Genomic DNA, 72,089 nt, shown 5'->3' on the forward strand with positions numbered 1-72,089 from the left:
CTATGAATCCTATATAGATGGTAAAATGACCAAGAGGCCCATTTATTTTGAAAGGACTTAGAACCAATGAATGTTTGGAGTTAGTGCATAATCACGTATATGAACCTTTTTGTGTTTATATATGGGAAGTATGGATATTAAAAAAGATTCGGTTGTCTACTCAAATTCCAAATGAAAGATCTAGGAGAAATGCAGTACATTCTTGGGATTAAGGTCCTTAGGGACCGCAAGAATAGGAAACTAGTGCTATCTCAAGCTACCTACATAAATAAGCTTTTGATCAATATGTGATGTAGGATTCCAAGAAAGGTTTGTACCTTTTAGGCATAGAATTCCCCTTTCTCAAGATCAGTGTCCTAAAACACCTAAGAAAAAAGAGTTCATGCAGTCATTACCATATGCCTCTACAGTGAGTAGTCTTTTCTAAGCGATGTTATGTACTAGGCTAGATATTTTCTTTGAAGTGGGTATGGTGAGTGGATATTAGTCTAATCCAGGTTTAGAATATTAAATGTTGTCAAGCATATACTTAAGTATCTTAGGAGAATGAGGGATTATGTGTTTTTGCTCCAAAGTGTTGAGATAATTTAAAGGGTGACATGATGGTTGACAAGATACCTTTTGTGGGGAACCTGGTAGATCCCTTCACCAAGACATTGACAGGGAGAGTCTTTGTTGGTCATAGGGATAACATAGGTTTCAAATGAGTATCTAGCATGGTTTATAGGCATGATGCTTTGAAGGCTAGTGGAAGAATGTTAGGATAGAGCCCTTAAAATCATGACATGATGTAATAAATTTGGAATTCATTATTTATTTAATGGTATTCTAGTTTTACTTTTATCTATCCTTATTCCATGTATTATACTTTATGATCATTCTTGCCTGCATCTTTTGCATTACACGTAACTTAGGTGCATTAAGAGTTGCATAGAAAATCTAAGTCATGGGTTCCTTGCAAATAAATGACTTGTTCACAACTGGTTCATGGGTCTAGGAAACCTATTAAAGGTTATAGTGCACCATCTCCTAATTGGAGGGATGGTTGGTCTTGGCTATTGGGATGGGTTTCCCATGATGAGTGCACTAGTGTGTATGGTACACATTGGACAAGACCTATGGTGAGTCATGACTTAAGGCTATCAAGTAGTCATAATCTCACCAAGTTGCTTCATTATGTTGTCTCTCAACCTTGAGAGAATATTAAGTTTGTGCTAAAGTTAGCAATGACTTTGACCTACGGGTGAAGTCATAAGTTGATCATATATTCCCTATGGATTGGGTCATTGTTGATGGAAGTCAATAGTAATAGGTATTCTCAATAGAGGCACCATGATATCTCTTAGGCTTGAGACAGTGTGGCTCCTTAGGTGATCCTAAGGATGTGTGTTCATGGAAACTATGGTCATAGTAGTTCCTTTAGTTGAACTTGACATAGGCTCTTTGAGAGCTAAGATATGTCAATTAAACACACAATAGGAGGATCTATAACTCAAGAATGGTAGAAGTAGTCTTAAAAGGCTGATAACTTTCACTTTGTTAGACTATGGACACCAGTTCATGGGGAGACTAAACACAATAGATAGCAGGTTATGGACCTGAGCACTTGGTGTCTCGTTGTTATTTACATAAGATACTGGAATTCAGTTGATTCTCTATAGTGGGATGTTGAATCAACTTTAGAATTGGATTCTGAGGGAGCCAATATTCCTATGGGTCCCAATGGTCCCCACTCTAAGCTCATATACCTTGTTAGCATGGATTATGAGGATCGGATTGGCTTTAAGTTCACTTTTGTACATAAGGGTATTTTTGTAATCACACAAAGTTGTATAGGGGTAAGTGAATAAGGCCTCTGGATTTGGCTAATTGATTAATTAGTAGGCCCTATTAGGTTACTTAATCAATTAGAACCCATTTTGGGCTAGATTAGATGACCCAAGCCCATGTGGACTCAAGTCACTTAAGCCCACTTAGGAACCTTATAAATACCCCCTAAGGGTTAGGGTTTCCATAGCTTTTGTCTTCTACCATCTAGGGAAATAAAAAGCCATAGCATCCACCCTCTTTTCCTCCCCACCAGAAGTGTGCCAAGATCAAGGTTTGAGTCATCGTGTGGAAGACTTTGGGTTTACGAGACTTCTACGATTTCGATCTTCATCTTCAACATGTGGATTTGATTTGGGAACATCTAAATTTGAAGTATGGTTTTCATTAGCACTTTCTAAATCCTTTTATATTATAAAAATGTTATTTTTCCATTGTGCATAAGATTTAGAAGAAACCCAGGATAGTTATGCATGTTTCTAACCTAATCTAGACTTGAAAAACGGTGAGATTCAGGTTTTTCCCTTTATCTTAAATACTAGCGAGACTTAAACATGGGACATTTAGTTCATTGCTAGAGAACACTGGTGTAGAGCCTTTAGGAGGCACATGTGACACTTATATGTCACCACTGTGAAAATATTTTATTTTAAAATAAAAGGTAAAATTGCAAATAAAAAGTTATATAACTTAAAAAAGTATTTATTATATTTTGTGCCTTTCACCTTATCAATCAAGTCTTCTTCTGAATATTGGCTTTTAAGGCAAACACTACTTTGTTTTACAAGCTCTTCATCTTTTTCATCCATAAGACTCATCTAGATATAAAAAACAATGAGTTCCATCAATATCTTCCCTTGTGAAGAGATTCTATAGCATTAGAAATGAATATAAATCTATAATTTTTTTACCTCAACATCTCTGAGATCCACATTGTTCTTTTTGAGGAATGAAATGAAATCTTGAAAATGTTCTTAAACTTACATAAGCCAAATTGAAATGTCTTACTAAGGCATAGGTTAATTTGACTAAGGCCTAAATGATATGTTTCTATCATGAAAGTTTATTAAAAAATAAACAAAAACAAGATTGCACGAAGTAGGTTCTAAGATCACTTATATTCATTTTTGTACTACACGATTTGTACTGACAAGATTCAGTTTAAGCCCACCAACTTGACTGAATGTCTAGTGATTGTAACGTTGTAGTTAAATAGAAGATCAGAACATTTTACTTTGTTCTTTCCTTTATTTTCCAACTGTAATTACCCTTTAATATTTTTATTTGTTCCTCATCTTCTATATAAATAAGAAAATTTCTTACTTTAGTTCTTCATATATGCATGCATGAAACCTTAGACTTCCGATTCAAGTATCCTTGTGAGATAAAAGTTTATCTAATTACATAGGAAAAACATTTAAGTTGTCAAAGAGTCAAAATGGTTCTATCAATGAATTTATTTCAAGTTGAAAACTTCTCAATTTGTCTAATATGTGATTAAGATTTGTTTGTCTACAAATGATACTTGAATTGTCTGATTTGACAATATAGGAAAATATAATATCTATGAAGTTATTCTCTTATATTTGATTCATTTTGAAGAGATTTCAAAAGTCATGCCTTTGTTCTTTGAGTGCATATTTGGACAAAGTCAAATATTATGTCTTACCCATTTTGTGTACTTCAAGAACTATGGGGAAATGCTACCGAATTTTTTCTTAAATGAAATGAAGCATATTAGAGTTTGACTCATAGGGATTATGTATTCCTATATGGGATAGAAACTACCACCTAAATTAAAAAGTTGGAGATGTTAAAATGCACACATGCATCGTAAGTTTACATGCTCATATTAATTTTCATGTGGTTAGAGGAAATAATTACAGAAATGCCAAGAGATAAAGTTGGATGCAAAAGTCAAGGGTGAGCCTAGAATATGATAATGGGGTTTTAAAGTTCTTGGAATTTTCCTTCAACAATGCTCCTAGAAGTGACAAGCTATCATGCCCTTGAGTTCGTTGCAACAATTGTCTAATGCAGAATAGACAAGCTATGCATAGTCATTTGCAAAACTATGGAATAGCTAGAAACTATGTCCATTAGGTGATGATGAGTTAACATATAATGACTTTGAAGATGAACCTCATGATGATATAAATGCATGGATTTCTACATGATGCATTTGGGATGCTAGACACTAGTAATGTGTTAGAAGAAAATGAAATTTCAAATGTTGATATTGACCTTGAAGAACTGAATGACAAAGCAAAAAAAAAAAAAAAAAAAATTACAATTTTTTAAAGGATGTGAAGAAGGAATTATTTCCTGGTTGTACTAAATTCACAAAGTTAACTTTTGTCATAAGGTTGATTCACATGAAGTGTCTCAATGGATGGAGCAATAAGTTATTCACAATCTCATTAGAACTATTAAAGGAGGTACTTTCTAAGGGTGATAATTTTCTAGGCAATTACTATGAAGCAAAAAATAAATAAAAAAATGCTTTATGGTCTTAAGCTTGATTGTAAAAAGATAGATGTCCACAAAATTGCATGTTGTTTACAAAGTTAAGTAATGAACAAGAGTTTTTTATTCTTTAATATCCTAGTATAACATGTTTCTAATAGTGATTGGTCCTATTCTTTAATTACCGTCAAATAGGACAATGGACAACATGAATTAATTTGTTGAAAGTAGGCATCTAAGGTTGGCAATGAAAATAAGTATTACATGATTCTTTTTATCTCAAATGAAACTAATGATGAAAGTATTTGGTTTTTTTAAAATATATATATATATATATATATATATATATTCAATTCTTAAAGTACTTACCTTTTTTGAAACACAAATTTAAAAATTTAACATTTTTAAAATTACCCATTTTCAAAAGAGAAAATGAAAAGTTTCAAAAATAATTTTTGAACACAAGTTTCTAATTATTTTTATTCATTCTTTTTTTTTTTATCAAAAACAGCAAATAGTTTTAATTTATTTTCCAAAAAGTGTTATTTATCTACATAACTAATTTTGGTTTCGCTTTTAATCTTTTTGGTACTAACTATCCTTGGGAATGTCAATAACATAAAAAAAATTGGATAACCCAACCCAACCTTCTAATGGGTGGGTTTGAAAATTCCTAATTTTACCAAGTCCAACATGGGATTATCCTCCTTGGATTTTGGTTTTGTGTTAACCCACCTTGTCTCTCTCTCCTAGAAGTGAAAAGACAAATGTGCTTTTTACAATTCTCAATATTCCCAAACACTCCTCGTATAAAGTGAAGAATGGGAAAAGGTAATATCAATTCCATATGCCAAAACTCTCATTTTCAAATCCCTAACCCTAAATGTCATCACACCATCTTCTCTTAAAGTCATCCTCATTTTCTTTGACATCAAATAATGAGCTTCAATCTCTAATTGACCATCCTTACTCTTTGGAATTAAAAAACATCAAAAAATTCAAGTTTTCAAAAAAAATAAAAAATAAAAAGAAGGAAAAAACCCACTACCAAATATCAAAGCCCTTAAGGAAGGAAATTGACATGATAGTTCCTACAAATGAACTTCATCCCCTTGGTAGGAACTCGATCGAGGAGTCGTAGCTTCACTCAAATTATAGTTCTAGTGTCATAGTTGTCTCTGCTGCCATCATTGTCCACATCTCTTTCGTAGATGTTGCTATCAATTTATGGTCATATATGGTATTCTCATCATCTCTTTTAATGGTCCATTATGCTTTCTACTATAGCTTGATTGCCAACAATTTCTACCCATTATTATTATTATTATTATTATTTAGTAGCCTACCCTTTTAACTTGTTTAAGAATAAATGAAAAAGAAACCAAAGAATTAGTGGATAAGTGATCTTGATTTTATTTGTAATGTATGATTACTATAATGAGAAACCCCTTTAATCTCTTTGTAGTGTTTTTTTCATGGTAATTGTTGATACATGATCCATCTTAGCATAGTTGGACTATAGAGATCCAAGGTCAAATAGGGCAAGGATAAAGATCAAATGTGCTTAGGCATCCCGATTTGTCACTCCAGTCCCTTCACAAGTTTGGCCCAAGTATAAGAAACTCCTTTTATTATAATGGTAGAACAATGATGGGAGTGAATAAGAGAGAACTTCAATTTCTTGTGATCAAAGGTGAACACTTAACCCCAATTCAAGGGGAGAAAATGTTACCTTCACCTAGAGGTATGTTTTGGCTTATGTACCTTGAAATCTCTTGATTTAAATCACAAATTAAATGTTTATGGTAAAATTTTGGGAAATATGAATGTTGTTTATTCCATATAGGTTGTTTTATTTGTGAGCTCTCAAGCATGCCATATTGGACTGCCAATGTATTTTATTTACTGAAACATAAGAAAAAGTAATTGCACAATGGATAAAATTTTGTTGTTTACTTACTAAAATAATGTTGAAATGCTTGGAGTAATTAAAAGTTGAAATATTTAGAAGATATATGCATAGTTGGCATAAAATATGGTATTACGTACTAAGATTCTTTTGTGCTAATGTTAAACTTCTCTTTCCTTCTTAGATATTATTTGAGAGGGAATTAATTTTTTTATTTCCAAATTTCTTTTAAGCTTTGTGGCCCATTTTTTATTATCTTAATAAGTACTTTAGATAATTTTGTTATCTTTTAATTTAGGTTTGCTTTTCATGCACACTACAAGAAAAAAGGGAATCAATGATGCTTTTTAAGTGTCAAGAAAAGTGTAAGATGACGCTTCTCTAAAGCGTCATCTTCTAGCATGTCATTATATGTATTAGTCAATAATGACACTTCTAGGAAGCGTCATCTTTGATCAATACTCAATGACACTTAAAGAAGTGTCATATTTAAACAGTGTTAACAATGACACTTATAAAAGCGTCATCTTTGAGTATTTTTATTGAAATAATTTTTATAAAATTCTTAATGTTGACACTTATAAGAGCACCATCTTTGGATTATTTTTTTCAATGACACTTTTAAAAGTGTCATCTTTGGTTCATGTTAATAATGACACTTGATAGAAGCATCATCTTTGAACATTTTATTTTAATAATAATATTGCTAATATATTTTTAAAATAATGAATTTCCCATATAATTACATAAAAGCAAAAACAATTAAAAATCACAAAATTCTATTGAAATATAGAAATTAAAATATCTCCAAATATTAATATACAATAGTTTAGTTTGAATAATTATTGTAACTACTTGTAAACAAATTACATATAAATTTGTTCATTAAATCAAAATATTTCAATGAGAATTTTTAAATCCAACATAAGAACAAATACTAGTGCAACGACTATAAAAAGAAAGCATCATTTACAAAAGCCTGGTTCAACCTCCTAATGATTTAAAATGATATCATCTTCATGATTTTTGACATCACTTCATTATAATGATTTCTATTCTTCTGGTAAACCAATTTCCTTTGCAAGCTATAAATAAAGAAAAAAGAATACAAAACTTTTAAATTGTACATGTACTAACCAATAAGTATAATTGAAACAAATTAAGAGGATTTAGGAATAGAAAATAATCCAGCATGTCAATTACCTTTTGTTCAAGTAAAACAATAAAATAAAACATACTAATATTCTCCTTATTGGGTTAAAGGTAAGAGATAGTGGATATTTTGTGTGGTTTTTCAACATGCAATTTCTCCAAGATAAGTCAATTAATATATAATTTGATTCGTTCTCATCATTGTAGTGTTTGGCATGTATTCAGGTTTACTGAACAATATGATATTTTGATCAAGTTCTTGCTACCTAGTTAATCACATATACTTGGAGAAACCTAGGAAAGTAGCTTCCAATGATTTTCCTTATTGATTCCATTAATTTTAAATTATTCAAAGAATGAAGAGTGCAATGTATTATGTTCTACATCAAGATACTAGAAAAGAGTAGAATTTAAGAATTTTAATTGCTACAAATTTATTATATTCACAATTTGTTATTAATCTCTTCGTTCTTGGCAATGCAAAGTGAAAGAGAGAAAATTATGAATCTTAATTGCAACAACCAATCTATAGAGGAGAGTGCATCATCAAATTGAATACAAATGATAAACTACCACAGGAAGTGGGGAAAAAGAAAAATAGAGAAATGTATAAGTTGAATTATTATGCTTACAGTTGTGAAGTTCATGGGTTCCATTGGATTCCAATAAATGGAATTAGTTCTTGTCTGCAACAAGAAAATATATGTTAGAGTTTGTATTAGAAAAGGAAAATACGTTAAAATTGATAAAACTACCAAATAATATTTTGGTTTCAACTAAGAAAATTAGCATATAAAATGCTCCATAAGAGAAACATAACAGTATTTGTGTGAATCCATGTTAATTTGTTTTTACTTCTCTTTTTCTGATCATGAACAACAAAAACCACTACTTAATGATCAAAAAGGACGTAAGGGATGACCATATCTTAAAGAAAGCAAACTAAAAATATAATTGAATCAACAAAATACAACTGAATCAACAGAAGACAAGGACGACCAATTGCCCCAATTCCAACGGACTAAATTTTCTAAGAAACTTGAGACATAACTATGATTGAATCACCCACCACTAAGAAGTTGTTAAAAGCCAGAGAAATGGTATAAATCCTCTAACTAATGCATGTTTTTTTAATAACAAAATTTTGTTTGGAGGCTATTCATGTAAAATGATAAGAGTAGTTGTAAATTTCTTAATTAGAAAGAGTGATTCTTCAACATTTCCATGTCCATATTTGTGTGTGTTTCTAATATCTATCTATACATATGGATTCCCATCTATATATATATATATATATATATATATATTCAAAGTTTCAAACTCCTATGAATTTGAGTTACCAAGAATGAGCATTCTTCTTATTGGCATTGTGAAAATATTTGCTCCAGTCAGATACTATTTGAGGTTTTTTTCTTTCACTCAATTCCAAGGTGAGGTAAGGTTGGATGCAGAAATTTATGTGAGAGGTTCTCAAGTGCTCTAGAGTCCTATTTTGGAAAGTCAATACATCCAGGCTACCATAGTCAAAGCAAGCCTAAAGGCAGAAATTGATGTGAGAGGGGCTTCAAACTAGTCTTATTTTGGGAATCCCATGCCCCCAGCTATTGTTGTTAAGTTTTTTTTTTTTTTTTTTTTTTTGTATTCTTATTATAGAGGATTCCTATGTTAGTTTTTTTTTTTTTTTTGGTCAAAAAAAAAATAGAGGGTAAGTTTTTTATTCGATCAAAGAACTTTGTCTATAGTGTGAAAATTAAGTAGAGCATATTAATTCAAAGGGGAAATTTGAGCTATGAATTATTTCCTTTATATTGGAATCATGATAATCAAGATGGAGAGAATACTTAGCTAGTTCAATCAATAGTCCTAAATTATATGGTCAATGTCTGTAGTCTATTAGCAACAAAATTAAGATTCAGTTAGTAATTAGTACAACTGCAAGCCTAATGCAAAAGGTTTTCTGGTAATATTTACCTTACAGTAGCAGTGAAGGGCTGGTGATTATTGTGAAATATGTAAGCCAAAGATAAATGCTTAGTCTATTGAATCATAATTTCTTGCATGCATAGTTTCAAAGAGGCTTAATTACTACTCAAAAAGTGATATTTCATAGCTTGTAATTAACTCTTTTAAACACTTTTGAGTAGTAGTTATCACCTTTTAACCCAATTAACATATTAAGGACTCTTGCAATCAATTCTAATCAAATTGTGTTAAGTTTTGGTGTTTTGATAGCTTTTTTATCACCAAAGAAATCTGAGATGGAGGAGAGTTCTTTGGAATCCATGCAAGGAGTATACCCGGACAGGGCGTCCGAATACACCATCGGAGGGCATCCAGACAACATATCCGGGTAGGAATTACACCAAGCTGCCGCCATTTTGCACCCGGCTGCCGCCATTTACACCCGGATGTGCGCCGCCATTTTTTACACCCCAGCTACCGCCATTGCATCCAGCTACCGCGCACTTCCACCCCGGATGTTCACGTCCGGAATTCTGACGCCGGATAGAAAAGGAGAGCGTTTCAACTTCTCCGGACGGACGTATCCGGATCCTCTAATAGCGCCTACCCGGAGAGTTTCACAGACAATTTTGTACAGTGCTGCGGTGTTCTCCTGAAGCTTCTAGATATTTGCGACCGACACTTTGGGATATTTTGCTTTAGATATTTTATGTCTAAATTCCCAAAGTCTCCTTGTAACCCACCAATGATAGGATTCCTTAGTTATTAAGTTTGGAAAAAGGGTAAATAAACCCTTATATATAGTTTGTAATTTCCTTTACACAAGATATCAAAAATATATCGATCTATCCTTTGTACAGTTTTGCAAGGAAGTAAAATACTGAGCACTTGCTCTGCTTTTGTTTTCTCATTCTTTTTCTTTCTAGCCAATCAAACTCTGAGGATTTTTCCTCAGGGGATGAGAGGCTAGACTCTTCGTCTCTTGGAGTGAGGAAAGCTGGGTAAATTTCCACATGCATAAATTGGAAGTTTAGTTGTTTTAGTTTTTAATGAAGAGAAAGTGTGACCCGTTAATGGTTTTTATCTTTTTAGTTTAACTTAAAACGCCTTTAAATCACCTGGGCCAACACTTGATAAGGCAAGTGATCTCCATCCATTGAGATGCACTAGTTTATCTCTTGCAAGCCTTTAGGAGGTGGTTTGAAGGTAGGATTTTCTAGAATAGCCAACACTTGGTAAGCTTTTGGACTCTATGGAGACATCCATTAGTTATCTCTTGCGAGCTTTTGACGGATAATCCAACGTTAAAGATCACCTTGAATGGCAAGTGCTAGGTGAGAGGTATGAGCCATTGCAAGGTGCATCAATGAGAGGGATTTAGTGTTTGAACCCATTAAAGGGAAGCATCTGTACCACACCGGTTCGAGAAATAACTATATGTTAAATCTCTAATACGAGGAAAATAAACAAGTGACCGGAACTTCCCTTTTTGTTCAAGGAATCTGATCCTAGTGATCTAAACTCCAAGAAACACTTTTCTTTGTAAGTAAAATCAGTTACTATTTTTGGTTAGTTTAAAACCAAACCTTTTTCATTCAAACATCTTTATGTTTTCTTTTAAATCTAACCTTGAAATGAAAAGGCACCAATTCAACTTTGAATTAATATCAATTGTGAAGTGAAAACCCATCCCAGTGAACGATCCTAGAGCCACTATGCTATAGTAGCTTTGTCTTTGCTACCCTAGTTCATGGTGTAATGGGTTATAAATTTTGTTGATTACTCCCGCAATCAAGGATACCAGCTGGACACGAATCAGCTGAGACACCGACTGGGCACGAATCAAGGCCTGAACCATAGGGTTCAGACACATGCTTATTGAGAGTAGATTCTTTAGTGGTCAATTCTTGGGCCACCTCAATAAATAAGGGTTCTTAATGGTATGTCATTACTTGAGAGAGATTCTAGGGGTAAGTTATAGTTGAATTCCTAGGTAAGCCAATTAGGATGTTGAATTCTTGGAAAAAAGAGGTCAAATATTGGGAATTTTAGAGAAGATCATCTTCCCCCTTAAGTGGTTTTGGATGTCTCCTTTGTTTGCTTTGTATTATGTTTTTATTGAATTTATTCTTGGTTGCTTTGTTTTGAAGGCTTCCTATCTTTTCTTATAGTTGCTTTTCTATTTTATCAATTAACTTTCTCATTTCTTATCCCAAAACAATCACGAAATAAGTAAATAAAGAAATAATAAAATAAAGAAACTAGTAATTGATTTGGAAGCTACCAAGACATCTGGTTCTTTAGGATTAAATCGAATAGATATAACCCTGTCATTTTCCCATTGAGAAGTGTTGACAGGCTGAGACCTATTTATACAAGGCACATCAACATTAAAAAGATAAAATCACATTTATTTAAATAGTTTTTAAAGGATGGAGACAAGCATAGAAAGATGATGAAGCTAATTGGGATAAGCATATTTTCCTTTATGGCTTTTAAACTGGATTTTTGTAGTATGCTTTCTAGGAACATATCCCAAATAATTGTAGAACAAATATATGGCTAGGACAAAGTGGTTATGCTCGTGTACTTTTAAATCCATTCCAGAGACTTATGAATTAAATTAAGTCATGAAAAGCATATGAATTACATGTGAGAACCCTTTTTTCAATCCTCTTACTACTTATAAACTGGGCAATGAAATACCTCAACTTTTTTCTCAAGCCTACTCTGTTTTTTCTCAAGCAATGAAATACCAGTTTAAAAGAACACACCAACCTTCCTTTATTTTTTTTTCTTTCCAAGAAACAAAATATAAAGGAACATTTATAAATCTATATGAAAATCTTACCTGAAAATACACTTAACCTCAAGGAGGTGCTCGTACCAATTTTTGATAGCCTCGAGATATTCATGATGTTTCCATTCCCTTGGGAGAAGTTGTGCAACATATAAGATACGCTAGCTTATTCAACATTTTAGGATGAAAATAATGGAAACAATTTTAAACTAAGAGGTTAGTTGACATTACATGGGACTATCAAAGTCCTAAAAATAAACTAACTTAACAGCATCTAATTAAGTTAGGATGAAATGATAGAAAAGTTTTTAAAATAAGAAGTTAGCTGACAATACAGTGGAAATGATAGAAAAGATAGTTTGTAAGTGATTAACATGGTGAAGGCAAAGGAACTAGTACTAGTAGTCTGATGGCAGAGAGATGTTACCAGAATGTGTTATCTACCCAAGGTTACTGATCAAAGCTAATAAACAGCCTGCTGCAGAGAAACTTAACTCTTGGAGCCCACTTTGAACTTGGCCAGGAAATGACAGAGAATCAGAACCATCTTCAAGCCTAGACATATTTTGAGACTCTAAAGGTTCACAACCATCATTTTGAGGGCTCACCTCTCTCCTACTAACCATAGATGTAGAAAAGCTAAAATCAAACCTAATGGTTCTTTTCTCCAACTTGCTATTGTAAGATAACTCATTGATGATGAAACTGCTATTATTTGATTCTTCAACTACAAAAACAAGAGCAAGGTTCTCCACTTAGGTTTTGTACTAAAACCATTACAACTTTCTAGTATGCTTTTCTAAGAGAAAAATTCAACTTGGAAAAAGGCAAACACACTATTGAATAGGAATTGTTGAAATAAACAAAAATCAAAGTTCTAAAAAAAAAACAACTTTAACCTTCTGCTTAGCTAACAAACTTTCATTTCTTTCCTATAATGAAATATGCATCAGACTGTAAGTACACAAACACAAAATGTGAAAGAGATTAAAAATAAAAATAACCAATTGTAAGCCTCCATAAGGGAAAAGAATATTTAAAAATAATAATAAACAACATCAACCAAATTTTGTTATCTTATCAATCAAAGGAAAAAAAATATTAAATTTATCATGTTACTTTAGAACTTGGCAAATGTAAACCATTTTGTGAAAGTATTGCAGTTGACCAACTGGTTCTAATGTATTCATAAACAAGGACTAAGTCATGATTCCTCAACAATTGCAATTTCAAGTGGGTTAAACGCAGGTCATAAAAAAATAAAAAACAAAGATTTTTCCAGTGAAGTTTTATAGCATGTTTTCATGGTTTGTGGGTAAACAAAGTGTGTGCCACTTGTTAATGTGCCTTGTAGAGTTGCTTGGGATCGTGATGCAGGGTTATTACCAAATTTAATGTTCTCACCCAAGTTGTGCATGTTTTCCACTACCTACCAATATTATTATGTATTCAGCAAGACCATTAATCTAAGAATTGCTCCCAATCATGTCAATCCATTCACAAATTTTAATATTCTCTGCTCTGCCCCACTTTTATTAGCTTTTTGTAGATTTTTTTTTTTCTCTCAACAAAATTATATGATGAAGGCATGTTATCATTATATATTTCTTCTTAAACTAACATTATCTTTAATCAAATATTAATCATCTTAAGATTCATTTATTTTTCTAACTACTTAAATCCTTAGAATTTAAGATCATTTGGAGGGTATCAAACTTTTCTTCTTAAAGATTCTGGATTTTAAGTGATCCAAGTTCTAAAATATAATAAAAATTATAGCTTGGTTGGTTTGGTTTAGCCAAAAATATACAAATTTTGAAGTGAACCCATTCACACAAAATCAATCCTTATCTAAATATAACCACACTTACAAAAAAATGTCTATCCAAGATATATTAAAGTCAAGCCAACGAAGTTTCCATTGAACCACAAACCAACCTTGTAAACCACTGCCTTTATAGCATATGGGGCACCAAATGAAAATTTCAAACGTCAATTTCATGTTTGACCTTAGTTCTTAATATTAACAATCCAGCCGCTCAAAGTTAGTTTTTCTTGCTTCAAAAGTTAAAATAGGCATTAAATTCCTGCTATTGAAATCTTAAAAATGAATTAGGAGACCTTAGAGAGGAAATTCAAGGATTTAAAGTAATACTGAGAAAACTATAAAATTCTTTCAAATCCTAAGATGTTTTATATGATATAGAGAAAAATAAGAGAAAATTTAGAGCATTAACCTGACATGTCATCTTTGGCACAAATATTCAAGCCAAATCATATGTATAAGGTAAAATAGTTAGGGCTGAACAATAAAAAATAAATTAATTAATTAGTTGTAAAACAATAGTTAGGGCTAGCAAAAACGAAATTAGGGTTGGACAGAAACTATAAGAATACTTCAATGCTTCAAGTGGAAGGGATGAGAAGAGAATATTTACTGACCTTAGACAAAGTTTGAAAGTATTCACCATGAAGAGTGTTAAAAGAGAATGAGCTTGGAAATGGTGGATTTGTTTCATACAAATTTTGCAAGGAATGATTTTGCTCACTGGTCACTCGTTGTAAGTTTGATTTCTAGTCGATTGCTGGAATCTTGGACTTTAAGAATGGGGCAATTTGTTGTCATAGGTGTTTCAAAGAAATTGCTAGTAGACTGCCCCTGGTGCGGGTGTCAATGTGAAATACACTCTCCAGTAGGCCTTCAATATCTGGTTGTAGCACGAAAGTTCTTCTCAGAGTGAAAGAGAGCTCGATATGTGTTGGTGGGTTCGAAAGGGAACTCGATCTGTTCGGGGACATGTTTGGCGGTGTGATGAAATTTCAGAAAGGGGTATATATAATATGTTAACAAATGACACTTTACCAAGTGTATATAAAAAAGTGAATTTTTTAAGGACGCTTTTATAAAGCGCCGAGAATTTATACAATAAGCGCCATTATTACCCAACCTTCTAGCAAGCACCATTGTAGGTTAGAAATGTTGACACTTTTTAAGAGCGCCAAGAAAGTGAACGTCATTGTATACAATTTTTGAAGTAGTGATGGATATATAAAAAAGTTAATGGAATGAGCGGATTCGAAAAGAGATATGTATTTATTTGATTTTGATTTCGAATCACTCAACTTTTTTTGGAGTTTAATTTTTATTGTTCAGTTAAGGCTAAATAGGAACCCAAAATAGCTTGGGTGACAGTCTAATCGAATAGAACAAGAGTGATTTGTATCCAATATCCTAGCATATATTGCATGTCTCTTAAAGTGATTGATCCTACTTTTTTCATTTCCATCCAACAGGACAGTTGGTAGGGTGGCCAGACAAGAGGAAGATGATGTTATTCTTGATAACGAGGGATTTACAGAAGAGAAAGAACCACACAAACGACCCTGTTGAAATCAAGAAATCCAAATCAAGCTGTGTAGTGAGAGCAGCTTAAGCACAAGGGGAGCAATTGATTGTGGCACAAACATGGGAGCTATGGATTGGAAGTTACATCAGAGAATTAAGATTGTGCTTCCATCACTTTCCCTTTCGTGCCTGCTTTGTCCCTTCTCTCTCTCTGCAATTCTGCTGTTTAAGCTTAAGAGTCACCAACTGATAAGGACAATAATATTCCTAAGCCAAGGGTGTCGAAGGCATGTGAAACGGTAAAACATTGCGAAGCTCACCAAACATTGGCCACCTTCCAATATTTTAGGATACCTGTTCCTCGGTTTCATACTGAGGAGACGAGTTTTAAACGACCTCAAAATCAGCTGCATAGAATGCAAGTATCTTCTGAATATTTTGAGTCTGATCAACCTCAACAAAGAAAACCACTGTTTGAGAAGTAGGTGTTTTTTCTTCTTGATAGTTAACTTTTTTCTAAATTTTGGTTTAAGTAGAATTTCACAGGGTGATAACAAGACTTTATTAGATTGTCCCAGAGAATGAAGGTATTAAAAGTTACGTTGTCATTCACGACATCCAGCTAGCAGAATTTCTTTGAAGTCATGGATCTATTATGACGATCCTGAAAAACTGCATTTAGCTAATGGAAAAAATTCTCTTTGGCCTTTGTCATGGATTGATCTTGATCTCGATACTGTTGTTTTCAGGATCAAGGAGCTGATTACAGGTGATGGACCTTCAAGAAAGAAGTATGTGGGGATTGTACAACTAAATTCCATGAATCTAGAGAAACTTCATCTTAGCTCCTGGTTAGTAATGTCATTGTTTTTTACTAATTGAGAGGTGATTAAATAGTCCACTCTAAACATATTGGCTTGGTGGGGATCATCATTGTTTTTCTTTGAATCACCAGAAACTTTTCCAGACCATGAAACTACGTACCTCTAATGCCTCAATACCACCTCTGTGGATGCTAGCATAACTAAGTTGCACACATTCTTGTTTGGGTTATATTTTACATTGGTTCTGATGAGTAAACTCCTAATGCAGGGAGTCAAAAGTGGGGAGGGTTGAGAAGGAGGTTGGGCATAGTCGTTGAAACCGTGGCCTGTCTCAGATCAGATAAACAGCCAGAAGGAATCTAGCTCCAACTTAGAGGCTGAAGCAAAAGTGGCAAAAAAATGGACAGTATGCTTTCTTCAAATTTAGAACTCAGAAAGTAAAGGAAGGAGCAAAGAAAACCTTGCCTGGAGACCAGAGCTCAAGGAGCAGCAGAACCAGAGAAGAAGAAAGCCTTGGATGAGGATGAGGTGTACGCTAGGCTGTGACAAACACACAGGCAGACCATGAAGAAGGCTGGGCAGATGGTAGCTAAGCATGGGTTTGTTAAGATTGTTCAATAATTTTAAAAAAAAAAAAATGGACATGGACGAGAACCCAGGAGTAAATGAGCACTTGGGAACCAGATAGCGGCAACCAGATGGACAATGATGCTCAAGAGTTTGCTGAAGATGCTTGCTGTCTTGAGGTGTGTTGGAATCAAGTTATGTTGAGCTGACGCGATGAATTCTCAAACAAATTTGATGGATTCCTTGTTTGTGGGCATTTATTTATTTATTTGCATTGGAAAAATTGCCATCTATTCTCCCAACGAAACTACAACTGTATTTATACTTGCATGTGATGATTGCTTCCTGTTACTTTTCTGCCATTTGGTTCTGGGATACCTCAACTGCGAAGCGTTCTACTGAGTTGTTTTAGACCCTAAGTTAGAAAATGGTTTCGAAGGACCGTTGTTTCGGGTTTTATGGCTCTATCTATCATTCGTTACCTAGCTAGGGTTGGGGTGCTGGTGATGTACTTGTGTAATATGCGGGTTTAACTCCATCCATCTTAAGAATTCTGAATCAAGTCTTGCTAAGAATTTAAAGTCTTAGCTAATCTACTGTCCCCAACAGATTCGATCAATTAGACCATGCTGAGATGTTTTGGAGTTGCTAAGATGTTAAGCAAGTATCTTAATCCAAAGGTTGTGAGAATTTGATTAAAATCTCAAAAAGAAAGCCGAAGTAGCTAGACATCTACTCTATGCTGTCTGCACAACACTCTCAGATAGAATTTCCCATGAACTCGTTTGAATTTATTTTTTGGGCAAACAAAGTTTAACTCAAGTAGGACTTGATATGAAAAATTTATCAAAGTATTTATTAATTTTTAAAAACAATTTGTGACTCAATTATTGACCCATTGATACCACAATTTTCCAAACAAGAACTGTTGTAGAATGAATCGGTTAGCTCTCCTTCATACACAATTACCACTTTATTCAATTTTATCCCTATGAAACAGATGTAAATAAAGTGAGACTTGAACTACAAATTTAATAATGACTAAAAAAAATTAAAAATAATTTGGGACCTAATTAATTGGTCCAATTAATACCAAAATTTTCTAGACCAAGATTAGTCTCACTTCAAGAAAAGTGAGTTACAGTAACATGATTTTAGTTGGGGCCAAAAAATTCCACAACCAAAACATGTATGTAGCCTCATGCTTTATTGAGCCGTAGGATTAATGGGTCATTGCTATAAAAGGTCTTATAGCTACAGGAAGAAACGGGCCGCTACCATCTATGGCCCAATAGACGCAGTCAGATGGGGTTTCCCACAACCATGGAGCCACTATATAAGGAAAACCACTCCTACTCACTTTAGAATGTTGAACCCACTAAGATGTAAGTGTTTTTTCTTCTTGATTGCTAATGTTTTTTCTTAATGTTGGTTTAAGTGGAATTTCATAGGGTGATAAAATGACGTCATTAGATTGTCCCAGAGAATGGACATATTAAAGTTATGCTGTCATTCATGACATCCAGCAAGTAGAATTTCTTTAAAGTCATGGATCTATTATGATGATCCTGAAAAACTGCATTTAGCGAATGGAAAATTTTTCCTCTTTGGCCTTTGTCACGAATTGATCTTGATCTCCACTCTGTTGTTTCCAGGATCAAGGAGCTGGTTACAGGTGATGGACCTTCAAGAAAGAAATGTATGGGGATTGTACAGAACTAAACTCCATGAATCTAGACGAACTTCATCTTAGCTACTGGTTAGTAATGTCATTGTCTTTTACTAATTGATAGATGCTTAAATAGTCCACTCTAAACACATTTGCATGGTGAGGATCATCATTGTTTTTCTTTGAATCACCAGAACCATTTACAAACCACGAAACTACGCACCTCTAACGCCTCAATACCACCTCTATGGATGCTAGCGAACTAAGTATCACACGTTCTTGTTTGGGTTATATTTTACATTGGTCCTGATGAGTAAACTCCTAATGCAGGGAATCAAAAGTGGGGAGAGTTGAGAAGGACGTTGGGCATAGTCCTCGAAATCGTGGCCTGTCTCAGATCAGATAGACAGCCAGAAGGAATCTGGCTCCAAGTTAAGAGGCTGAAGCAAAAGCGACAAAAATGGATAGTATGCTTTCTTTAAATTTAGAACTCAGAAAGTAAAGGAAGAAGCAAAGAAAACCTTGGCTGGAGACCAGAGCTCAAGGAGCTGCAGAACCAGAGAAGAAGAAAGCCTTGGATGAGGTTGAGGTGTACGCTAGGCTGTACCGCCCGGCTGAAAGAGCAAAATGTGAAAAACACACAGGCAGACAATGACGAAGGCTGGGCAGATGGTAGCTAAGCATGGGTTTGTTGAGAAAATTTAATTAAAAAAAAAAAAAAAAAATTGGACACGAATGAGAACCCAGAAGCAAATGAGCATTAGGGAACCAGACGGTGGCAAACTGCTGGACAATGATGCTCAAGAGTTTGCTGATGAAGATGCTTGCTGTCCTGATGTGGTGTTGGAATCAAGTTATGTTGAGCTGACGTGATAAATTCTCAAACAAATTTGATGGATTCCTTGGTTGTGGGCATTTATTTATTAATTTGCATTGGAAAAATTGGCCACTATTCTGCCAATGAAACGATAACTCTATTTATACTTGCATGTGACGATTGCTTCCTGTTTCCATTTTTTTTTTATTTTTTTTTTTGTACTTCTGCAATCTCCGGCTCCAATAGGGTAGATGGGAAGGACAGAACAGATCAACATTTTCATTATTTTCTTGGAGCTATCTGATTCAGGGCTGCATTTGGTTCTGGGACACCTCAGCTGGTAAGGGTTCTACTGGGTTGTTTTAGACCCTTAGAAAATAGTTTCTAAGGACCGTTTTATGGCTCTACCTATCATTCGTTACCTAGCTAGGGTTGGGTTGCTGGTGATGTACTTGTGTAATATGCGGGTTTAACTCCATCCATCTTAAGGATTTGGAATCAAGTCTTGCTAAGAATTTGAAGTCTTAGCTAATCTACTCTCCCCAACAGATTCGGTCAATCAGACCATGATGAAATGTTTTGGAGTTGCTAAGAAGTTAAGAAGCTAAGCAAATCTCAAAAAGAAAGCCCAAGTTAGGAATGGCAATCTCACGGGTATTTCGGGTCACCCGCCCCGCCCCGCCCCGAGTAGAACGGGTATGGGAGCATAAAAATCGGGGATGGGACGGGTTCAGGTTTTAAAAAAAAAACCCGAATCGGGTTCGGGGCGGGATCGGGTTTAGTAACAATATGCCCCGCCCCGCCCCGCCCCGAATATGAATTTACAAGTTTACCCCCACCTATAAATATTTGCTTCCTATCCTTTCTGATCTTCCTCTCCCATTTTCTCTCCCGTTTTAGGTTTTTTTTCTCTCGTTCCTGGGGTTGTTGATGAGAGAACACAAGTGATGATGGAGACGGAGCTGTCTCGAATCACCTGAGACGACCTCATCATACTAGATTGCCTCGACCCCTTTCTGTACCAGTTTCCAGTGTGAAGAAATGGCTTCCGCAAATCCCTCCCATCCTCGTTCTCGTCCCTGAAACTCATCCCTAATCTGCAATCAGCAACTCAAGTGTTCGTCAAAATGCTAAAAGATGGTGTGTTTTGGACAGTTGGAGTACTCAATGCAGAAATCCATCAGATAATCCACCCGAAACTGCCATTTTCTCCATGAGAATCGTTTTAGGTATTTTTTTTTTGGAATTTTGATTTTTTGGTTTTGGGTGTTTTTTTGTCAGTTTCTGGGCAAAAGATGAGAGATTTGAATGTTGATTTGTTTTGTTTGGGGTGTTTTTTTTTGTCAATTTCTGGGCAAAAGATGAGAAATTTGTTGGTGATATTTGGGATTGTCCAGATTTGTAATCTGGTGGCAACAAGGTGGTCTTTTTGCTAATTTGTTTTCTTCATTTCAACAGTCTATAACTCATTGTTTTCACCTGTTTTTGGGCAACCCGGGTCGGAACGGCCGGGGATGGAATTTTGATTATTATTTCAAAACGGGAATGAGATTGCATACCCCGCCCCGCCCCGGGTTTGGGACGAGGATGAGATTTGTTTTGAATAAACGGGACGGGGTTGGGATGAGGGCGACCCGTCCCGTTGCCATTCCTAGCCCAAGTACACATCTACTCTATGTTGTCTGCACAACACTCTCAGGTAGAATTTCCCATGAACTCGTTTGAATTTATTTTTTGAGCAAACAAACATTAACTCAAGTATAGGAATGGCAACGGGGCGGGTTCGGGACGGGTCGCCCCCATCCCAACCCCGCCCCGTTTATTGAAAATAATTCCCATCCTCGTCCCGTTTAAAAAATTAAACGGGGCGGGGCGGGTATGGGAAATTCCCAAACCCACCCCGCCCCGCCCCGTTTAGCCTCCTTTTTAAAAAAAAAAAAAAAATTGCTTTTAAAATTTTTAATTACATTAAAATAAATATATTTATAAATAATAAAATTATTATATTTTTTATAACTTATTTTATTAATTTTATTATTATTATCTATATATTAAAAATAGTAAAATAAAATTAATTTTAAATTTTAAATTAAATTAAATTTTAAAATTGATTTTATATGTAAACGGGGCGGGGCGGGGCGGGATGGGGCAATACCCGAACCCGCCTCGGGTTTTAAAAAAAAATCCCATACCCATTAAAAACCCGTTTATTAAATTTCAACCCCGTCCCATTAGGGGCGGGGCAGGGCGGGTACCCGAAAAAACCCGCCCCGTTACCATCCCTACTCAAGTAGAACTTGATATGAAAATCCATCGAAGTATTTATTAATTTTTAAAAACAATTTGTGACCCGATTATTGACCATTGATAACACAATTTTCCAGACCAGAACTGTTGTAGAATAAATCGGTTAATCCTCCTTCATACACAATTACACTTTATTAAATTTTATACCTTTACAAACGGATCTAAATGAAGTGAGACTTGAACTATAAATTTCATAATGACTAAAAAATTTTAAAAATAATTTGGGACCTAATTAATTGGTCCAATTAATACCAAAATGTTCTAGACCAAGATTAGTCTACATAGTTTGTCCCACTCATTGTTTTAAGTGTAGTATCAATTGTAGTCAAAAATTACATTATGAGGAAAAATATAGTTGATGAAAATAAAATAAAACAATAGAGTTTCCTTCAACAAGTATGCTTTGATTCTTTTGTTATTACTTAGATTATTTGGTGATTGGAAAACAAACTCAAGGTAAATCCTATAAGAATATATGGATTTCTCCATTCCTTACTCTAGATCATAAGGGTGTATGCAAAATTATCTTAAGGGCTCTTTAGATCTACATAGCGGAAGCAAAATATATATTAAAACAATAGATCTAGAGAAAGAGTGTTATACTTGTGATCTAGATGTTCCCAGATCAAATCCAATTGGTGAAGATTCGATGTGGATCTCGAAGACCAACAAATCTTCCACCTGATGGCTCTCTTTCTTAGATACTAGCATGTGAGGAAGTGGAATCCTCTCTATAGGAGTAGAGGCTAGGGTTTCTCCCTATAGAAGTCTGAATAGCAAAAGTATTGGAAGCCCTAAATCGTAAGGAGATTTATATAAGCTTCCCTGTGGACTTAAGTAATTTGAGTTGATCTTGGGTGATTCGTCCCCAGCAACGGCAGTGGCAACGGCACCATTTGATTCGAGGTTTGATCCCCGGCAACGGCGCCATTTGATTCGTGCCCAATTGGTGTCTCAGCTGATTCGTGTCCAGCTAGTGCTCCTTGATTGAGGGATTAATCAACAAAATTTATAACCTATTACACCATATACTAGGGTAGCAAAGACAAAGCTACTATAGCATAGTGGCTCTAGGATCGTTCACTGGGATAGGTTTTCACTTCACAAATGATGTTAATTCAAAGTTGAATTGGTGTCTTTTCATTTCAAGGTTAGCTTTAAAAGAAAACATGAACTTGTTTAAATGGAAAAAGTTCGGTTTTAAACTAACCAAAAATAGTAACTGATTTTACTTACAAAGAAAGATGTTTCTTGGAGTTCAGATCACTAGGCTCAGGTTCCTCATACAAAAAGGAGAGTTCCGGTCACTTGTTTCTTTTCATCGCATTAGAGAATTAACATATAGTTCCTTCTCCAACCGGTGTTGTACAGATGCTTCTCATTAATGGGTTCAAACACTAAATCCCTCTCACTGATGCAACTTGCAATGGTTCATGCCTCTCACCTAGCACTAGCCATTCAAGGTGATCTTTAACCTTGGATTACCCGTCAAAAGCTCGCAAGAGATAACTAATGGATGTCTCCTTGGAGTCCAAAAGCTTACCAAGTGTTGGCTATTCTAGAAAATCCTACCTTCAAGTCACCTCCCAAAGGCTCGCAAGAGGTAAACTAGTGCATCTCCATGGACGGAGATCACTTGCCTTACCAAGTGTTGGCCCAGGTGATTTAAAGACGTTTTAAGTTAACTAAAAACATAGAAATCACTAACGGGTCACACTTTCTCTTCATTAAAAACTAAAACAACAAAACTTTCAAATTATGCATGTGGAAACTTACCTGGTTTTCCTCACTCCAAGAGACAAAAAGCTTATCCTTTCATCCTCTGAGGAAAAATCCTCAAAGTTTGGTTGGCTAGAAATAAAAAGAAATGAAAAATGAAAGAAAATGAAAAGCAGAGCAAGGCTCTGTATATTCTATATATTGATCGATATGGATTACATGATTCCCCCGCAGCGTCTTGAGAGTGTTTACAAGAGAGTTTATATAGGAAGGTAATTTACCCTTCCTTGGATACTTCCTAGCTAAGGAATTACATGAGTGGCTGAATACAAGGAAAAAATGGAAATTTATACAAAAATATCTGAAGAAAAATATCCCAAAGTGTCGTTCACAAATATCGGGAAGCTTCAGGAACCATTTCGCAAGAGAAAATGGTGTCTGCGAAATTTCGCAGGTGCACAAGGAGGTCTGCGAAATTTCTTTGCAGCAAAAGGCTGATTCCACACCTCTACGAAGTTGGCTTTCATCTTGTGGTGTTTGGCTTCCATCGCGGCGTGAAACTTCAAGGGAAATCCAAAGCACTATGCAAAAAGGCTGCGAAATTCTCGCAACAAAAGGCTGATTCCGCAACACTTTGCTGAATCCTTCCTTCAGCTTGGAGCAGTTATCTTCCAAAGACTGTAACTTCCTCATTTCAGCTCCAAATCGTACACGGTTTGAAGCGTTGGATTCTTGACTTCTTGAGCTTTAAAATGGTATATAGCATGTAGAAAATGGACTTCGGGAAGTGCTCCAAAAGTGCGAAAGAAGACTGCAGCTGCTGTCCTCTGTTTTCTTCACTCTGTTTTTCCTCTCTCCTTGCTTCTCTCCTTGCATACTTTGAACGACTTTGGCAAAGGGATATGGAGCTCCAAAGCTTGGTTCTTCATGAATTTGAGCTCTTCATTGCTTTGCCATGGATTCCAAATAACTCTCCTCAATCTTGGATTGTTTTGGTGATCAAATTACTAACAAAAACACCAAAACTTACACAATTTGATTAGAAATGATTGCAAGGGCCCTTAACATGTTAATTGGGTTAAAAAGCAATAACTACTACTCAAAAGTGTTTAAAAGAGTTAATTACAAGCTATGAAATAGCACTTTTTGAGTAGTAATCATTGGGCTTGGGTCATCTTAATTAATTAACTAGCCTAGACTTCAATTAATTAATTAACCCTAACTAGAAATATCATTCATAAGCACTTATGCAACAACCCAAATATCCCTTAATGAATGTGTCATCAAGGAATATGAGCTCGAGCAAGGACCACTAGAACCCATAAGAAAATACGTGCTCCCTTAGAATCCAATTTTGAAGTTTACTCAACATCTCATTACAAAAAGTTAACTACATTCGAGTATGCTATGATATCAAAACGAGATACCAAACTTAGTTCTATAACCTACCATCTATTGTATGTTGACTCCCCATGAACTAGCATTTGTAATCCAATGAGGTGGTTGTCATCAACTTCTCAAGATTACCTCTACCATTCTTTAGTCTCAAACCCTCTTATTATGTGATCAATTAACATATGATAAATCTCTAAGAACATATTTCAAATTCTAATTAAGGAATTACTAAGACTATAGATTTCTTGATTACATATCCTTAAAATCAGCCAAGAATACAAGTTATCTCAAATCCATAAGATATTATGGGATCTATCTTGAGTATACCTATTTTCACCTACTTTAATAAGTAGTTATCCAATTCATAGGTAATATATGACCACCTTAGGGTCTCACTTATAATTCAAAGTCATTAAAGACGTTAGTACTAGCTTAGTATCCTCTCAAGGTTAAGGGCCCATACAATATAGTAGCTTGGTAAGATCATGACTATTTGATAACTAATGTCATGACTCACTTTAGGTCATGTCTAATGTGTAATCATACACACTAATGCATTTAATATGGAAAACCATCCCTATGACCAAGACAAGTCACCCCCTCAATTAGGAGGTAATATATTGTAATCTCAAATGGATGACCTAAGTCTATGAACTAGCTTTGAACAAATCATTTACTTGCAAAAAACCAATGACTTTGATCTTCCATGCAACTCTAAAGGCACCCAAGTCATGTACAATGCAAGAGATGTCTAACTTGAATGCTTAGAAAGTATAATGCATGAATAGGATAGATAAATTGAAAAATAGGAATCATAGTATAAATAATAAAATCCTTTATTGTTACATCATGTCATCTTTTAAGGACTCCATCCTAACAAATCCAACTTTACCTTCAATTGAAAATTCTAAGTTCGTTTAATCAATATTAATGAGATTACAACTACACAGATGAAGTAAATAATTACGTATTTTATGAAAAAACTTATATGTCATGATGTATGAATCTACCTAGAGGAGGGTGCATAGGTAGTTTAAGAAGTAGCCCCAAGTTTTTTTTTTTTTTTTATTCTACTTATTTAATTATGAACAATAAGTTATCAATCCATGCATATAAATATAATTCCAATCGCCCAATGAACATAGGATATAATATGAAAAAACCACCTAGCAACATATTAGATGTAAAAAAATCATAAGTCGTCTCTAATTGTTAAATAATCAACTAAATTTGAGAAAAATGATACACAAGTTTACCTTATTAGATGCACCAACTCTTTAGAGTCTTATGTCATTAGCACTACACACCTTTTCCACATCCCCAAATACAACACTCTCTTTTTCTCCTTAATGGATCCCTCAAAACCCTAATACAAGTCTCTGACCTTTGTTAAAGTCAAAAGATACTTTCAAGAAGGTTCTTGAAAGCTTTGAGAGATTGAAGCACAAAGCTTATTGATCAGCTATTTCTTTTAGGGTTGTATTTTTCACAAAATAATCCTTTTTATACTCGAGAAAATCTAACGCTAGTTTTGGAATAATTAATCTTTTAGTTTTAAAAAATCACCCAAGAAAATACAAAGCTGAAACAAAATTTTGCAACATTAAAAACCAACGTTTGAACACCCAAATAGAGTATTTGAACATTAGGCTTAAATGATCCTTAAGGGAAATTCGAACGTTCCTTATAAAATTGTATCTCAACTTTGCTTTTCATGTTTTTTCTCTACAACACAGCTAAAATTCATATTGTAACCATTCCATAAGCTTTTAAAACCTCAAATGCGTACATACCTTGAGTAACATTGATGTTTAAACAATAGGAAGTCATAATTAAATCAGTTGAAAATCGATTTGACATGTTAAGCCCAAGAAGTTATGTATCAACCTAATCTGTGAGAATGGAAAAAAGTTGCCAACTAAGCCTAATACATCAACAACCTCTCTCTTTAAAAAATTTGTAACAAAATACATAGTTACAACAAGTTTCCCAACCTCCAACCCCCCTCTTCCTCCCCACTAATTTTTCCTCATAACTCACATACACAATCTCACTGAACCTCAATCAAACCATGTCTTAACCAATCCTTACTCCAAAGTGGATGACTTGACATCTAGACACACTCAAACAACAAATTTGTGAAACACCCCCCTTTTCTCATACGACACATATGCAACCTCACTGAACATAAGTCTAACCATGTCTTAACCAATCCTTACTCCAAATTCAATGACTTGGCATCTACACACACTAAAACAACAAACCTGTTAAACACAAATGACAAGCAAACAAGCAATGAAAGAGACAATGCAAGAAACTAAAAAGTCAACCTAGATAAAAACAAATGAGAGAGAAATAATAAAATGATAAGCTTTATATATCAGAGAGAAATAATGGCATGTTTGTTTGAGGGAATTATGGGTTTATAATTCATAATTGTGTATTGAATCTTGCGAATGGTCTCTTTGGATTGAACTAATTAATTAATTAGAGCCCAATAGGGCTAATTAATTACTTAGGACCCAAGTAGGCTGAATTAGGTAACCCAAGCCTAAGTTGGGCTCCAGTCACTTAGCCTACAAGGAAGCCTATATAAACCCTTTAAGGGCTTAAAGCATCACTCTTAACCATTTTGTCTTCCAGACTACAAAGAGAAAACCCCAACCTACCAACTGAGAGAAGACCACACTTCTCTTGTTCCAAGATCTGAGAAATGAGTGATTAGACAAAAGATCATTGGGTTTATGATATTTACAATGCCTATGGAATTACTTCATTGAATTGGAATTGATCTAGGAACATCCATATCACAAGTATGGCCCCTATCATCTCTAGATCTATGTTGTTATGGTTTTTATTGTTGTGTTTTCTATTGTGTTTAGATCTAGAAAGCCCTAGGAATAGAATGCATGAACCCTATATGACCCAAGGCCATGGAACAAAGTAATCTAAGTTTCCCCACAAGGACTTGATGCAAATTTAGATTCACAAACTTGGCTATATTGTTTCTATCCACGATTCAGATTTGTTTTTTCAACATAATTTTTAGGATGCATGGTCTTGTTTATCATTCTTAAATGAAGTCAAACATATTCATCTCATTGTCCATAAGTATATCCCCAAGTGTAGTAGCTATATTATGACATTTCATAACTCATGGTTAGTGCCTTTATAGTTTTTTCTCTTAGAGTCATTGTCTTGACAATATCTTTTCCTATTTTTGTCTCATTTCAATAACCTTTTAGTTATCAAAATTACACCTTCTATCTTAGCCATCTTCAGATATCATGATCACACCCTCTATTGGTCATTTTGGTCATTATGACCACACCTTAACAACTACCTTTAGGTCTTTAGCATTTTCATCATACTCATTGATTGACCCCGAGTTGCACATTTCCCGTCATTCCAACTTCACTTTTGGTTCACTATCATGCTTCGATTTCATTCATTATAAATACATCCTAGGTTTTTCTTATATCCTTCAATTTCAGTTATTATGATTATATTCTAGGTTTTCTCTTAACATCTTTTGATTTTGGTCATCGCAACCACGTCCTAGGTTTTCTTTAACTTCCTTTGATTTCGGTCATCAGAACATGTCTTAAGTTTTCTTTATCATCCTTTGATTTTAGTCATCATGACTACGTCCTAGATTTCATCTCTATCATTCTTTAATTTTAACCATTACGACTCCATCCTAGGTTTTCTACATCTTCCTTTGATTTTGGTCATCGATCACAACCACGTCATAGATTTTATCTCTATCATCCTTTGATTTCAATAACCATGACAATATCCCAAGTTTTTTTATTATCCTTCAATTTCAGTCATTACAATCGCATCCTAGTTTTTCTTTAGCTTTCTTTGATTTCGATCATCATGACCGCATCCTAAGTTTTCTTTATGATCATTTGATTTCGATCATCTCAACCACATCATCGATTTCATCTCTATCATCCTTTCATCTGGGTCATCGTGACCTCGTCCTAGGTTTTCTTTATCATTCTTTGATTCCAAGCATCACAACAATGTCCTAGATTTCATCTCTATCATCCTTTGATTTTAATCATCACAATTGCATCATAGATTTCATATATATCATTCTTTTATTTATGTCATCACAACCGTATCTTAGGCTTTCTCATCATTCTTTCATTTTAATCCTAGTCGCATCCCAATTTTTCAAGTATCTTTTAGGTAATTTCATTTTCAAACCACACTTGTACGATTGGTTATTTGCACCTTATCTTTGGTTTCTGATCGTGCCTATACAATTGATCTCATCATGTTAATATTCAATTTAAATCATACCTATATGATCGATCATATTATATCTCTATTAGAAACATTGGATTACTCTATTCCCTAGACCTTGACCTAATAGAGTGCATGCATCTAACCTAGGGCTTTCTAGATCCTAATCAAAGTGGAAACAATGCATTCAAAGAACCAATATGATATTTGTTGGGATTGAGCCCATAAAAACAAGATATAATGTAATAAAGTTAGACTTCATTGTTCTCTTGTTATCTCTTTGATGTATTGACATTGATTTGAGCATTTAATTCATATCTCTTATATTGTACATGACTTGGGTACATTAAGAGTTGCATAGAAGATACAAGTCATAGGTTCCTTATAATTAGATAAGTTGTCCTCAGTCAGCTCATGGATTTAAGCAATCTAGTAGAAATTGTAGTGCACCACCTCTTAATTGGAAGGATGGCTTGTCTTGGCCATCGGAATGGGTTTCCCGTGGTGAGTTTACTAGTATATGTGATACACACTAGATAGGACCTACGATGAATCATGACACAAGGCTACCAATTATCATGATTCACCAAGCAACTATATTATTGGAATTGAGCCCCTAAAAGCAAGACTGATGTAACAAAGTTAGACTTAATTGTCCCTTTGCTATTTGTTTGGTGTATATTAACATTGATTTGAGCACTTAGCTTATGTCTCTTACATTGTACATCACTTGGGTTCATTAGGAGTTGCATAAAAGATTTAAGTCATGAATACCTTATAAGTAGATAAGTTGTCCACAATCGATTCATGGATTTGGGCAATCCAATAGAGACTGTAATACATCACCTTCCAATTGGAGGGATGACTTGTCTTGGCTGTCAGGATGGGTTTCCCATGGTGAGTGTACTAATGTATATGATGCACACTGGACATGACCTATGGTAAATCATAACGCAAGGCTATCAATTGTCATGATTCACCAAGCTACTATACTGTATAGATTCTAAATCTTGAGAGGATATTGAGTTTGTGCCAAAATCAACAAAAGACTTTAACATCTGAGTGAAACCGTGGTCACATATCCCTATGGAGTGGGTCATGGTTGATGGAGGTTGGTGGCAACAAGTATTCTCAATAAAGGCACCATGATATCTCATGGGATTGAGACAGTATGTCCCCTTGGGTGATCCAAAGGACATGTGATTAGGAAATTAGTGGTCACAGTAATTCATTTAGTAGAATTTGACATATGCTCCTTGGAGCTAGAGTATATCAGTTGATCACATAATAAGTGGGATATGTAACTCAATGATTTGAGAGGTAATCTAAATAGGTGATAGCAGAACTTGTTAAATTATGAACACTAGTTCATGGGAAGTCTACATGTAATGGATAGTAGGTCATGGACCTGAGCACTTGGTGTCTTGTTCTAATATAAATAAGGTACTGGAGTGTAGTTGACTCCCTATAATAAGATGTTAAGTCAATTTCAGAATTTGATTTTGAGGGAGTTAATAATCTTATGGGTCTCCATGGTTCCCATTCTAAGCCCATATTCCTTTATGGCACCGTTTATGAGGGTTGGATGGGTTTTTAATCCACTTTTGGGATTACGGGCGTTTTGGTAATTATGCAAGGTTGCACAGAGATAAGTGAGTGGTATCTCTAGACTGAGCTAATTGATTAATTAGGGTTTTATATGGTTAATTAATCAATTAGTAAACTTTTTAGGCTAGATTAAGTAACTCAAGCCCACAGTGGACTTAAGTCACTTAAACCTTGTACGAAACCTATAAATACCTTTTTAGGGGTTAGGGTTTCCATGTCTTGTCATTTTCTCCCTATAATCCAAAGGGAGAACCCTAACCTCCACCCTTGAGATCTCCATCATCTCAATGCTTAGACACAAGGAAGAGTCATCGAGTATAAGATCATGGTGTTTATGAGATCCATTACGACTTTGGAGTTATCTACATCAATTAGAATCAATCCGAGAACATTTGGATCAAAGGTATGTGGCTTTATTCTCTAGATCTATGATATCTATGGTATCAATATTAGTTTTTTAATACTTGGTTTTCTGCTGCAATAGATTTAGAGAGCCTAGGATAGATTTTTCATGTAACTTATGAGATCCAACGCATGGGAACGAAGTGATCCGGGGTTCCCAACAACTAATATCAAAGCCATATAATAGGTTCTAACATGTTAGATCTATTCTAAGGTGTGCTAACTCTATTTTATAGAGTTGTTTTATTCATCCCACAAACCTAAGGGATGAATGAATGAGATGTTTTTATTTGTTCAATAGAATGAATGTCAATACAATGATTATAATTGTGATATCTTATTTTTTCTTTCTCTAGATTGGGTTGTACACCCTATAAGGGATATAGGATTTTTATTTAGTTGTAAAAATCTTTTATTTTCAATAGATGGGTTGTGAGCTCCATTATAGGAGCATAAGAATTTTATTATTATTGAAAAATTTTCAGTTTTGTATATCCTTCTATAGTGACCCAAGAGAAGGAAAAAAATAATGTTGAAGGTTATTTTTTAGATTCTATGGTAGTTAAAAAAAAACAAAGCATTCTTAGAAGTTCTTGGTTTGAGATCCATAGCAACATAGTGACGTCACTTTTGAGCCAAAATTGAGCCTACTTCCAGAAATTTTCTTAAGGCAAATCACATATGGTTTTAAATCTTAGGAAGTCAGGAATCCAATGCTTCAAACGGATCACAATTTGGAGTTGAAACGAATAAGATATAGTAGAATGTTAAATCAACTTCAGAATTGGATTCTAAGGGAGTCAATAATCCTATAGGTCCCAGTTGTCCCCACTCTAAGTTCATATACCATGATGGCACGATTTATGAGGGTTGGATTGGATATAGGTTCACTCTTATGCATAAAGGTGTTTTGGTAATTACATAAGGTTGCATAGAGGATGGTGAACAAGGTTTCTAGATTAGGCTAATGTTATGATAGAGCCCTTAAAAGCATGACATGATATAATAAATTTAGAATTCATTATTTATTTAATGATACTTTAGTTTCACTTTTATCTATCCCTATTTCATTTATTGTTTGTTATGAGAATTCTCGTCTAACATCTTTTGCATTGTACGTGATTTTAGTGCATTAAGAGTTGCATGGAAGATCTAATTCATAGGTTCCTTGCAAATAAATGACTTGTTCACAACTGGTTCGTGGATCTAGGCAACCCATTATAGGTTGTAATGCACCACCTCCTAATTGGAGGAATGGTTGGTCTTAGCTATCGAGATGGGTTTCCAATGGTAAGTGCACTAACGTGTATGGTTACACATAGGATAGAACATACAGTCATAACTTAAGGCTATCAAATAGTTATGACCTCACCAAGCTACTTCATTATGTTCTCTCTCAACCTTGAGAGAAAATTAAGCTTGTACTAAAGTTAGCAGTGGCTTTGACTTATGGGAAAGATTGTAAATTGATCATATATTCCCTATGGATTAAGTCACTATTAATGGAAGCCTGTAAAAATAGGTATTCTTAATAGAGGCACCATGATATCTCATAGAATTGAGACAAAGTGCCCTCTTGGGTGATCGTAAGAAGGTGTGTTCATAGAAACTATGGTCATGATAGGTCCTTAAGTAGAACTTGACATAAGCTTTTTGAGAGCTCAGACATGTCAGCTAAACACAAAATAGGAGGATTTGTAACTCAAGAATAATTGAAGTAGTCTTAAAAGGTTGATAGTTCTCACCTTGTTAGACTACGAACATTAGTTCATGGAGAAATTGAACATAATAGATAATAGGTCACAAACCCAAGCACATAGTATCTCATTTTTATTTACATAGGATACTAGAGTGTAAATGATTCTTTATTATGGGATATTGAATCAACTTTAGAATTGGATTTTGAGAGAGCCACTACTTCTCTAGATTGCAATGGTTCTCGCTCTGAGTTCATATACCTTGTTGGCATGGGTTATAAGGGTCAGTTTAGCTCTATGCTCACTTTTGTGCATAAGGGAGTTTTGGTAACTTCGCAAGGTTGCACAAGGATAAGTGAACAAGGTCTCTAGATTGAGCTAATGATTAATTAATAGGATGTTGAGTTAATTAATCAATTAATACCCAATTTGGGCTAAATTAAGTGACCCAAGCCCATGTGGGTTCAAGTCACTTAAGCCTAGTTAGTAACCTTATAAATATCCCTTAAGGGTTAGAGTTTTCATCACTTTTTATCTTCTACCATCCAAAGAGAATAAAGAGTCCTAGCCTCCATCCTCCAAAAATCCCCACTATTTGTGTGATAAGGAACGAGGTTGATTCATCGAGTAGAAGATCATGGGTCTACAAGACTTCCGATGACATCATTTTGATTCTTCAACACTTGGATTTAAGGTTTGGGAACATCCAAATCTAAAGGTTAGTACTTCAACCCTAAAGAACAATTCTTTGTAAAAATCGGTATTGCTTCTATTGCTTAAATCTAAGATGCCAACATTTAATTGATTAATTAAATGGCCATCTAGATAGAAAGAAAAAGATAATAAAAAAAAACTCTAATTTTCAATCTAATAAAAAAAGCAACTAATAAACTAATGAATAAAAAGAAATCAAAAAAAAAAAAAAAAACTAAAGAACAAAGAAACTCACTTACCTTTGGAAGATGCAGCCTACTCACTTTGGATCAGTGGCGTGCATGGTTCTCTTGATGATACCATGGAGATCTTTATGGAAATTGGGATGTAAACCCCTCTAAAGTTGCAGTCGTGGGGATGCTTGTGCATAGACTGGTAGTCTTCAACCCATAGTGCATTCCATGCTTAGTGAAAATCAAAGCGATGGTTGTCCTATAAGCAAATTGTGCATGCTCCACTCAACGTGCGCGAATTATCTGTGTCTTTGAGAACCTCTTGTCGCGTCTTAATGAACCTAAATTGCAACCTATATATAAAGTGAATGTGGTTGTGGACTGTTTGTAAAGATTCTCCAAAGTAACTCCCAAAGTGGCCTGTTGTCATGTGTGTCTTCTTGGAGAATAACCACCAACTCTGTGTGTTGTGGATTTACAACTTATGATACCGCCCTTCCTTTCATAATATGCCCTCAAAATCCAGTTGGTGCATCATGATTGCGATGAATTACAAAGAATGGTAATGGTGGCGATAATCAATATCAAGAGCTGGTATTGGTTGTAGTGAAGCACTGGAATTGCTTTGCATAACTTGGTGTGATGATGTTGTGATGCTTCGACTCCCTGGATACAGAGGATTGGGCAAGATTGCCACTACATGGGGTCACAAACATTAGGTACAGGCCAACTGAGTGGCTTTTAAGAGCGGGGACCAAACTTGGGGCCACCAAATGCAACATGGCCTCTTGACTCTCCAATCCTAGGCTTCTTAAGATCTGCAAAACAGACAATTAGTGGCTTATCACAACCCCTCATAACGTAATTTCCATTTAGTGCATTGATTGCTGCCACTACCATATCTCTATTAGAAAGCTTAACAAATCCACAACCACGACTCTGCTTCATGTCGTCCCATACAATGAAGATGTCTTCAACGATGCCATCAGGGGAAAATATTTCCTCCTTGCAAAATCCTCAAGATGGTCGTCGGTTAACCAAAATGGAGTTGGGGATTGGATTCCAACCGAACAATTGTCCTTTATGCTACACTTGAAGCCCACCAATCCCATTTTGTATGAGAAGGGTCAAGAAGTTATGGTCTGAATAAGGCAGCATTCCCATTGCATACTCTAGCTAAGGACAGGGTAGATAGAGGTTGGCAGTGAGGACTTGTAAACCCAAATCCATATTCATGGTCTTGTTTATATACCACTCTTCCAATCCCAAACTCTTTGATATCCCTTTAAATAATTCTCCAACTATTTCTCTAATTCTTTGGGTATATTCTAAACAAAGCTCATTGAAGCCCGTCGGTTTGCTAGGAGAGTGAAACCATGAATGCACAAAGACCTTGAGAAAATCTCTCCATAAAAAAATTTGGTCTACCGTAGCATTGAAGTTTGTGTCGCACCTAATCGGAGACAAAAACGTGGGTCCCTTGAAACTCACACTTCTCCTCCTCCGTCAGATCAAAGAACCCTCTAAATGCCTCAATCATTCTCGTCATCAGACTCTCTGGCACGTCGTGATTGATCAACATGAAGAAGCCTCATTCCAGACAGGCTTGGTCAAGGTCCTAGATGGCTTGGGAGCGTTGATCAGCATCACCAAAGGTGAGTAAGGAGAAGTCGATGATGGGGATGGAGTGTTATGGGTCAAAAGCGAGAAGTTGATTGGGATCAGTGGTGAAGGGGTAGGTGGAAGGGATGGAGGTGAGAACAGAAAATTCGGATAGGGATTTGACACATGTAAAGTTAGGAGGTTGGAAAAGGTTTGGAATGGCGGTGGCCATGGCGATTGTGCAACCGGAGATGGAAGGAGGATGGTGGATGCATGGATCTCCAATTGATGGTTGGAGGCTATGTGGTGATTCCCTTCGATGAAGATGTTTGGTGATGAAGAGAATCTCTTTCAGAGGCAAATACGTCAGCAATGATGAAGATACAAATGAAAATCTGAACCTTCCTCTCAAATGAAGACGCTAGCAATGGTGAAGATGTGTTGAAAATATAGGCGTTGTATAGGTGCGATGCTTCAGAATCATGAATGAAGAAGCAGTGAAAGAAACCTCTGAATCAACATGTGATGCTTCTATGGTTCTCTTGAAGCTCCCGGAATCCTTGAATAGGGGTCTCAAGATTAATCGATGATCTGTTGATATTCTCCAAAATGACGCACTATTGACGAGTCCTCTGGCAAAATAGATCTATGTTGGTGAAGTTGGTCCCCTGCTCTAACGCTGAATGTGATGATCAAACGTCAATCTAGTCTTGTCGGAGATGAAAGTCTCTTTCTTTTCTCTCTCAATGGTGCAGTTGTACCACTCTTTCTCTCTTAATGGTGTGGTTGCACCTTTCTTTTCTCAAGGTGTCGCTCATGTGGGGATCTCCCCTCCTTGCTCTAGAATGGTGCAGTTGCACTTTCTTTTCTCTCTGAATCCTCACGCCCCTCTAGAGATTGTTGTCCCCTTCATCGTGATTCATTCATCCGCTTTATGGTAAGTCTTCTTTCCATGTAACGTTGGCTATTCCCTTCATCCTCAGCCTGATGCTCTCCAAACCGCCCTCTTGTACTTTTCCCCAAAACCATCCTCATTCATCCATTATTTATATTCTTCTTTCATGCCCCGAATCCACCCTTCCAAAACCGATGTGGTCCATTTCCATGAGCATCTTCTGCACTTTCCTATTGACTCCACCTACATGGAAAAAAACCACTCACCAACCCGGAGAGAGCCAGTAAGCATCCGCATGCTGCTAAGTCACCTTCCTAAAAATATTCTCCATCCTTAAGGACGTCTTCAAGCTCCACTTTCCCTAGGTTCAAAAAAAGAAAGCAAGAATCCATGAAGTCAAAACCATTCCCGCCATTCAAAATCAACATTCCTTTCACTAAAATTTCAAGAAGTCATTAAATCCCAAATAAGAAAATATCAATACATAGATAAAAGGTATAATACATAAATAAATAAATATTAGAAATATTTAATATAAAAAAATTAAATTAATGAAACATATAATAATAATTGAAGTGTCAAACTCAAACCACCTAAAATTAAAAAATTCCTTCCATGTAATCATAAAATAAAATAAATAAACAGAATACAAATAATAATAATAATGAAATGATATAAAATAAATCAAAACTCACTTAATCCTAAAATCAGTCAATAAAATAAATAAATAAAGGAAAACAAGAAAACAAATCTAAATGTATCTAAATGGGCCTAGTGGGCCTAATGTGGTGCCTAATGGGCCAAGTGTATCCAAATGGGCCTAAGGTGCCTAAGTGGGCCTAAGGTGCCTAAGTGGGCCTAGGGTGCCTAAGTTGACCTAAGGTGGTGCCTAATGGGCCAAGCGTACCTAAATGAGCCTAGTGGGCCTAAGGTGGTGCCTAATGAGCCAAGCGTACCTAAATGGGCCTAGGATGCCTAAGTGGACCTAAGGTGGTGCCTAATGGGTCAAGTGTACCTAAATGGGCCTACGATGCCTAAGTGAGCCTAAATCTAAATTAGGACTACCAAGAGTCACAATGGGGTTAGATAAATCCCTTAACTAAAGTCCCCAAGGTGACTTAGAAAAGATAGGTTATACGAGTAGTAATGAGCCACTAGGGAATTGTTGTAAAATACTGAACAAATACCTAATAGGACATATACTAGGAGGACAAAATGGAGGGTTTACAAGAACGTAGATATTTTATTAAAATATAAATTTTTTTAATGAATAAATTAAATCAAGTTTTATGAAACTAAATATCTATTTAAATATATATATATATAGATAAAGGGTTGTATATATTTTTCTAGTAAAAACTTTTAAAAAAATAAAGTAAAACCAAAATCTCTTTTTAAGAATCCGAAAATTCGTGTTCTTAATAAATTTGAAACTTTTTTTTTAATAATAAAAATGAAATATTATATATATATATATATAAACCGGATAACTTCTTTTAAAATAAATTGCAAGACTTTCTAAATAAAATTGGAAGTTTTTTTTTCCCTAAATAAAATAAATTAAAATATTTTAAAAAAAATACTTTATAATTCAAATGGAAATTGTTTTTTTTGTTAATAGAAAAGGATTGAAAGACTTTAAATAAGAGATAAAAAATTCCTTTTAAATAAATGTTATTTATTTATTTATTTCAATACAAGCAAATTTTTTTTTTTTCTCTTTCCAATTAAATTTGTAAAAAGATATTCTTTTAAACAAAAATTCTTTTGGATAAACTAGTAATTTAAATAAAAAAATCTTTGTTTTTAGATAAACTTGTAAAAACTCTTTTAAAAGCCAAAAAAAAAATTTGTAAATGAAGTATTATATAAAATTCCCTACTTAGTAAAAGTCAATGAAAATTTTCTTTTTTAGACAAGGTTGTGGAATTTTTTATTTTTAAATCTTGGACTATTCTTGCAAATAAAACTAGAAAGATCTTCTTTTTAATAAAAGATAAGCAAAACTCTCCTTTTAGATAAATTAAAAAAAATATATATATTATTATTTGTTCTCAATCTTATAAATATTATCTACTTTGAGTCGTGTCTACAGAGTTTAGAAATTCATATTTATATAGCATTAAGAATTTTTTTTGAGAGAATTACCCAAAAGGGTAGGCTAGGTAAAACAATTACTAGAAAGGGTGGTATCTTTTAATAATTATTGGGGAGGACTTTAGTAAGCTTAATATATCAAAACTGCCCTTTAACTAAAACTTTTAAAATTCAAAGCATTTAAAACACTTCACTTGATTTGTCAATACATTTATGGTATATGGGTCCCACATTTATTGTAATTATTGATATTTAAATTTTAAATCAAAATTTTGGGTTTAACCCTTACAATTATATATAATTTATTATTTAAATTTACTATTTAAAACAAAAATACTTTTAAAAAATATTTTCAAAATATCATTTATTGTTTTTTTTACCTTTTTTATTTTTATTCTAATTTTTAATTTTATGAAGAAAAAAAAATTTTTATAATTATAGAATAAAAATGATGATTTTTTCATATATATATTATAATTTTAAATTGATAAATTATGTTTTTGTATTAAATTTAAGGAAGATAAAATTTTTAATTTTTCATTCAAATTCTCTAAAAATAATAAGAAAATGATAGAAAATGTGTAATTATTTTTTATTTTTATAATAAAATAATTTAAAAAAAATTATATAATTTTTTTTCCTTTGCATAGTGTTTTTTTTTTTTTTTAAATTTTCATATAAATTTTTTTTCTCAATGCATCGAGTGGATAATGTTAATATATTTGATATGTTGAATATTAATAAGGTACAAAAGGTGATCCTTAAGATTATTACTTTTATTATACAATACAAGCACAACAAAAATATATTATAATTACAATATAAATACATTTACATTACAATAAAACCTAATTAAGAAATTTATGAATTTTTTTATAAAAATGGTAATTTTGTATGATCATACCATATTTCACAACATACCTATATCATAAATAATTTCTGAAATAAAATGAAATACTAATTTGAATTCACGTGGTTTATATATATATATATACAAAAATTATTAAATAATTTCAAAACACTAAATAAATGTTGTTAATATATTAATACGATGTGTTAATACCATTAGGGTATGAATAAACATTTTTAAAATTATTACTTTTATAATGAAATATAGGTACGATATAAATGCATTATACTTACAATATAAATACACTATCATTACAATATATTATAACATAATTTATTTTATTTTTATTTAATTTTTTCACGAATTATTTATTATATTATGATAACAAAGTTTTTTAATTGTATATTTTATATATAAAACGATATAATAACTTTAGGATATGGTTTTTATTTATGAGATATTAAAATTTTTTTTTTTTTACAAGATTCTTTAAAAAATCTCAATTTAAAAAAAAATAACAAATTTTTAAATAGTTAATTGTTCAAAAGTGATAACAATTTTTTCAAGTTGAAAAATGTACCGTTGATTGCCTATCAACATGTACTTATCATCATGTATGGGTCCCACATCATTTATCAACTTGTACTTATCATCATGTATGAGTCCTACATCATTGACAATCTCAATTTATTTATAAATAATATAAAAAATATATTAAAAGGTAAAATTGTCCTCTAAAAGAGTGAGCCTTTATAGTCATTAGTTTTTCTAACCCACCCTTTTGGGTAATTCTCCCATTTTTTTTTCCTATATGATGATGTGAGACATCACAAAAATTACATTATTATTTGTTCTCAATATTTTAAAAATGAAATTGCATAAATTTTTTAACAAGATGAAAATATTAGCAAGTGTTTTTATAATTAATTAATTAATTTATTAAATTCAGACATTTCTTTTCCTATATATGCCTTGTCAAGCAAGGAATAATTTCAAACCTTGCGTATGACTAATTCGACCGATAGTTCTTAAAAACGAGAGATCCAAAAAGCGGTTAGAAAACGTTAGATATTCTGGAGTTGGTTGATCAGATGATTAGGACAAATGGTCCACCTTTTCAACCCTCCAGGGCATTTTGTGCCTTGAAGTGGTCCGAAAAAGGTTTTTCAAAGCTCCCAAATCGATTCCAATCATTTCAGTGAAAACAATTATGAAGAAGAAAAAGAAGTCATTTCAAAAACTCGTACAGATTCAAAAAAGAAAAAAAAAAACGTTTCCTTTAAAAGTGTTTTTGAAAGAAGAAAAAAAAAAGTGTTTCAATGAAAATGTTTTTGTTTTAGGTATTTTTTTAAAAATTACTTATAAAATGTTTTAACAAGAAACACCACAAATCATTTTTTAAAATTTTAAAATCATGTTTTTGTAAAACAATTTTATATATAGAAACGGTCTTTTTAAAAGAAGATTTTAGTATTTAAGAATGATGATTTTGTTGTAATATAATATCGGCTTTTTAAAAGACGATTTTAATATAAATATAATTTATAAATTTGTACCCAAATCATTTTTTACAAAAGACAAAGCTAAAGTGAATATAAAGAGTTGTATTTTGGAAATTGATTCATAATTTATGAGGATGAGTAAAAAAAAAAAAAACGAAGATTTGTTTATTCTTCGTAGAAATCAATTAACAAGAAATCTATTTTTATTTTAATAATTTAATTTACTTTCTTTCAAATAAATATAAAATATCATAATACATTTCGGATAATGGATTCATAGTTAAAAGAACTTCATATACAAACATTTTATTTTTTTTCGCCCATAATAACCTTGTGACCAAATACTAGGATTTGCACTAGGCGACTAGCCTCAATTTGTTCCTAGTAACGGGTAAAGTAGTTTTCAATTAGTGGTATACTAAAGACCAATAAGACAACACTTCATCAAGGATAAGGTAACGAAAGTCAACAACTTAACCTTTATTCACCAAGACTACTACTAACTAGAGTTTCAAAATCATTATAATAAATTAAATGACTAAATTCACTTACAGAACAATAAATAAATCATATGATATTCCCAATTTATTTAATAAACTAATAAACAAATCAAAACATATTTTAGAAAAATATTCCTAGATCAATTTTAGAGAATTCAAACATTTTGATACTTCAAAAAAACATATGAAAAATAGATAAAAAAAATTATAAAATAACTTACTACATTATTGATCCTTACCTTGAAAAAGTCACTTAAATTTTTGAAAGAATTAATCTACACCTTTTAATTATAGAATGAAACAAATACTACAATTTCCTTCTTCTACTCTTCAAAAAAAAAAAAAAAAGTTATCTAAAGTCTTTTTTTTCTTCTCTCTATGTCTTTTCAATACTTATCTTCTCTACATGTCCCTAAAATAAATTTAGGATGTTACATTCTTTCTTCCTTATAAAATTTTCATCCTCGAAATGTGCTAAGTCACTATACTTTTATACCATTATATTTATTGGTCAAGATATCAATTAATTCACCACAAAAAAATAAGTAAATTCAAATAATCATAATTACTTTTATTTTATTTTTTAATATTTTTACATTATATTTTTTATTTGTTAATCTTCGTTTATTTATTTCTTTCCAACAAATAACTTAAGAGCATTCTAAGGTTGAAATCATGGTCTATGGAAAAACCATAATTAGGATAACTTATTAATTTATTCAAAAGAAATTCAAACTTATAAACAATTGGAGAATTTCATACACAAGTGAAAACGATCCAACACACACTTTCTAACCCAATCCCAATTAAAGGGATAAAACATTTTTTTTTTTTTAAATACATAAATATTTAAGGTAGGTATTTTTTAATTTTAAAATACATAAATATCCCTAAAATCAATATTTGGATGTTAAACAATTTTTTAATGATAAAAATTTATACAAATTCATTATTTTTATTTTTGGAATGAAAATTTTTCTCAAACACCAGTTCTCCAAAATAATTCATTAATTATTTTTAAAAAAGGATGATATTTATATACTACATATTAAAATAGAAATGAACTCATTGGCAATTACAAGGATTTTCAATTCAATGCTTTTATAAAAGAAAATATTATATTATTAAATATGTCAAAAAAATAAATTCTAAAGCAGATTCCTACACTACTCATTTAGTTGGGAATCTTCTATAATAATTCCTATATTTCTCATTTAGTCCGCAAATTTTCCCAACCCTGCGCTCCAAATCTTTATCTTGTCCGTCAAGTCCGACTCTCTGCACAGCAAAGAAGAGGAAACCTCACACGCGTGGGTGCGTGGCATAGAAAACAACACCCCAGAGAATCAGACGGCCCATCACCTTTTGTACCCAAAATCCATACAGTATTCCCTCCTCTTTGTTATTGGCGGGGACGTTTCAAATTTGTACCCACAGTTTCCGAAAGCAGCTCTTAGTCTTAGCCGTGTGAAAAAAGGCATCCTCTTTAGATTCTTCAAAAGCAGCTCTCATTTAGTTCTACTTTTCAACAGTTCTTTTCTCTACAAACTCTGTCTTCTTCTCTCACATCTTCAAAAGCGCTTTTGTGTTATTATTTCCGTACTACGAGTCTCTCTTAGCGTGTTTGTAGAAGTTTTTATGTCAGATTCTTCTCTCTAGTATTTTGATTTTTTTTTTATCTGGTGTGGACGGAATCCTGATTTTCCGGGGAGAAAGCGTAATGGGGGACGACGGAAGCTCTGGTTCGCCGGATGGAGGGAGTGAGAGGAAGCCTCCGAGGTCGGAGGAAGCACCGGAGAATGGCGGAGGAGGAGAGGAGGTTCTGAGGGTGGAAGGAGACGGAGGAGTTGTGCCGAAGAAGAGGCGTGGGCGGAAGCCGGGGAAGAAGGCGGAAGTGAAGAGGAAAGGGAAAGGAAGTGGTGTTGGTGGTTGTTCTGAAGGTGGAGGAGGTCCGACGAGGAAGCGCGGTCGGTCTAAGAAGGATGTGAAAACTGGGGAGAATGTGGATTTGGCGGCGGAGAAGGGCGGCGAAAATGGCGATAAAGGCGTGGGAAGTGGTGGTTCTGGAGATGAAGGAGGTGGAAAAGCTGGAGAAGATGTAGAATCGGGAGAAAATCAGGATATGCAGATTGCGAAGGAGGGAGCAAATGGTAGGGAAGGCCTTCAAAACTGTGGTCGTGAAGACGAAGGAAGTGAAAAAGCTGGAGAAGATGTGAAATCTGGGGAGAATGAGGATTTGCTGGCGGAGAAAAGTAGAGAAAAAGATGAGAAAGGCAAAAGTGGTAGTGGGAATGAAAGTTCAGAAGCTCAAGAAGATTTAAAACACGTGGAAATTGAGGATGTTTTGATGGAGAAAAGTGGAGAAGGAGGTGAGAAAGGCAAAGAAACTAATAGTTCTGAAAATGTTGGAGTCTTGGTGAGGAGGCGCGGCCGAAAACCAAAAAGTGTGATATTGCAGGAGATTGAGCAAAATGAGAATGGGATAGAGAGGGGTGTTGATGAAAATGGAGGTGTTACCTCAAGGAGGTGTAGCCTAAGGCCAAGAAAAGAAGTGAAATCAGTGGGAAATTATGATCTCCAGATTGAGAAAGATGAAGAAGATGGTGAAGAAAACGTAGAAAGTGGGGTTTCAGATGATGGAGTTGCGGTAAAGAAGAGAGGTAAAAAAAAGGTGAAAAAAGGTAGGAAAATGGGTGGCATTGGTGATGAAGATAAACAACCTTCTGTGAAGAGGCAACGGGGAAGAACTAGAACAAAGAAGGAAGATTTTGGAGACAAGGATTCAATGGCAGTGAAAGGTGAAGAAAGTGATGATTTAGACACTGAAGATGGTGATGAGATGACTCGAAGAGGACCTAAGAAGAAGAGAGGGAAAAAGAGTACAAAAGGGCCTGCGGTTCCTAAGAATGATATGAAAACTGAGGATTTTGGAAATGAAAATGGTGAAGAAAACTCTTCCAAGAACGAGACTGAGCCAAGGACAATCACACAGAAGAGAAAGAAGTCAAAAGATGAAGCATTGGGGAAGTTGGATGATGAGAAGGAGAAAGAGCCCTCAGAAAGGAGCTTGATGAGTGATGGTTATTGCCTGAGGGCTCCCAAAGCTCAGTCTTCAGTACCTCAACAACTTTCACGTAAGGAGAAGATGGATCCAAAAGTAAGGCTCTTCTATTGCCCCAATTTACCTAATTGTTCTTTACTAGTTTATGTTTTTGATATGTGGCTTTGTTTCTGATTTTGGATTCAACAGTGGATTGAAGAGGTGTCTTTAATGTGCCATCAATGTCAGAGAAATGACAAAGGAAGAGTTGTCCGCTGCCGAAAATGCAAGAGGAAGCGATTTTGTATCCCCTGCTTAGAAACTTGGTAAGTTGTTCGGATTACTTCTGGAAATGCTTAATTTTGTTTCATTTTGATTTTTTTAGCTTTACTCTACTGGGTTTTAGGCTATAGTTGGATTTCTATTAATATTTGCTTCTGGTAAGTACAATCCCTGTTTAGTTAATTCAATTTCATCTGTAGTTATATCTCATCTATAAAGATAGCATTTGGACTGCTTACGTTTTTCATTTTTGTGCCTTCATTCGAGTAAAGTAACCCAATCAATTATTTCTTTTACCTTGTCCTACTCTGCTCTGTAGGTATCCTCACATGTCAGAGGAGGCAATTGCTGAGTCTTGCCCGTTTTGTAGTGGGAACTGCAATTGCAAAGCATGCTTAAGATGTGATGGATCCCTTAAAGTAAGTTTTTCTATTTGAGGGTATGTACAAGATGTCTTAATCATGGAATTCTGATTTATTCTGTGTGCTTTTCTGTAGAAAATGGCTGAACTGGACTATTTGAAAATGAAGCTCAGTGATGAGGAGAAATTTAAGCACTCTAGGTATTTGCTACAAGCAGTTGTCCCGTTTTTGAAACAATTTAATCAAGAACAGATGCTTGAGAAGGAGATTGAGGCTAAGATACAAGGTAATTTTCCTTATGGGCCTTATGGCAGGTGGGATTTAGAATTTGCTTGGGATGCAACTTCTGTTTTGCAACCCATTTACTTGTGATAAAAATGAAAAAATGCAAGCTCTGTTAGATACATAATGGATTTGCCCATGCCATTTGGAAGTCACTATATAAGTGGGGCTTTCTTCTCTTCTTTCTGCAAGTTAGTTGGGTCAATAACTATACTGGGCATCTTCATCTGTTCTTTCTATTTTAGCTTCCTTCTTATACAATTTACATGCAGTTATTAATTTTTGTTTTCTAGATACTGATTGGTGTTCCTTGTGGTAGGATTATCTCCATCAGAGCTAAAGATACAGCGTGTAGTTTGCAACAAGAATGAGCGTGCATACTGGTAAGGCCTTTTCCAGGAATAACTTGTCCCCTCAGCAATTGCTTTACTCTTCAAGAATCTAGTGTTCCATTTTTTTTTTAACATTTTTTATATTTTCTTGCAGTGACAACTGTAGAACTTCTATTGTTGACTTCCACAGAAGCTGTCCCAACTGTTCTTATGATCTCTGCCTTATTTGCTGCCGGGAGATTCGTGATGGCCACCTGCAGGGAGGTGAGGAGGAAGTGATTGTGCATGTTGACTCCCCAGGACTAGGCTACTTGCATGGTGATAAGTCTAGATTTCCTGAGTCTTCAAGGAGAAAGAGAAAATTGAATTTTCCTGCTAACGCTAGCCCTAAGGATCATGCTAAGTCAATGTCTGGGTGGGAAGCAAATAAAAATGGTAGCATCCCTTGCCCTCCAAAGAACTTGGGTGGTTGTGGGCAGGGACTACTAGAATTGAGATGTATGTTAGAGGAAAATTTTGTTTTGGGGTTGATAATGGAAGCAGAAGAAATAGCAAGCAGTAACAAACTTATGGATATTTCTGGAAACCCTCAACAGTGTTGCTCGTGTTTGAACTTTGCGGATGACAATGACACTGACAACAGTAAGTTAAGAAAAGGAGCTTCCCGAGATGATTCCAGTGATAACAATTTGTACTGCCCAAAAGCCACTGATATTCAGGATGAGGATTTAAAGCATTTCCAGTGGCATTGGCTCAGAGGCGAGCCAATAATTGTAAGAGATGTACTTGAAAATACATCTGGTCTGAGTTGGGAGCCAATGGTCATGTGGCGTGCATTTCGTCAGATTACAAATACCAATCATGCTCAACATTTGGAAGTGACAGCCATGGATTGCTTGGATTGGTGTGAGGTGCCTCCTATCTTTTGTCTTTCCAGTCGGTCTCCAACCAGAGTGATTCATTACTATTTAGTTGTTCTATGTTTGCTTCTCTAATCAATATTCATTTAATTCCAGATTTGGTTCTTAACCATTCTCAATCTTCATTTGCTAAGGATCTTTTGTTTTATTACTTAACATGGGATTACTAACTTTTGTAAATCACTAAAAATTGTTCTTCAGGGATGGACTTCTATAAGTTAGTCGCTTGGATGTACACCAAACCTGTGATTTGGCTTATTTTACACTGTTTATTGTTCTTTATTATTACTACTTTCAAACAATTATATTCTTCTCGTAAAATCTGTCTTGGATCCAGTAGATATTTAAATGTGGTTGTCAATTTTCTATAATTTATATAACAAGTTCAATTAATGATCTTATATTGTAACAAATGCAGGTAGCAGTTAATATTCATCAATTTTTTAAAGGATATTCGGATGGTCGGTTTGATAGTTATAAGTGGCCTCAGATACTTAAATTGAAAGACTGGCCACCCTCTACTTTATTCAAGGAGCGCTTACCGCGCCATCATGCTGAATTTGTTAGCTGCCTTCCGTTTAAAGATTATACACATCCATTTGATGGCATTCTCAATCTTGCTGTCAAATTGCCAAAAGGGAGTCTACAGCCAGACTTGGGGCCCAAGACATATATAGCATATGGAGTTGCTCAGGAGCTGGGTCGTGGAGACTCTGTAACAAAGCTTCATTGTGATATGTCTGATGCAGTATGCTTAGTTTCTTTTCTTATTCCTGTGTTTTTTAAATTCATTGTTGTTGTCCGTTCTGTTCAGCATTCACTACTCGAGGATTTCTGTTAGGAAGTAATGATTGCAAAGAACCATCTCTTCTTCCCCTTGTCCCATCAGCTAAAAGATGAAGTTGATGAGGCCTCACTCAGCTGGGCTGATAAGCACCAGCTGGAAGTATTTTACAGGCCCAAACACATTGCATCTTTGCACAATCTTTTTCTTTCCTTCTTAATATGCACAGTGGCCATCTAACTTTATTTCATATAGCCTCATCATTATTCAACCTGCCAGATATTTTTGTTATAGAATGTAAAGCTGCAAATATAGTAGTCAAATGCAAATCCATGCTTGTCTCAGGGGCACCTAGCTCAAGTTAAAACCAAAATAAGATGGGGTAGGCCTTCTTCAGGATAGAATTGTTACACTCTTTATATAAAATGGCTGCCAAGCTGCCATCATAATAGTTCTCTCAACTGCTTTGGTATGCAGGTATGTAAGAGTGGGAATAACGGAAATTTTTTTTTATTTTTTTATTTTATATGCTATCTACTGCTATAACTATTCTTGTTTTTCACCACTAGTATTTGATTAATTATTTAGAATCAATTACAAGATCATTAAAAAGTAACAAATGTTAATGGAAAATAATGGATGAAAACGCTACATCTGGTGTTGCTCCCTTCGTTTTTTAACGAGTGTTTATGTTTCTATCCTCTTTCATTGGATGCATATAGGGACTTAATTTTGCCTAGTTTCATGAAGTGTTGCATACCTTTTCTTTGATCTCAGATCCTAATTGGTTGTTTCAGGTTAATGTTTTAACTCATACTGCTGAGGCAACCCTTCCATCTGATAATCTGGCTGAAATAGAAAAGTTGAAAGCACAGCATAGTGCCCAAGATCAGGAGGAGCATCTGGAAGATAGTCAGACAAAAAACCAAGATGTTGAGGAGAAGCAACCGTCACCATCCAGTGGTCCCCAAAGTATATCAGGAGGTTCTGAAAAGAATGAAGAAGCAGAAGTGGGTCAAGATGGAAGTAAGAAGATTAGTGGACCTTCTGCAATTTCAGGAAATAGGTTGGCAGGGGGGAAACCTGCAGAGGGAGGTGCTCTTTGGGACATTTTCCGTCGACAAGATGTTCCTAAGCTGCAGGAATATCTTAAGAAGCACTTTAGGCAATTCAGGCACATACATTGTTTTCCACTGCAGCAGGTAATAGCTCGCCTGATGAATTCTATGATCACTCGCTGTTTCAATTCCAACATCTAATTATAATAATGATTACTTCTTGTGTGGTTCTTTGCTTTGGGTATTATCTTTTTATTCTATTTATGCATGTGGGCTTAAATAGTCCAATCTACTATGTTGTTTTATATCATAATAATGGGATTCTGCAGGGCACTACTGATTGACTCTATTTCATTGTTTGATTCATTTAAGACATCAAACATCCTTTTGAATGGAGTAGTAGAATAAAGAACTGGAAACTGATATTGAAGAAATGGTATTCTGTTTATTAAAATCCTAATGATAAATGACTGATGAACCTTGTAGATCATAGATTCAGCTCATGTCCCAAACAAAAGAATAAGGATGCCACATGCATGCTTGAGTGCCATGTGTTCTTATATATTATTTTTTCATGCTGGAATCTGATATATGTACTCCCCTGATCATATATAGATGTAAGTTTTTACAATTCTTGTTTTCTTTTTGCTACAGGTTGTTCACCCTATTCATGACCAAACCTTTTACTTGACTCTTGAGCATAAAAGGAAGCTCAAGGATGAATATGGTCTGTATATAATATTACATTTTGGTTTGTTGCATTTAATACCGTCTTTCTTATGGTTGTACTCCTTTTTTGCTGTTATGCAGGAATTGAACCATGGACTTTTGTCCAAAATCTCGGAGATGCAGTATTCATTCCTGCTGGTTGTCCTCATCAAGTTAGAAATTTAAAGGTAAAAATAAAATTTTGAGGATTTTTCATTTTTTATGACTGATGTTATTCTGTTCACATTCCCTTTCCCTTAAAACTGTTCTGTGATGCATATTAGGTTTCCCAACTAAAACATAAATCACATCATATAATTAAGGAAACTGGAGCGGTATAAATCAAATTATTTAATTAAGAAAATTGAAGAGGCAGATTATTATAGACTTAAAGAAACAATGATAATTGTTGGTCTTTAGGGATTTGCCAAATTGCAATGATGATTTTTGGCATCTAGGGATGATGATATTTGCTATCACAACTACATGTGTCTCTTGTACTAATGGACTAGTCTTGAACTTTGATTGTGAATTATTCAAATTGCTTGCTTAGTATTTATGACATCACAGAATTGAAGTTTTCATCTCCCATACGCCTTTTCCTAGGTTTCAATGCCCACAACATACATCAACTTGATGGTGCACATGAATGTGGCTCTCTTGGCATCTGAATCCACATGTTTTATCAGGCTGTTTGGATGTTTATGGCTTTGTAACAATTGAGACCATTGAAATCTCTAATACTTGATAAAATGGCTTGTGGAATATCTTGAGGTTGGGACTAGTAGTTGAGGGGAAATTGTTTAACTTTAAATTTCTCTCTTGCAATCCATTCTCATGCACACATGCACAAGCACAAATTTCTACTTACGTGAACCATAGCATCTAGATGCAGATACTATATCAATTTTGTTTGAATGCTCATGCATACATGCACAAACACAAATTTCCACTTATGTGAATCCATAGCATCTAGATACGGATGCTATATCATTTTTGTTTGGATGCTTTTACCTTAAGAAGGTTTGTATTCAAACAATTGAGTCCAGATCAAATTTGTGATACTCAGTAGTCTGTGGTGTTTCTTGAGCTTTGGACTAGAAGTGGATGGCAAATTCTTCAACTTGAAACCCATATTGGAGTGGAGGATGTTTCTATTTATTGCAGGATATAACAGTGCCCAAGGAAGTTTTTGCATGGGACCAAGCTGAGTATTTTCTATTCAAGTTCATCGTATTAAAGTTTGGTCAAGCTTTAGCTAGTTCAAATTGGAATTGGAAAGTGTTGAATTGGTGAAGGATTTTCCAATGTTTGTGGTGAGAGAAACAGAATTCTTCAGCAGGTTGAACTCTGTGGGTTGCTTGTGGGCTATTGTAAAATGATAGATGTGTTCAGGGGCATGTAGAACATGCGTCTAGATGTATTAGAGAAATTCCTGGCACAGAAGAAACTTATCTTTAGTAGTTCAGCTCTAGGGTGCATGATGTGGGGTCCCACCATTGCCTAAACTTGTCAGAGGCGTTGTTGACTAGGCTTGACCCTTTAAAAGTTTATGTGGTGTTCCTTGTTGCTTGGGTGATCTATATGCCTTACCATGCTTATCATAATTTCCCTTAGTCTGTACATTGCAGATGGGAGAGAGAGGATTAAAAGCTATTATAATGCTCTCTATAGCTGGTGGACTAGCAATCAATTTGTTAGTCCAAGCAGAGTCAAGCCCAAGACTAACGTACTTGCTGGTAGCATAATGGGAAACTAGTTAACTAAGAATGATTTTGAGGGTCTCTTAGAGTATCATGACAATTTTGAGGCTTAATTATTACTTTCCAAGTAGAAGACATCTCTTTCTTGGCTACATTAGTTGGCCAGTCTGCTTGGAAGTGTCGAACCCACTACTATCTATGAATTTGGTGGTTCATGGTGGCTTTGTTCACATAGGCCATATTGCAAATAACTGTTTTTGTAAGATATCTGGAGCTTTCTTTTAAATGATATTCTTGTAAGTATTGAATTCACTATGATATATATATATATATATATATATATATTATGTATACCCAACCGGAGAAGATTCTCATCATAGATGAATTTAGGAGGGATAGGACTTTGGGGAATTAATGTTGTTGCATGTGTTGATAGGTTGAGGGGAATCATCATATCTTATTCTCTTTAATTTGAAGGAGGCTAGTTCTTTTTTGGCTTATTATTTTTGTTTTTTATCATGTGAGTTGTTAACCTTTTCTTTGAAAGAAGCTTTTTATTGTTGACATGATAGTGGCATTCAAAAGAGGTAAAGGAAAGTGAAGGTTAACACTTCTAAGTTTGAAATGGGGTATTTGAAGGGAGCAAAACAATAGGAGGATCTTCAAAGGATAAAAGGGTTGATGTTCTTTCTTATCAACAACTTCATTTTTATGGTTTACTTATTCTATTGTGAAAGTGAAGCCAGATTTTTAAAAGGTGCAAGGAGCACCTAAGATGCAAAAGTCTCTTACACCTTAGGAGCAAGGTGCAACACTAGTCACTTGCCTGAGAGAAGTGAAAAGTGCTTTATGATGCACATCAATTTTATAAAGTATGATCTAAAATCTAATCCAATCAATAAAAAATTTAAGATTTCAAGAATTTTAAAAAAGCATTCAACAAAGTAGTAAAAAAACCATAGAAATTTCAATATCCAATTGAAAATTTTAAGAATATTAAGTGTTTAAAAAGGAAAAGTAAAGTAGGCCAAACATGCTTCTCTAACAAGGCGTATGCCTTGATAGGTGAGGTGCTCTAAAGAGTGGTTGTGCCTTGGGCATAGGCACGATTTAAGTGCATTTTTTAAAACTATTAGTGCAACTTGTCTTTTCTTGTGTTTTAAGAGAGCATAATGTTTGGACTAAACTTGTTTTCCTATTCTTCGCCTTCATTTGTTTTTTTCCTTTTTCTTTTATTCTTTCTTGATGATAGGGTTCACCTCTTTCAAGGTGATGCTATATGTTTTATTTATTCTTATTTATCTATACAAAATAAACTATTAATTAAATAAGATTATTTATGAAATGAAAACACAACTTTGATGTGGAACTTTTAGTTAGATAGAAAGTTCAAAAGGGTAATCCCAAAGGGCATAATCTTAGAAACAAATTTGAGTTATTTTGTGCACAATTCATTATAGAAAAGACTAAAATTGATTTTGGGAAGATTTGGTTTGGAACTTATGATTGAAAAGAAGGGGGACTACTCTAGTAAATAAATGTTTTTTGTGTAAAATAGAGGAGTCCATCAACCATTTGCTTCTTCATGGTGTCACAATTGGTTATTTGTGAAAATTGACTTTCTCATTATTTGGGTTGTAGCGGGTGATGCATTCTTTGGTTAGATTGACATTGCTAAGTTAGAGTGGAAGTTGGAAAAAAATGGAAGAAAGCTTGGCTAATTGCCCCTTTGTGACTTTTTTTGTTCATTTGGCGTGAAAGAAATCTGAGGACTTTTGAAGATGTAGAAACTTTGAATCAAACACTTAAGTCTACTCTTTTGTTTTCCTTATTGGACCTTGTTAGGACTCATGTAGAAGGATTTCCTTTGTCATTAATCGATTTTGTACATTGGTTAGGAGCTAAGTAGTTGTGGGCAAGTGGTTTTGTTCTTTGCTCTTCTTTTCCCTCTCTCTTTACAGCTGGTTTCCTTTGTATACTTCGAGCGTATGTTAGTGAGTTTCAACCTTTTTTATTTTTTATTTTTTTTATTATATTATTTGTGTACTTATAAAAAAAAAATGATTTTGGGAAGTAAAGGATGGATGAATATGCAAGTGATTCAAACCATTATATTGATTTCTCTAGTGGCTTGGTTTTCTTTCTACCATAACTAAGGTTAAACGAAGGGCTACACCATTTTGAGATAGTAGCTAATGCTTTGGATATGCTAGGTAAATCCTCTTGTGTTTGTGTTTAAACTACTGTAACTCTCTTAGACAATTTCATTTTAGCCCTGTTGTGGACATGTCCTTGTAGAGAAGGAAAGAACTCATTTTTGCTTTTGGTTTATGTATGGGTACTTTGTAATTACTCTAGGAACAAAGGACATATCCTCAAACTATACAAAAAGTTCAAGATTCCAAATATTAAAAGGACTTAACTAAATAATAATGAAATTACACAAATTTCAATATACAATTAGAAAATTTAAAAATAAAAATGTTTAGAAAGAAAACAAAATCGAAGGGGCATGCCTTTCCAGCAAGGCGTATGCCTTGACAAGGAAGACCTTATAACTAACAAGTGGTTGAGCCTTGGGCTTAGCCATTCTGTAAGCGTGCCTTTTACAATTATGGTAAAATTAGACACCCACCTATCAAATCCTTTTTACTTGTAAGAACTCCCATTTTTAGCTCCTTGATTTGTGAAAAAGCCATAGTGGTTAATGATATTGTGAGATCCTCCTTGTCATTCCCCCACCCTTGCTCTTTTTGGATGAGATTGGTCTTTGGACATAATAGGTTCTTGTTTTCTTTTAAGTAATTCCTTTTCTTTTCCTAAAAGGTGATTCCATCCCCTTTTTTACTAGCTAAGTTCATTTGGATAGCTGGTCACAAGAAAGTGAATTATGATGATGTGCTCTTAGTAGGAGACTTTATATTGCTATGAGTTTTGACAGATGCATCCTTGGTTGGGACAATGACAAGCCTAAGGACCATATTTGCTAAAGTACCCTACAGGAAGGTATCTTTGGTAATTAAGCTTCTCCATAGGCATTTAGTGTGGTTCTGAAAGAGACACAAGACATGGTGATAATTTCTTTTTAAGGTTTTGATAGGGTAACAGGAAAAGTATTTGTTTGTAATGCTCGCCACTATTTGGTAGGAATTCCAAGTTTTTAAGGGTAACCAAGATATATCTTTTTGAGCTTCCTTGGCAAGGAAATTTGCATAATTTTCACATCTTTGGATTGGAGGGCAATCTTTATGCCCCCGTTTCATGTGCTTGGTTTTAGTTGGTGGCTGGTCTTTTGGTGGGCCGGCATTAGCTTTCTAGTTCTCTCTCCCCATGAAATATGTCTCATCTTTGCTTGTGTTCTTTTGTTCCTCATCAATAATATTTCTCCATTTCTGATACAAGAAAAAAATAGTTTAATATTTTATATCATAATTAAAGGCCAAGATGCCTTGATGAGTTTCGGATATACGACATGTTTTTCCACTAAATAGAACATGTAATTCCATCAATGACCTTTGTTATGTGGGATTAGAGACATTTGTTGACACTTCTAGAAAACTTTTGGACCCATTCTACACTATTTTATGAACAAGACTATATTTGCAAAAATAAAAAATTTTACTTTATATGATGACAACACTTGGCTGATGTGTTGAACACTTGGTACATATTTTTTGATGGTTTTTCTTTCATTTAAAATCATGATATTGTAATTTTACAATGGGCAAGTCTTAGTTCCTTGTGTTAGGAACAAAATACCGAATGGCATTAGACATTGGTTTGGTTGCATGAAGCCCACCCAAACATGGGTTCTTTTTGTTGATTCTAATCTTAAAATGTGGAATAGTTGGTATTTTGTATTAAGATGTGTAAAGTCTAATTATTATCTTGACAATGTTTGTCCTAATGTAGATTGATCCTATATAGAAACAACATGTGGATTGCACAAAATTTTGTAAGGGTATTTTATGTTGGGGTATTTTGGAGATTTTACACATGTAATTTGGTTACCCTAATTTTGTTGTATTTAAGGTAGTCGACTTGGTGAGTTTGTGTATGTAATTGAGAGAGATAGAAAAACGCGGAGAGAAACCTAGAGAGCGAGGCATTTGTGATTTTCTTGTAATTTCTCTTTTTCATCATAGTGAAAATTTGTAGTGCTTGCAAGTGGACGTAACTCTCATATTGAAAGTGAACCGCTATAAATCTAGTATGTTTTTGTGCTTTAATTTTTTGCATTCGTTTATTGTCACTTTTGAAAAATGGGATTATGGTATTTTAATCCTAATATTTTGAACCATTTAACCTTAATAACTGCTGTGAATTGTCATTATTGATTACAAATACTTTTAAAGAACTAGCTGGACATGATGTTTGATTGCTCAATGGATGATTTTTCTGTTTATAAACATATTGTCTAACAAAATGAAAAGGTTGAGAATTGAATTTCAATTTTTTATTGCTCTAAATGTTGAAATTTTGGTTGCTCTAAATGAGTTTCTATCTTAACTAAAAATACTAAAAATTGTTGTTTTGGATGACGGATACCTTAGAAAGCCTGTTTCGTTGCTAGTGTCCACTTGTGGGTTTGATATTTGTTTCCTTTCTTTCTTTTTTATTTATTTTTAATAATATAATTGAGATATATTGATCAGATCAATTTACTGGTTTTTTGTTTCTGTTATTATTTCAACAGTCATGTATAAAGGTTGCAGTTGATTTTGTCTCACCTGAAAATGTTGGTGAGTGCGTTCGATTGACTGAAGAATTTCGCACACTTCCCCAAAATCATAGGGCTAAAGAAGACAAATTGGAGGTACTTTGTCTAATTTCTTTCTATAATATGTCATCAACTCTTTGTCCTTGTGTTGCCAGTGATGTCTTTGATAGGAAATGTTGATGTCTGCTTCCTATTGATAGCATTATACTCAAGCTTTCTTTTTGTTTCTCTCTACATATTTTTTTCACATTCAATTTATAGTGTTCTATAATTTTAGTAAAAGCGGTTATCACATTGTTAATTACAATCCTTACACCTTAGCTGCTACCAGCTTTTGGACATCACTGCACCAACTGCAGCATGTTTTGTTGGAACCACCAGCATCATTTCCATGCGGGCATGACCATCATTTTGCCTGTTTGGACCATGAAACTACCTTTAACTCTTCGTTACCACCTCTGCTGATGCTACGATAATCAAGTTGCATGCCTTCTTGTTTGCCTTATATGTCATTATGGGTTGGAGTCTTGTACTATAGTACTTAAACTACTTGTACAGCTTCATAGGAGAATCACACTCTTTCAAGATCACTGTTCTTGTAAGGAAAGTATATGATCAATTCTGGTGTGCATCAATGTAATTCTAATCCAGGGGATTAATTGCAATACATGTACTGCAGTACCAATAACTAGGATTTGGCGTTATTTGTTTTAGTTCTCTACTTTGTGAAAATTTTTATTTTCCAAGTATTTAACTGTACCCTTTTAGATATACGGGTTTCTGATTTCTGCTGTACTTGAAACAGGTGAAGAAAATGGTTATTCATGCAGTGTATAATGCTTTGAAGACTTTGAATCCGTAAGAAATCCTTGAATCTGGTATTTCAGGCATGAAAGTTTTATATATATTTATTTTTGTGTACAACTTTTATATTTTCTTTCTTTCTGGTGTGTCCAAGTTCTTTGTTTTCTGATATATAAGCTGTGCCCAAAGATGAAAAGAAATTCTCATTTTGGTTTTAGCATATTTTGATTACATTTACAGCTTATTATCCTTGCTCCCAACTTCTCCTTTGATGCTTGCAAGTGCCTATGTAATAACTTAGGACACGTATCAACCACTGGTAATACACTTAACTACCATTGCTAAGACATGTATCACTACTGGTAACACGCATCAACCAATGATGACCGGCATATTGCCCATGTCTCTTGAAATATAAGCAAATGCAATAAAAGATTTTGTATTGTGCCTCTTATCATAAACAGCTCAATCTATAGACTTCTATATCCCACTTTACTGCACTGCTTAAGTTAGATTCCTAGCATGCACCTAAATTCTTCAAAATTGGAAAGTTGAAAATTTTTACAAACAAACAGCACTGTTGCATTGGTAGACCTCAGTATCACAATTTGGGGCAATCTAAAAGTTTCTTGGAAGGTGGAATTTGTGTCAATTTCTGGAACATTCATCAGCTTGAGATGGAATTAGTCCATTGTGTTGCTGTTCAATTGCTCTGGTGTCTGTTTGAAATGTGATGAGGAGATACAGTGTAAGTATTATTGCATTTGAAAATATTTGCTTCATTTCCATATCTCTCCTTTTTTTTTTTTTGGGTTTGACTTCACAGTATCTGATGAATTAAACTTAGCCCAATGAACAAATAATGTTCCTGAAGCAGTTAGTGTACTTCATTTTTGAATGCTCTTTGACTAGATATCCTATTGAGCCAGAGTGCAGCATGATTCCTGGTGAATATGCTCATATAATGTTTGGGAAATGACTCCAATTAGCTGTTAGATTTATCTTAAGAATCCAGAGCAAGTCATGTCTTTTTGAGCTATCCCATTTTTTTTTTTTGATATTAGGCAAAGTTATTTCTTTTCCTATTCTTTGAGAGATCCCGTTATGAGTTTTTTCTTCTTTCTTCTATTTATTTATGATTTTGCATATTCTGAAGAGATGGCGATTTTGTTGTTTGACTGCTGCTTTTCCTGATTGTGTAAGAGGTCTTTTCACATAGACTACAGTGCCCTATGTGGTCTGCTGCCTTGAATATTTGTGCTGAAACAAACATTTCGTTAATTGTTGTGATCCTCAGGCAGAAGACAGTTGAGATAATGGGACCAGAAAAGAAAGTCAAGAAAACAAGACGAAAAAAGAGCCGGACACGTGGATGAGCCCCCCTCCCAGCATCACCTGTCCCACCATCTACACTAGAGCTAGAATGAGCGTGTGAGTCCTGTTCAAACTCATGTGAAGATGCCAGTGACAGTTTCTTCTCTTTTTTTGCTGAGAGTGCCATCGTTTGTTCTTCCAACCTTTATGCTGAAATATTTGCTCTCCATCTACGAAGTCATTACCATGTGGTGATTTTTGTTTCATGTTTTGTATATTACCTAGATCAGCAGCAGGGATGGGCAATTTTGTTTGGTTTTGTTTCTATATTGAGATGGCAACATGAATGTTTATTGTATCATTTTGATATTCATAGCAATGAAAGAATATGGTATATTGGTAGTCCAAAAAGATCCCAATTCAATGGAGAGTTGATGAGTTAATGTGCTTGTAAATGGTGGAAGTTTAGATTTGGTTATATCTCAACTAGTAACAGTTTCGTTTTTTTGGAAATTATACGTTTATTTATGCAAGAGAGGTCTGTACTAAAGAGAGGCTTGTATGCAAGTAACTGAGCATAAAAACTTGAATTCCCATAAACTTTTAACACCAGAACTCTACCACCAAATTGGAATCCTCATTTTCCTGCTAGGTTGGATATTTTTAATATGATAGTGTCGTGTGGAAAATACCAGACCTGTATAGATGTCTGCTTGGATTGTTGTCATTGTGTATATGATGCCAAATTTCCCCCAAATGTGCAATCCTGATATTGTGTATGGTTTCTGCAGCTAATGCTTTCAGATCATTTGTCAATTGCAGTTTACTTTTAGTGCCCAAATGTGCTTAAATAAGTCCAGTCTGAGTTGGTTTGAGGGTAAAGGGTGTGTTCACCTTCTAAGAGGAGCTTATTATCTTTATCAGAAAATGTTTCAAATTTCTTATGTTGATATTTTTCCTTGCCAAAGTATGGTTCTCTGTAGGACAGGAAAAGTAGTGGAATATTTTTATAAATATTTTGGGTCATGAGGAGAAAAAAGTTATTGAGACCAAGGCAAAAGTAAGCATGATTAGCTGTGTTCTCATGTGTTTGCTTTCTCTTTTAATTTCATTTGCTTGATTCCTGCTGACACCACACCCAAAAATGGCTTCCCAGATGGCAGGGAGCCAGGAAGAAGGGTTCAACATTATTGGGAACAGTCATTTAGAGAAGTTGAAAGGTGAGGAGTTTGAGTTTGGGTTAAGAGTGAAGCAGGCTGTGATGATAAGAGCCAGTTTGGTTAAGAGATGGTGAGGCAATTTTAGAAACTGAATAAAAGCCCAGCTGTGGTTGAAGTTTGGGGCTAATTTCATTAGACAAATTTGCTACCTCAAATTAGGTTGTTTGTTTAGTGCCTTGGGCTGGTTGTTGTAAGGGATGTAAGGGTTGGTTGGGGATGAGTCCTGAAACCATAAAAGGAGGGATTGGTCCTTGAAAATACCCATTGTCCCATTGCCATTTCTATTTAGCCAATTGTGGAACAAATGTTAGGCTGATTGCCTTGTCTTAAGATTCAATCAAAATACCATTTTTTTTTTCCAGGAATGAATCAATAATTTTGATTTAAAAAAAAAAATGAATTAAATGCAATAATTTATTTCATTCACAATTATTTTACTAAAAATTACCTTCTTTTTCAGTGATCTGTTCTTATTTTTCTTTTCTTTTCTATAACTTGTGAAAACCAATGTAAGTTGTGTTCCATCCAATCCAAAGGGGTCTCTTTCCCATCAAAGATTATATCATCAATGGCAAAACTTATTATTTTTTTTTATCATGAAAAGAATGAGGTGATGTTTGTTTTTTTTATTTAATGAAAAAAGTTAAAATATTTAATTTTTTCTATTGAATTTAAAGTACTTTATTGATATCAATTAATAAATAATTAAAGTAAACTTATTATTAATAGGTTTAATTTAGTTATATTAGTTAATATTAATAAGTTATTTTCAATTCAATATAAAAAATAAAATATTTTAATTTTTTTATTTAGTTAAAATATTTAATTTTTTCTATTTAGTATATCAACCAATAAATAATTAAAGTGAACTTCTTATTAATATGTTTAATTTAGTTATGTTGATTGATATTAATAGGTACTTCTTTAATAAAAAAAATCAAATATTTTGATTTTTTCAACTAAATATTTTAATTTTTTTTATTTAACTAAAAAAAAACACCTTAGAGAAAATAGATTGAAAAAAGGAAGTAAAAAGGCAAAATATAAAAAATAAAAGTAGGAATTATTCCTTGCATGTTTTTCCGATGTTATTTCACTTTTATACAAGGAACCGGACAAATTAAAAAATGTATAAGCTTGTAGATGATTCTCATTATTGTTGTGACAAGCTAAATAAAAAAATTCTTCTTATTTTTTATATATTTATTTATTTTCCATTTTTAATCATCAATCCACTTATTTGCTGAGAGAACAGTAAAAATATTATTAAAGAAAATAAGAAACATTCCCCAAAATAACAAACATTCCCACCTGTCAAATTCATTTTCACTCATCCATTTAATTTAATTTTTATTTTTATTTTATATTATTATTATTATTTTAACTATGACACCCTTATATGAAATTATGAATACATGAAAAGGTAACCTTAGATTTTATAAATTGGTTTTATTTTCATCAATTTAAAAATATTTTAAAAAACATATACTTTTTATAAGTCAGATAATTACTTCCTAAAATGATTTTTGTACTTGCTATATCAATAACACCAACTAATAAGTAAACACCAATTAAAATCCAAAATCAAGTCTTAAAAGCGAAATTGATTATTTATAATTAAACATTTAAATATTTACTTATTAATTGATGTTATTGATACAACAAGTATAAAGGTCATTTTAGGAAATGATTACCTGATTTATGAAAAATTGTATATATTTTAAAATATTTTTAAATTGATTTATAAAATTTGAGGTTCTTTTTCCTATACATTTTTAATTTAGTGAAGCAAAACCAACTTTTTCCTTTTGTAGTCATAAATTTTTGTATATTTATATTTTGGGGTTTTCAAATGACAAGATTCTCAAATTTTAAAAGAAAATATTATAAACATGAACAAAACTGAAAACGAAAGAATGAAATATGTTTTTTAAAAGTCTTTTAACCAAAATGAAAATTTTGGAAAATTCACATTTTTTTAAATCTTTTGCAATTTTTTTATATAAAATGTAATTACAAAAAACATTTATTTATTTATTTTAATCTCTTTAAATAATATAGCAGTAAACAACATCTATTTATTTATTTATTTTTATGAATATCTTCAAATTAAAATCCGGCCATCCCTAAAATAATAGTGTGTGCATATCATTGCATAATTGATTGGGAATGAGCCGATAGTACATGTAAATATAACACTCTCTAAGTCCTCAAATTAAAATTATCAATTAATAAAAAAATTGTCATCTTGTAGAGAACTGAGTATTATTAAATAACAGTTTTATTTTAAGCGTTTGAATGATAAATTGAAAAAGAAATAAAAAAGAAGAAGAAAATTTTCACTTGAAAAATAAATTAAAAAAAGAAACAAGGAAACTTGTCACTTGAAAAAAAAAAAAAAAAGTCTAAGCAAACTGATATATTGTGACACCTCCGGAGGCCTGAGGGCACCATGCCCACTTCACATATCAAACTAAAACCATAGTTATTTAAAAATATTTGAACAATAAATTTCATGATTTTTTTCGAATACTTAAGCTATGTTTGGTTTTTGGAAAATTTGAGGGAAAATGCAAAGGAAAGAAAATAGAAAGGAAAAGTAAAAGAAAAGAAAAAGTGAAGGAAAATAAAAAATAAAGTTAAAGATGATAAATTATTTTTATTTACTACTTCAAACTCATTTTATTTATTTTAACTCATTAATATAAAGATGAAATAATTTTAAAATGTATAAGTTTTTAATTAATTTTAATTATATTTAATTTTTTTTGGAATATTTTATAGGACAATCAAACATGAGAAAATCATTTTCCTTAACACTTTTTTTCTTTCCTTTGTACTTTCCGGAACCAAATATAACCTTAAACAAAAAATCTAAAACAAACATAGCTAAGAAAGTCTTAAGTAAAAAAAATAAAAAAAATAAAAAAAATAAAAAAAATAAAAAAAATCCTAAATAAAATCAAATTTAAAATAATTTCTAATCCAAATAACACTCTTATTGGTTAGGGTTGTACTGTATTATTAGCCTCATCAAGGATAATGTAGGTCAATAACTTATCCCTTGTTAACTAGGGCCTATGATCATTAGAGTTTTCAAAAAATCATTTTAATTAATTGCAAAGGGTAAAAATTAACTTGCATAACAATCACACAAATCACATTATATTCCTAATTTATTTAATAAACCAATGAATAAATAAGAACATATTTCAAAAAAAAAATTATTTGATCAATTTTATGGAATTTAATCATTTTGATACTTTAATAAATAAATAAAAATATATATAAGTTACAAAATAACTCACTGCACTATTAACCCTTAAAGGAGTCAAATTCTTGAAATAATTTATCTACACCTTTAAACTACATAATAAAACAAATGTTAAAACTTTCTTCTTTCTAACTCTTCTGTAGGGATATCTCTCTCTTTTATGTATTTTAACTTTTCAATTTTTGATAATATAAAGAAACCATAATATCTCACTTGTAATTTTTTTTTAATACATGAATATCCCTAAAAGTAGGGCTTTTTAAAATTTTAAAATACATAAATATTCCTAAAATAAAGCTAAATCTTTTTAAATTTAAAAAAATATATAAATATTTTTAAATTAAGTTGAGTTAGCCTTTTTACATTTTCAAAATACATAAACATCCCTAAAATCAATTAAGGGAAGGATGCTACATCTATCTACACACAATGGTAAAAATAATTTTTCAAAGTTATTATATTTTTAAAGGAAGTTTTAAAAAGAATTTTTACATTTTCAATATGATTTTTTATTTTTAAAAATAGAAAACAGAAAAAAGAAATAATGTTCAATGCTAATATTGAAACATCATGTAACTATAGTTTATATATAATTGTTTATGTGAAATTAGTTTTTTGATATTTTTATAAATTAAAATTTCATTTGAATCATAAAATGTACAAGGAAAAGAGAAAAAAAAAGAAAGAAGAATCCAAATCAGATACTTTGGTTTATAATGAAAAATTCCAAAGAAAATTATTTAAAAATCATGCATTTTCAAATTCTTCATGTCTTTATTGGAGCTTTTCATATTCCAAAGAGCTAAACAGATTAAGACCTCCTCCAAAATTGAATTTACTCAGTTCATATCTTTTGATTCAATAAAAGAAAGGACATGCATTACTAAACCCACATTCCTGTCTCTAAATCTCGATCCACACATCCCCTCAAATATACATTGGTCATTCAAAATTTACAACAAAAATGTCCAAATTAAATCAATAAAAGGGCTTAGGACTAAAATGAGTCATTTGGACAATAGAACAAGGACTATTAAATTAAGAGGGTGTTTGTTTTTTTAAAATTTATGTTAAAAGCAATTTACTTTCGGGGGATTTTAAGTTGTTCGTTTTTCTATTTTCTTCATAATTTATTATAAATTTTTGGCTGAATAGAAAAAACAAAAATATTTAGTTTTTTCTACATAGAGAAAAATAACTTGTTGACTTTTTTTTTTTATACTTTTTAATGCTTAATAAAAATAAAATATTACAAAAATAAACAATCTAATAACATTAGTAAACAATATTAATTTAGTTTTAAGTTCTATTTAGAATTAAATAAAAAAAAAGGAACATTACCTAAGAGTACTTCCAAACGAGTTATATATGCTAAAAGCAAATTATAAATTAACAGGAAAATAGAAGTGAAAAGTTAAGAAGTGAAAAATCATCAGCCAAATGTAGCAAGATTCTTGTTTATCAAAGCCAACATACGTATATACATATACACAGCTGTAATTAGTGAACTTAATTCAAGTACAACATATCATATATAAGAAATTAAAAGCAAAAAGCAGTTTAGCATGAAATGGAAAATAGAAGATTTGAAGTGCATAACAACATAATTCATTGTCTGTTACCCACTCTCTCTTTCTCACACAAACAAGTGATATGTATGGGTGGATAAAAACCATTGAGTATGGTATGGTGAAACGAGGTAGTGTGACATTGCATGTATTTCAGAGGTCTGCAAAGGCCATGTGAAACTGAAGCTGTTGGGGGTGAAGTGGATGTGAAACTGCTCAGACCACCACTGGAACACTGGCTATTTTTAGGTAAAGCAATATGTTCCTATTATCCTTTCTATGGGAGGTTCTGTTCCAATAATCATGCCTTCACTCCCTCTCTCATTTGCTTCACTCAAAATTGAAATGAGAGAGAGAGAGAGGGAGATGGGTTCAACGAAAAAGTTTTGCAGAAGATGGCTATGAGGGATTTCATGATGCTACATAAAGAGGAGATCAATGCATGAAAACAGGTGTGTGGGGGACCAGATTTTGATTGGTAACCCTAGCTTCCTTCTTTAGATGTTATTAACATGGGTTAGGGTTTCCCACTGCAGGAAGACTGAAAACAATGCAGATTAGACATCCAATCCTCATCATGTTCAACAAAAAGAAAAGAAAAGAAAGGACAGGATGAAAGAAACATTTTTGTTTCCAGTTAAATATATAGTGAGTGCTATTAAAGGAGAAATATAAGTCACAAGAAGGGAGAAAAGAAGTCATCAATTAACTGTATCTTGCAGAAATATGGGAATTACATAAGCTTTTAGAATTAACGCCATCTCCTGGTTGTCTTCTGTGATATATATGGTTCGTACAAGTGGGGATAATTTTTATGGATTTAATTAGATACAGTAGACTTGGAGTGTGCCTAATTGAATCATATGATTATTTATTTGGTATACTGGTGAACATTAGTGTTGCAAATTCTTAAAAAAAGAGTCAGTGAACACGTTCAAACAGTACTGTATCTTGAATTGGAGCTGACTCTATAGATAAAATCAAGCAACTAAACATCCCAATTAGGCTTACATATAGATTGTATAAAACATATATTCAATTTCAGCTTTGCACCAAAAAGGAAAAACAGCCAGCCCACTTCTGGGATTTCATGAATATGTCATGTTCCAAACTTTGTATTATGAATTGCCCCAAGGATACCTTTTCTTTTGGATATATGAGTTGCATGCATATATATAAATGGCTTAGATTTTGCATTCCCTTGTATTTATATGTTGTGACGGAGAATTAAACCCACAATCTTACGGTCCTCTCAGTCAATGTGGATTGTGCTTGATTCATGTTAATTGATTTTGAGTCTATTTGACAACTACAGTTATTTTTCCATTGATCAAAATCAAATATATAACCTATAATTCAGAAAAATGAAATAAAGAACTAGCGGGTGGGTGTGGAAGCTCCATCTGCAGTTACAAATGAATTATTCTGCAGGAATATTCTAGTGAAGAGTAATATCCTATGTAAAGCTAAATAAGATGTATGGAGAGTGATACTAGGGAAGAAATATTTTTTACTTGGTGAGAAAGGGGGTTAACTGTCGATTAACAATCACTTGCAATATTATTTACTAGCATTTCCTAGATCTGCCATGATATACTGAATGAACAACCCATGAGCATAAAGACTTTAAAACATAGATTGTTACAGTTTGTCTGGGTCTAGGGTTTTGGCCAACCCCACCTTTGATTTCTTTTTAGGGCGGGCTTGCTTTTTCTGACCTTAGGTCTAAAACATACCCAAACTGAAGCTTGGTTGGCAGATGAAGTAAGGGTGGTTAGCAGTCACATCAACATTTTTTGTTCATGTTCTCATTAGAGGACAGGTAAGGAATACTCGGTTTACTTGAAATTAAGGATAAAGTCAAGTGCCTTTGGCAAGAAGTAAAGTGCATTGCTCCTCATGATTCCATGAGCTTGAGGGACCATTTTATCCCTACTATCCATTCTGAGCCTAGTAGATCAAAACCCTAATCTGAGATTTTTTATTTTTATATATAAATAGAGTTTTATTACATATATTTTGAATTAAAAAAAAAAAACAATTGAAGGGACTCTTTATGATGGAAATCATGAAGATAGAACCATATTTTATACCAAGTTAAGGAGGTATTTAGGAAAAAGGAGTTGTCATTGTCATATATATAATGCAATAATTCATGGGTATCCCCACCCCAGCAACATGCATGACTCATGATCCTGAGCAACATACACAATGAACATATTTGGAAGTTTTGCTGAAACAGATCTATTTTGTATATTTAGAAAGATAATGAACATATAGAGTAGAAGAGCTCATTGGACAGCATTCAACCCTAATTCTCCAATCTTACAAGGAAGAAAAGCAGGTAACCTCTCTCTCTCTTTCTCTCTCTCTCCATGTTTGATGAGATTTATGAAAATTCCAGCAAGTAATCATTTTAGGCCTTCAAAACTATCTTTAAGAATTTCATCTTTCCACCAAAAACAAGCAAGAGGTGGAATACCACAAAAAGTTTCCTCTTCTTCCATCTATTGTTTCATAAAATATCAGTAAGTAACCATTCAGGGTTTTCAGCAGAAAAATAAGTTTCCACTTGTGTTGACAGTTCTTTGTGTAGTCCCTTATTTACACTAACTTCATTGAAGTTAAGGTGTTTTCAAAAAATAAACCAAATTCATAACCTGTATACTTGTGCCTAGCTGTAATTGTCGCATTCTTTGTTAAATATAGCAGGTAATTGGAGCACAGAAAAAGGGTATAGTTCCCTTTGTTTCATCTTTCCATAACTGAAGGAGAGGAAAGATTAGGCTTGTGGATATATTATGGGTCGTGGAAAGATAGCAATCAGGAGGATTGAGAACCAAACAAGCAGGCAAGTCACCTTCTCAAAGCGCCGAGCAGGGCTGTTGAAGAAAACCCATGAACTTTCTGTGCTTTGTGATGTCCAGATCGGGCTCATCATCTTCTCAAGCACTGGGAAGATGTGCGAGTACTGCACTGAGCCATGGAGGTCAAGTTTCAGCATATTTAGATTTCTTTCTCTAATTGTTCCTTTCTTTGAATAAGTTTATATGGGGCTTAGAGGTGCTTATGTTTTTTTCCTTCGTTATGACTTGGATTGCTTCATATGAAAGAGCTCTCTCTCTCTCTCTCTCTCTCTCTCTCTCTCTGTCGATGGTGATCAGCATGAGGTCTAAATGCATCTCATTAAGATGACTGATCAGTATATTGACCAACTTGAAATTTTTTGACTTATTGTTCCTTGCTTCTGCAATACTAGGGTTTCCATATTTCTTTCTGCTTCAGGCATGCAGTTTTGACTCTTCTCAGTACCTTTTTAGATCTCTAAGTACTGCAATTCTAGTCTTCACTTTTATTTCTTCGACTATGATATTTTTGTGTTTCTGGTATGATCCATCTCTGTGTTCCATAAAATTCACTGATCTAGTGATGTAACATATTCTCCCGACTAGTACAGAGAAATTTGCTCTTTATATGCCCTAGAAGACCTGTGATCAAATATCGATCAAATTTCAAAACAGTTGAACTGGAGTAGTTCAATTGGAAGTTGTAAGTTACCACTGGCTTTATATAATACTTGGATGATAATTATTCAAGCATCTGCATAGATCAACTACTTAGCTAGAGAGATATTGTCCCAATTAAAGATGGTCATCTAGCTTTATATTTTTGGGTAAGAGTTCTTTTATTAGGTAGGACTACAGATTTAATGAAATTTTATAGATGATTTCACTGCTGGAACTTTATCATATATCATGAATAGCCTTAGATTTTTTCCCTTATTTTTCTGCAAATGCATTAATTAGTTCTCCACGCACCAAAAGTTTGTCTTATGTGCTGTTATAGATAACAAGAGGTTAAAATTTTTGGAAATGGTAATCTCTTTGTTGTATTACCGATGCAAATATACAGTGATCATTTATTTATTTAGCTCAATACCGTCTCTCCATTTGGTTGATTCTAGTGCTTGGGGATAACGAAACAATTTCAAGCCTGTGCTTAATGATGCTCTTCCCTTCTTGATTATCATCTTATATTTTAGTTAATACAAATACAGAACAATTATTAACAAAAATTTAAAAATAATGTCTTTTTATTTTTTAAATTTATTTCCTATTGTACTTGCCAAATAGTCTCATTGACAGAGATAAAAGAACCTACTACATGTATCATATAATAAATTCTTTCTTAGATTCAATGTTTGTTATTCGAATCCCAAACTCAATAAGAAACTTATCTGCCTTTAGTCTCGATATTGTATATTACTACTCTAGTACTAATGGTCTAAATGCTTATACAAATTCAATCTTTATATTCCAGATCTCATTAAATAAAATAGATTAATTTCTTTACCGATGAATATTCTTGTACTACCCCTTGTTAGTCCTAAAGGAGGCTAGATTAGTTGAAAGATGGTTATTGATTCAAGGACGCAAGGTGACTTCCTTTTTTAAGGTAAGAAGGGGTAGAGAAAATATCTCGAGTCAATGGCCGAGTAGGTGCTAAAGTAACCTATGCCATACTTCTAGGAAAAGCTCAAATGACCTTCAACAAGAGGGTACTTGTACCCAAAATCGACATAGGCAAGTAAGTAGAGAATACCTAGGGGCACGAGACAACCCTCTCTAAGGAACTCGATAAAATAGCCTCGTAATTTGGGAGAAGGGGTGCCTCCTCACGAAGGGGGTCACAATGACCAGGTTTGAGTGACTATTTACCAAAAATCTCATGCACAAATAAATAAAATTGATCTCATGCTATACATAAGGTATAACATGGGAAAACCACCTAACAAATTAGTAGGTGTAGAAAACAATAGGTGGTTTCTTAATTCACTAACTATGAGAGAAAATGGTACACAGTTTTATTTGATGAGATGCATTTACTCTCTAGGTCTTATATTGTTAGCAACTACACTTTTTTTACATCCCTGATGTAGTACTCTTATGATCTTTAGTAGATTCTTTGCTGTCGTTATCAAAGTTTTGTAATGAGATCTTTGACATTTGTTTACTTGGAAGACAAATCTTGACAAATTTGAGAGATAGAGGCTTATGTTGTTGATAAATGTCTATGCTCTCTTAGGGTTTATGAAAGTCTACACATTTCAATAAAACATCTACTTATACTTGTAAATCCCTTGTATTTAATTATGAGGGTTTCCTAACTTTAAAACATTCCAAAAATCCTTCTTAGAATCAAACACCAATTTAGAGATAAACACAATTTTAAAATTTATCAAAAACAATTTTTGGAATAAAAAATATAGTAGAAACTAAATTATAAAACACATTTATTTACACCCTAATTTCTTTTATTAGTCATTAAAAAAGTTTTATCAACCACAAATACCTACTTTAAATTTTATCACTCCAAATAACCCAAATCCAAATTAGATGAAGCTTGAAGTTATCTTGAGACAGAGAAAACCCAAGAAAGTAAGTCATATCTAATTAGTAAAAAAAATTATTAACTAAATAAAATACACTAACATATCCAAACCAAGAAGGGAACAAGTTGGAGTTCTTATTCTAGGCATTTGCTCATATAAAAAAGTAACTATTCTATCCACTGTTGACAAATTCTTATTTTTTCATGAAATCAGGTAACTAGTGTATTTTTCTGGTCGTATGCATTAGTAAACTCCACTCTTCAGAATAAATTTTGCAATAGGTTGTTTCATGAGAACGGAAAAATTTATTTCTATATACAAGGTCAATAATCACAGAGCCATATATTATTTACTTATTATCATGATCGGTTATCTTCTCTTAATCTTATTTTCTTTCTTTTAATTGGAATTCAGCTCTGGTCCATGATTCTTTAGGTATGGCTTCATCCCATTATGCATGCTTCAACTTGGCCCTAGACAGGGAAATTAAAATGAATTCATGTTCTCTCTATGTATACATTATGTTTATGAATGAACTATAGGGTTTACAAACCCTAGCTTTTTAGGTAGCTTCGTGAAAACATAAGTGAATGCTGATGGCCTTCCTTCCAAAGGAGGCCTCTTATCTAGGCTGGGAAGTGGTGGTTTGGATATAGGGGAAAGGAAAAACATACTTTCACTACATTAAATGATGGTAAAATATGGTTAATTGATCAGCAGACAGGAGGCAAATTATTAAAAAATGAAATCTACATTGCTGAAAAACAGCATAAAAACACTCAATTCGATGGTATCAGAACTTTCAGAAACTAAAACTTATCACTACCTTGTTATTTAACAACTCCATAGTTTCATATACTAATGGAAATATTCTTGGCTTTGGACCCTTTGAATCTCAAATTGTTGTAGAACCATAATAATCTTTATGGTATGTACACACACATTTTGTCCTTGAAGTTATTATATATAATTAGTGTCCACTTTGTCGTAAAAGTTTTCCCTATAAACTGAGGTAATTATGCATATCCTTAGAAGGATTTTATACATCTGATACAAGAACCATGATAGAATTCACCCTTTTTTTCCTCACAAATGAGATTGATTTTAATATGTTAATATTAAAATCAATATATACAGTACATCAAACCATGCTTTACTTGAAACATATCTGGATGATTAGAACTATGTGATGCCTGATAATACATGTGACATGAATCTCATGGTTAGTTGAAGTACTACTACAAAAATATTTTCATACGTGAACTTTAATATATGGGAAGCAAATATTACTTGCATTTTGGAAGAAAGGGAAGGAACATCTTGTGTTGTCACAGTATGTTACATTCTGTAATTGTTTTAGTGGCATGGTATGTTTCACTAATGTTGCTTTCTAAGATACCAAAAAATGGTCTTCTTTTGATCTTTTTCCATGCTGGTGAAGCTGTGTTGCATATTGCGAACACTACGAAATTAATTATCTTGTAAGGATGTTCTGTTTCAAAGATAATCCACTCAGTTAATTCATGGTTATTTTCCTTGTATTTCTACAGAATGGATCAGATAATTGAAAGGTACCAGAAGGTCACAGGGACTCGTATTCCAGAGCATGATAGCCGGGTAAGATGTGTGTTATATATTGCAATTATACCCCAACCAAATTTGGTTTAAACAAGTTGGATATTTGATATTTTTACCCTTTAAAATGGTAGGAACAAATATATAATGAGTTAACGAGGATGAGAAAAGAAACCAGTCGTCTTCAACGGAGTATGAGAGGCTACACAGGTGAGGATTTGAGTTCTATACCGTATGAAGACTTGGATCAACTTGAACAACAACTGGAACACTCAGCTGATAAAGTTCGAGCTAGGAAGGTACTCACTTTAAACGTTTGTTTGTTTTTCTTTTTCATGTGCCTTTATACCTGCAATTTAAACCTTAGTTTTTTAACAATAGTCTAGTAAATTATGTAATTGAGAAATGAAAGATGTAGACTATAATTGAATTCAGATGCATTTTGTGATGAGTCTGGAATTAAAGAATTATTCAGCTGATGATAATTTTTCATAATTGGAAACTCTCTGGTTAAGTTTTACAAGAAATAAAGAAGCTTTTCCCTGATAAACTAAATTTGGAAATGATGTAAAGAATATGTATTCTCCTACAGTTTTGAGAAATGTTTGATTCTACTTAATAGTTTCCATCATTAAGTACTGGGTTTATAGCAAATAGCACAATGAGAAAGCAACATAAAAGTTTGATCGATCATAAGCTTTTAATCAACATAAGAGTGCCTGTTGAAAAGAGAAAATTCTGAGATTAAATAATCTTGATTTGTTGATGAATGAGCATGCAGAATCAACTGTTGCAGCAGCAGCTTGATAATTTACGCAGGAAGGTAAAAGTTATTGCCTCTCAATCCTCATGTTAATGATTGTTGTGTTATTTTTAATTCACTGATTTTATTCTTTAATTTCAGGAGCAAATGTTGGAAGAGGAAAACAGCAAGATGTACCACTGGGTGGGTTAAGGTTCCCTTAATCATTGTAAAGATTATTACTGCGCTTTTCATATTAAGGCCCCAAAAAAAAAAAGAGTTACATGGGTTATGTACCAAAACTTTTAATGGTAGAAAGTTTAAGCAGGTTCAAGGACTAACATCATCTATGCATTTTTGGACTGTTTGTTTGATTATTCAGATTAAGGAGAACCGAGCAGCCTTAGATTATCAACAGGCAGCCATAGAAGTGAAACCAGTGGAACATCATCACCAAATGCTTGATCAGTTTCCATTCTTTGGAGAAGAAGGACCCAATAGTGTGCTTCAGCTCTCTACCATCCACCCTCAGCTTCACCCATATGGCCTTCAGCTCACTCAACCCCACCTTCAAGATTCAAGTATTTAGAGCTGAAACTTTGGTACACTCACCATCCTCATCATAGAACTTGTAGTAATAAGTTAATATTATTATTTTAGTGGACGGGTTTAAATATAAAACAGGAGCAGCATGGTTATTAAGGTGAGTATAATGGGCAAGGGACTTAGAACCTGTCAAACTAGAGTGACACTCTGTGTTTCTTTCAATATTCTTTGGATAAGTTTGGATTAATTTTTTCAGCAAATTTGAAAGTCACATATTCATCCAATATTCCACCAATTGTCTTTTAATAGACCTTGTTGTTTATGACTTGTGCAGACTGGTGAGGTTTCACAAGGAGGGTCTGAAGTTTGGAGAAGAAGGCATTTCTAATGGTTGTTTCTCAATATT

At 33.5% G+C, this 72,089-nt stretch overlaps 2 protein-coding genes across 5 annotated transcripts in view; both read left to right on the plus strand.

Moving 5' to 3' along the window:
* The first annotated feature begins 42,300 nt into the window (after positions 1-42,300).
* Positions 42,301-57,777, plus strand: LOC100261347 (lysine-specific demethylase JMJ26). Of its 2 annotated transcripts, XM_010657615.3 has the most exons (13): positions 42,301-44,214; positions 44,308-44,423; positions 44,699-44,798; positions 44,877-45,027; positions 45,343-45,406; positions 45,510-46,266; positions 46,694-47,023; positions 47,857-48,261; positions 48,772-48,844; positions 48,928-49,013; positions 55,225-55,344; positions 56,054-56,106; positions 57,350-57,777. In XM_010657615.3, exons 1-13 carry the CDS (start codon positions 42,778-42,780, stop codon positions 57,426-57,428), a joined length of 3,771 nt encoding a protein of 1,256 aa, XP_010655917.1. In that variant the 5' UTR covers positions 42,301-42,777; the 3' UTR covers positions 57,429-57,777. The 2 variants fall into 2 exon arrangements, with proteins under 2 accessions (XP_010655917.1, XP_019077980.1); XM_019222435.2 differs by lacking the exons at positions 55,225-55,344; positions 56,054-56,106; positions 57,350-57,777 and adding an exon at positions 49,895-50,818.
* Positions 57,778-65,685: 7,908 nt separating this feature from the next.
* LOC100244209 (protein TRANSPARENT TESTA 16) overlaps positions 65,686-72,089 on the plus strand; it is a 6,566-nt gene continuing 162 nt past the window's right edge. Inside the window, exons 1-8 of one of the 3 annotated variants that reach the window (XM_010657613.3) lie at positions 65,686-65,772; positions 66,138-66,417; positions 70,371-70,437; positions 70,530-70,694; positions 71,177-71,218; positions 71,300-71,341; positions 71,520-71,739; positions 72,018-72,089. The exon at positions 72,018-72,089 is cut by the window's right edge and continues 162 nt beyond it. In XM_010657613.3, coding sequence (XP_010655915.1) covers positions 66,230-66,417; positions 70,371-70,437; positions 70,530-70,694; positions 71,177-71,218; positions 71,300-71,341; positions 71,520-71,726 — 711 coding nt within the window. In that variant the 5' untranslated portion in view covers positions 65,686-65,772; positions 66,138-66,229 and the 3' untranslated portion in view covers positions 71,727-71,739; positions 72,018-72,089. Of the gene's footprint in view, positions 65,773-65,855; positions 65,957-66,137; positions 66,418-70,370; positions 70,438-70,529; positions 70,695-71,176; positions 71,219-71,299; positions 71,342-71,519; positions 71,740-72,017 lie in introns of those variants that run through there. The other 2 variants (XM_002271869.5, XM_010657614.3) reach the window with 2 other exon arrangements.

Source organism: Vitis vinifera, chromosome 10, assembly GCF_030704535.1.
Source record: "Vitis vinifera cultivar Pinot Noir 40024 chromosome 10, ASM3070453v1".
In the NCBI taxonomy this organism is placed as follows: Eukaryota; Viridiplantae; Streptophyta; class Magnoliopsida; order Vitales; family Vitaceae; genus Vitis; species Vitis vinifera.

What these genes read in the sequence shown, in the direction of transcription:
- LOC100261347 (XM_010657615.3), top strand. Translation starts at nt 42,778, where the DNA reads ATGGGGGACGACGGAAGCTCTGGTTCGCCGGATGGAGGGAGTGAGAGG. An exon ending in GATTGAGGCTAAGATACAAG is followed by an intron (nt 45,028 to 45,342) that starts GTAATTTTCCTT and finishes TCCTTGTGGTAG; the next exon opens with GATTATCTCCATCAGAGCTA. An exon ending in ATCAAGTTAGAAATTTAAAG is followed by an intron (nt 49,014 to 55,224) that starts GTAAAAATAAAA and finishes TTATTTCAACAG; the next exon opens with TCATGTATAAAGGTTGCAGT.